Here is a 72089-nt window from a genome sequence, read left to right as displayed (position 1 = left end):
TTGATCTTAAATTTGTTGCTAAAATGATGTCGAGGCAGTAGGGAAGACTGCTGATTATTTGTTTGAACAGACAAGCTCTTATGTTGGTGCTGAATGCACAAGAGTGGTGGAGGGATTTGCTTGGTGTTGCTTGGGATTCATTCTTGTTGAACTATAGGTGAAGTTATTGGGGTTGAATTTGGTGGTGAGGTTTTCTTCACATTGTTCGATTTTTGCAACCATATGATGGAATTACCATCATAGTATCCTTGTTGTTGAAGTATATGCACATGCACCCATCTTTGATAAACACTATAATTTGGTAGCCGCTGATGTGCTTGTTTTGGTGCTGAGGCTTTCGTCTTTGTGCAAACTTAGGGGACTTTGTGATGCGCTTGGGGACCCAAGCTTTGGTATTTCTTTGGTAGTACCCTTGTGTTGCAGCAATGTTTTTGGTACCCACACTTGTTGCATTGGTTGAGTTCTTTGAGGAACTCGCATAGGCTTTTGTGGACGGTGTTGTGGAGTACTCTTCTTCTTCCTTGGCTTTCGAGTGCTTCGTTGAGGATGAGGTTTTGACTGTCGAGGTATCCAAATTTGATTGGCACCTTCATAGTAGCCTTGAGCTACTAGTAGCTACTTCTCCACAAACATTTTGATACTATTAAGATATCATGATTGTGGGAATCTTGGTGGAGTTTTCTTTAGGGTTGATGTGGAAGGTTTGGGGCCCTCCTTGACTTTGGTTAGCATTGAGGCTACAGGTCTGAGACTCATTGGCATTGTTGATGATGAGGTTAGAGTCTCTTGTGGAGTGGCTGTCGATGACGAGGCCTTTGAGCATGTGGTTATCTCCATTGGTGAGGTTTGTTGATGAAGATGGATAGGCTCCGGGGTCTTTTCTTTGAGTTCCTTGTTAGAGATAGATGGTTTTGGCTATGGGAACTTCTTCAGGAATACCTGCTGATTGCAAGGTTTTGGCATCAAACTTCGTAGGTGAGGATGGGGTTGAAGGAGTAAGGGCTTTATCGGAGTTGGTTGTTGACGCAGATTGTAGGTCATTGTGTAGAGAGGGGCTTTTGTGGAAAAGGCTGGTATCCTTTTACGTTCAGCATCATAGATATCCATTAAAGTTGGATCCTCTTCCTGGCAGTATGGTATTGTCAACTTTTTGTTGTTGACCATCATGATGACTCTATCACTAGCAAAGCACAGTGGTGCTTGGGCAGTAATAACAAGAGTCCATTTATGCCCCAAGATTAAATCTACTTCCAACACATACTCAACCACAAAAAACTTGCAAGTGAGGGGGTTAGTTTCAATATACATTGTATGTTCAAAGTACCCCAGACATGGCATGTTCAAGTCTCATGTGTAAAGGTAATCCTTTCAGGATGTGCCATGGTAGTATAGAAGAACATGTGAGGGGGTTAGTTTCAATATACATTATATGTTCAAAGTACCCCAGACATGGCATGTTCAAGTCTTGTTCAAGTCTTGTGTAAAGGTAATCCTTTCAGGATGTGCCATGGTAGTATAGAAGAACAGGTGCCTTGTATGCACAATGAGAATTGGGATGATCGTTATTGATTACATTCAACACAAGGCATTTCGCTCCTCACTATTAGAGGCATTAAGGATGTTTGGTTTTGAAGGTTTTCATCCTATCTTATAGATGTCTGATGTCCTATCTTATAGATGTCTGATGTAATGTTTTAAGCAAGGCTGCATAAAATTCTGGGAATGTCAATTCTGAGATCGATCTTTCTTTTGCCATTGCTTCACTTGGTTTAGATGAGGAACACCTCGTAGCATGATCATCTTCTAGCACGTTGTCATCTAAACGTATTGCTTCTTTACAACATTGATCGAATATTTCCGGATTAGATACAATGATCAAGTTGTGTAAGCTGTTATTCTGTAAGCCCATCATGAAACATCTCCTCAATTGAACATCGTTTAATTTTTCCCATGACTCCCAACGTGAGTCCAAGAGTTTTATCCAAAGGATAAAATATCTAATGGATTCATTTGGTTGATGCTCAATTGAATAGAGTTCTGTTATTACACTCCATCGATCACCTTGTCTGGAAAAGCTATGTATAAAGGCTGATTTCAAAGTTTTGAAGTTGGTCTTGATCGTCGGCATCAATGCGATGAACCATCGACTAGCTTTTCCCTCTAAGCATAAGTTCAACGCATGTACCTTAGTGGGGTAGTTGGGATTTCCAAAGGCTTCATATCTTTGTTCAAACATTTGAATGAATTGAATAGGGTCTATTATTCCATCATATTTACCCATAATTTTGGACTGCCTTTATCAAATTGTGTGCACGAGACGGTACGTTTGGGTTCTCAGTCTTGCGTGCAGTGTGCTTAGTTCTAGCCATCCATTGACTTACACGAGTGAATGAATGTGAAAATGTACTTTTAAAACTGACTTTTACAAGTTTATATAGTTTTTGAAAAAACTTATTGAAAAAAAAAATATCGCTAGAAATTTTTTTTTTAAAAGCTTTGACTTAAAAAAGGCTACAATTTTTTAATATGGAACGCATTTTCGATCGATACGCCTATGCACACCGAACCACTCATGCATCCCATGCAAGGCACTTAATGCTCGCCATGCAATTGCTCGTGCATATTAATGTTTTTTACAACCTTTCGTAGTAATGACACCTGCCCTTTTGGTTTCTGTCAACGTCGACCTCCCAAACTGCGATAAAACCAATTAAACATCTCATGCAAGGCATTGCTTTTTTCCTTACCACCTCCACCATGTCGCGTGTTCTTAAAGTATGCTGCCTTAGCTTGATAATGAGAGCGCTCCATTCCTTGGGTGCTCCAAATTGCCATTGGACCATATTGGTCGAGAAAAAACTGTGCGTGGGCAAATATAATGTGCTGCGACAAAGATCATATCAGAATTTTACTATTTGGCGATTAATATCAGTAAATAGATAGAAAGGTAAATACCATATAGTGGGTGATATGTGTTTCTCCCCATGCATCAACCATTTGCTAAGTAAATGTATGTATTGCAGTCTTTAAGTTTGTAATCTCCTCAGCAACAAGTGGAGCCTTTTCTAGCAATTGAATCATTTTATCAAGTGACTCCCACAGCCTTGCACGCTTGAGACCAAGCTCTGCATTATTCCCACGATAAGTGGTGCATTCACAAATGGCCTTTCATATCTCATATTTTGTGTGACTATTGTACCTCTCGTAATTTGAGAGAAGGTGTCTAGCTTTGGACCCACCCATGCATATTTTGGATTATCCTGACTTTTTTGTATCCTTAGTTAACTACAGCACCACCATGAAGCCCCACGCTTGAAAGGACATCTTCCAGCTTACTGATGCATTCGTTGTTGCGAAGATGATTATCCTGACCCGGTCCTGACTTTTTAATATCCTTAGTTAACTTTACAGCACCACCATGAGCCCCACGCTTGAAAGGACATCTTCCAGCTTACTGATGCATTCGTTGTTGCGAAGATGTTCAGGCTCCATATTCCATGCATAATTGATATGTAACTTCAGTAATTTGTCCATTATACGTAACCTAGCATGAAGCGTGCAAATATGAACACGGGAAAGTGGAATCTCTAATATAGGGCTCCATGAGATATCTTCTTGAGATCACGATTAGGCGGACAATTGGTATTACAACTCATAATGCCATTAACCCACTGCATAGGTTTCTTTGGATCTTTGTTTTGCGTTGTACTCATTAAAGGTGGTTGTACATTTTTCTTGCCCTTTGCATGAGATTTGGTTGTCTTGGTGGCTGCAACCTTGCCTGAAGCTTTGCCGCGTTCAATATACTCTGATTTTAAATGGCAGCAATAAATACATGGAAAAAAAGTATTTGCTCCTAGCTTGCATCTTGGCATACACTTCAATGTCTTTAAATCCCCTGCCATGTGCCATTCAACTGTAAATGTTCCTACATCTTCCACATGCAAAGTCTCTCCTTTTGATTGCAATGATATGACGTTTGGGATGCCTGTTTAGGTAAGGTACCAGCGCAATGTATCATTCGTCTCCTGTGGAAGCTCAAATGCTGACAACCACCATATATTCTTATCTGATTGCACTCCATAGTAATCTTTTCCCTGAGATTGCCTTCCCGTGTTGGAATTTGAGGCTTGTGCACTACAGTCAAGAAGATTATCAACCTGTTCCGGATTTCCTTTGATAGCCCTATTCATAAGTGTTAGGCTGACTCTTTCTAATTTTTGTCCTTTTACAATTTGACACTCATCAAGCTTTAACTCAAACACAGCCTGACCTTGGCACTCCTCAATGCTTAGACCATAATAAGAAATCATAGCTCTTTGAAGGGTCCTTAAATCAATAAAGACATTGTTGTACTTGTTGTATTCAAATACCTTAGAAGTACATACAGGCAGAGCAGCTCCTTCTATCTTAGCTTCAATTCAGGTACATTCTTTAAGGTTGCTACAATGTTTTCATATTCACCTTTGTCCACACTCTTCACGAGCACTGCTAGTGCCTCATCATCCTACTCTACCTTCTTGCCAATGGCTGCCAGTTGTTGCCTAATGCTTTTGTATTTGTTCAAGTGTGTGATTAAAGTTTCACTTTTCTTCATATCAAGTTTGTAGAATTGCATTAGCAGATTTATCTTTGAATTTTTTGCTTGAGTGTCAAATAATTTATTGAGTTCATCCCATGCATCTTTTGCCCATTATCTCCCTGTGATGTGATAAATGATTTCATCATTTAAACTGAGTGCAATGAGTCCTAATTCTTTCTCATTCCTGCTCTTCCACTCATTTTTAACACTCACCTCTGGGCATTCATCTCTTCCCTCAACTAGCCCCCACAGATTTTTCCTCATGAGCAAATACATGGTTTTTGTTTGCCATGTATAAAACTGCTCCCCATTAAATTTGGCTATCTCTTGTGCCGTGCTCATGATGATGTGAAGGGGGTGTTACCTCTTGATCCAATTTCAAGATTCAAGACCAGTGTCTACCATTTTTACAACTCAATCTGGTGTTTAGGTGATGATTACAACAGATTTATCAGCATAAATTCACCAAAAATTACATAAAGCCAAGGGTAACAAATCTGTACTGAATGGTTGGAGTATCAAACCATCTTTGAATTGTAATCTAAAAATATAGGGATCTGTATCAGATACCCAATGGTAAATTTGAACCCTCAATTGCTGCAAAATATAGTGATTAGTACTGATATAGCAAAATAATCTCCTATTTTGTGTGCAAAAAACAGAGTGTGCGAGGAGGCCAGATCTGGGGCTTTAGAGTTCAAATGAGCTCAACTCCTTTCAAATCCATCAATATCAGTTAGTCTAGTAGAGGATTAAGCTAGGAAACACAAGATTTGACCAAACATTAAATGCTTAATCTCTGTTTTACCAAAGTCACTTGCAAATTTGATGTAGAGCTTGATGCCACTTCTCCTTGAGGAATTTCACAAATCTGACATCACCAGCATGTAGAGCACCCTTGAAAACCCCTAGGACCAAGAGGAATTAGATCAATTGCTTCTGTGGAAGAGAAGATCTGAGTTTTGCTTCAGAAAGAAGGCGCCAGCAAATTCGCGATTTCCTGAAGCATCCGGGGGCAGTTTGACGATTTGAGATGATGGGCTGAATTGTGGGAAGCTTGGCTAGATGTGGCTAAGAGGGTTTGGGCTAATGTTACGGCAAGAGGGAGATCAAGCCCCTCCAACAGCTGTTCTGGGGGTACAAAGGGCTTGTTAAAAAATAACTAAAAATTTGATTATCTACTAATCCTCAATAATTGGGTGATTAGCAAGATAATGAGCTCATAAATTTGATGGATTCTAAGCTAGGATTTGATACCATGTTAAATTTGCAACAATATGATGAGCTATGGTGGATCAAATGCAAGAATCAACATCATTAACAAAGAGATTAGACAATGATTAAGATGAGATTAGTGAGTAATTAATTGATAGTTTAATGTAGGCATGGATAATCAAAAACCAGCGAATTCTTATTAGGCCAATGCCTCAATTTATAGAGTTTACATCCAAGCATCTAATCCCACTGATCTCTCCTTGATTCACTCCACCTCTTTTTCTTGATTCTCTCCACCTCTTCATTTTTCCCAGAATATCTCCACACATCCTAAATCTTCTCATTCTACCCTTTATTCTCTCCCAGTAGATACCTCTCACCTTTTCACTGCTTCTCACTCATTTACAGATTCTCTTTTATAGCCTCTTGCTATAAGGGCTTGTTCCCTCACACACCCTATTCACTTATATATTTCAACATATCCAACGTGCCGCTCTTAAAACCCAGGCAATTGATGACATTAGGGAAACTCCTAGCATGATCCTGCAAGCTCTACAGGATGGCCACCTTGTTCTCCACGTCCTCCTTCCATGCCAAGTTATTGTGCAAAGCACCGTCCTCTCATTCCCAATTCGCATCCTGAGGTGCCGCATCCTGAGGTGGGTCCATGGCCAAGTGCACCGTGCCGCATCCACCGGGTACATTTGCAAGCTTGTATATGCTTGAGAATCCCCAACTACCTCATGAACAAGATGTCTTGGTGCATAAACGCAAGCAGGTTCTCTCTCTCTCTCTCTCTCTCTCTCTCTCTCTCTCTCTCTCTCTCTCTCTCTCTCTCTCTCACACACACACACACACACACACACACACATACACACATCATCATCATCATCAAACCCAAGTGCACTCCATGCTCTGAAGCTTTCAAAATAAGATTATTATTTTTTAATTCTTTTACCATGTTTTGTGTGAGTGCTCGGGTACCATACTTCGTGTAGTGTAGAGCATATTTGAAATGATCAAATGAACATGAGTTTGAAACCATACTTGGAAGAAATGCTAGACTGACATCCGCAATCAATGAGCTTGAAGCATGTTCTTATGTTTGATGGGGATTCAAAAGTATCTCGCAAATTATAAAATTACAAATTCATTCCCACATTTGAAAATGAGTTTTGTATCATGAATCAATACATAGGTCTAATGGCCTCCTTCAACATTGAAGGTGTTTTGGTCCACTTTCGATATCGAAAGTGTTATTTGGGAAACCGAGGAAGGGCACGTTCTCCTATGTTTATTAAATTTCAGGGAGGACTATGCCAACTCCATGGGTATGATTTTTTTTTTTAACTTCACTCACACAAATGAGCACGAAAATCCTATGACTTGATAAATGACTTGTAACTCAGATTCAAATGTGGTACTGAATTTGGAATTATCTACCTTGTGATGTACTCTGAGATCTCTATCGATGTCCATCGCGATTCCTCACGTCGAATATAATCATAGGCTTAATGTTCATGCTCGTTCGAGCTCTATAAGCTGTTCATATAAACTTCAAAAGGACACACATAGCCAATCAAGGAGTGCCTTTGGACAACCTAAATGTGATATTAGAGCCATTGGATAACGCGGCCATTGATCTACATACATCCAACGTGCCGCTCTTGAAACCCAGGCACTTGATGACGTTAGGGCAACTGCCTGTGCATGATCCTGCAATCTTTATAGGATGGCCACCTCGTTCTCCACGTCCTTCCATGCCAAGGTATTATAGAGCACCGTCTTCACTACCAATTGGCATCTTGAGATGGGGTCCATGGCCAAGTGCACCGTGCCGCATCCACCAAGTACATTTGCAAGCTTTTATATGCTTGAGAATCCCCAACTACCTCATGCACAAGATGTCTTGGTGCATACACGCAAGCAGGTACTCTCTCTCTCTCTCTCTCTCTCTCTCTCTCTCTCTCTCTCTCTCTCTCTCTCTCTCTCTCTCTCTCTCTCTCTCTCTCTCTCTCACACACACACACACACATCATCATCATCATCATCATCATCATCAAAACCAAGTGCACTCCATGCTCTAAAGCTTGCAAAATAAGATTATTATTTTTTAATTCTTTTACTATGTTTTGTGTGAGTTCTCAAAGTAGCATACTTCGTGTAGTGTAAAGCATATTAATGAACATGAATTTGAAACCATACTTGGAAGAAATGCTAGACTGACACCCGCACAATCGATGAGCTTGAAGCATGTTCTTATGTTTGATAGGGATTCAAAAGTATCTTGCAAATTACAAAATTACAAATTCATTCCCACATTTGAAAATGGGTTTTGTATCATGAATCAATACATAGGACTAATGGCCTCCTTCAACATTGAAGGTGTTTTGGTCCATTTTCGATATCTAAAGTGCTATTTGGGAAACCAAGGAAGGGCACGTTCTCCTATGTTTATTAAATTTCGGGGAGGACTATGCCAACTCCCCGCCATACTTTATGTATGATTTTTTTTTTATACTTCATTCACACAAACGAGCACGAAAATCCTATGACTTGATGAATGACTTGTAACTCAGATTCAAATGTGGTAATGAATTTGGAATTATCTACCTCTTGCAATGTATTCTGAGATCTCTATCGATGTCCGTCGATTCCTCATGCATCGAATATAATCATAGGCTTGATGTTCATGCTCATTCGAGCTCTATAAGCTGTTCATATAAACTTCATGCTCGTTCTTTCAAAGCACGTTGACAATGCATAGGTGCAAGAAATGATGAGGATAAGGGTACCCAAGCATTCTAGAATGCTATAGGTGATTTTGAACGTTTCCTTCGAGATATATCAATCAAAACCACACCAAAAATTGCTATAGGTAACATGGCATGGGAACTAGCAAGGACATATCTGTTTCAATGACTATATTAGAATGAGGATTGGAACATTGTTATCGGTCTTCACGTTATGCAACCCTTACCTGCTAATTATGTACCAACTGAAGCAAGTAATATTGATTGCAAACAATTCAAACAACACATTGTTATAGCGTAACATCGATACATACAAGAGATTGAATAAGATAGCAAGTGATCAGAACACTATGAGGAACATAGTGCGCTACAACTTACCAATGTCTTTGCCAGGCACATCATCTTGGCACAGGAAAAAATTAAAACTTGATTGCCATGATGGAAATGTGGGTCTCCTAGACTTTTTTGTGACGTTCACAACAGACGAGGTGACTGATACGAAGTGGAAAGAGATAACATCAATCGAGAACACAGTTCATGAATTCAACCGATTTTTCACCTAGAAAGACTACCTGGTTGAGTGTGCTCTGCTATTTCACACACGACTTCTCTTTGAAGTAGTTTGTTCGAGCACACTTGTACACACTTGTTCAAGCGGATAAGGCTACCCAAGAATTCTAGTTGGGTTTCCTTGTTGATACCAATAATGAGTTATATTGTGGTTCCCATGGCACTGGCAATGAGGACAAAATTGTTGTTATTTGGGCTGTAGTAAACGGAAACTCCATACTATTGTACTCTTGTACTGGTGCAATGCTAAGAGGAATGGGTTGAGGTGGTAATATCAGAGATGGATATGGAAATAATTGAGGGGGTCTATGCATACCTCTCTATAAGGGCTTTTAGTAAGAAGGCACTGGAGCTTATGCTAGTTGAGGGAGATGGATATGGCAACAATTCAGGGGGTCTATACATACCTCTCTATAAGGGTTTTTAGTAAGAAGACACTGGAGCTTTTGCTAGTTGAGGAGTGACATGTAGAGCTGGTAGGGCTACCTTAGCACAGGGAGCATCGTCATGGTAGCAAAGTCCACCTTGTTGGGTTTTCTTGTTGGTACCAATAATTAGTTATATCGTGGCTCCATCGGGACTAGAAATGAGCATAAAATTGTTGTTATCTAAGCCTTAGTAAATGGGCACTCCATGCTCGTATAGTTTTAGTGACAAAATATTTGCGCAACAAACCATATCTCTTTATGGAAATAAGTATTTGTATCCAGGGTGAGGAAGTGGTTGGGGCTAGCCTTGAGGTTGCCCTTAGGTTTCCCTTGCCATTGTTGGGCCTATTTTGTTGTGATATTCTACCAACTTATCCATGCTTATGTCCTTGACTAGGACTCTTACTGGTGTTGGTGTGGGGCACCCTTAGCTGCAAAGGCTTTGGACGATGTATTCCCTAGTTTAGGTGGATGACTTCTACATCCCTATCTTGCAGATTGTCTACTACGTATATAACGTCATGGAAAAACGCATCAAAGATGTAGTGTCTAGACTTGTACTACAGATGTTAGTGAAGTGTCTTTCTCTTGAGGCCAATCGTGAATCAATTAAAGAGCAATAAATCATCCAACCTTCATGGGGATTTCATCTCATATGGAGATACTTGGTCCTAGCAATGTATAGTCCTGCATTGTCTATCCTTGCTCTTGTTTGAGGTTACAAATTTGAGGGATTGGGCTCCATCTAGCTCCACTACGTGGGAATACCACAATGAAGGCATGTCTCAAGTTGTCACATAGCTAGCTCTCGGAATGAACAGATATTGGTTTGAGATCATCAATCCTTCCCATGGCTTCATAAACTTGATCAAACTTCTCTAGATATACTAAATGGGATCTCCAAATCCATCAAATTTGGTCATCATCCTTGAGATGTGGATTTTACTTAATTCTAAACCTCTAGGTGATATCTTTATGGCAACACCCCTTCCCATTTCAAATGCCATCCTAAGCATGTCTTTTGTATATCTAGATGGGGGTGAAACATAAGGAAATGATAACACAAAACCCTCTGTTTCAAGGTTTGGAGTTTCTTGCCCCATGGGGTTGGGATGTGATTTCCAATGGCACTTGTCTTGGGCCTAATGCAGGCTTGCTATGGCCAAGGACACGTTATGTGATGTCTCTTGTGGATCATCCCTTGGGTTTGAGGTAGTCCTTATCATTGGATCTTTACCCTTCCTTGTGTTCCATTTTTCTCTTTCAAAGGAACTAGAACTTGGTTCCATGGTTCCATAATGGGCTCCTTGAGAAAGTGGGACTCTTGCGTGTTTTGTGTGTGCTTATTGTGTGTTTTTGTGGAATGCTCATCCCTAATGGTACTACAAAAGAGACATGTCCCAAATGTTATAACTATGGTTGTTGGGCAAACCTAACTTAGGTTCGACACCAAAGGTTTGAAACATTGTGGCTACCTGAGGGAGAGAACCTTGCTCCCCCTCCATTGGAGAGATTTTCCCATAGATAGGATGGTTAAAGGGCAAGTTGTTTATCAAGCATGCCTATTTCATGAAGTTAATGGAATTATTTATCGAGCAAGTTGATGAAGTTGGGGATCAAAGGATGATGGGCGTCTCCTTCTATTTCCAGGGATTCCATTGTTCTACCACTCACGTCTCCATTTAATTGGCTCATCTCATCCCAAAGCTCCTTGCTTGAGGTAGATCTAAAGGACTCTTTCCTTCCTAATAGGTGAGCATTCATTCTATTGTGTGACTACTGGTCAACTGTTGGGACGACCAAGGCTAGGTAAGTATAAGGAGGTGTGGCTCAATGTACTACATTAGATTGTATTATCATTTCTAACAATTAGTCCCTTCAAAATAAAATACAACACAACAAATCTAACATATTCAAAGCTCTAACACCATATGTTTTTTAGAGTGTGACCTCATAATCAACATTGAGAAACATTGGGTGATCCCAATAGTTTGGAATGGACGGAAGAACAAAGCTAAGCCTAGTCCTCGTCTCGGTGATGCCAAATATGTTCAAGTCAAGTGCTTGCCTTAGCCTTACTAAATCAAGTGTTCTTTTAGATCTTGCCCTTGAGCTGCAAATGCAACTCCTTGATGTGGGTGCACTAGCTCGTTCGTTGTGTTCTCACTCCGTACACTCCAGAATGATCCATGGCTATGGATTGAAGGAAGAACTCTCTTTGCGTAAATGGAGGCAAGAAGAGAATGGCCTTCATGGTGGGCTCTCTCACACAAAAAGGCAAATGGAAAAGAAGCTAATAAGAGGGAGAAACCTACAAGAAAACCTTTTCACGAAAGAATAACATCTAGCATGCACACAATAGCATACAAGTAAGCAAGAGTAGAGAAGAAGGAGAGATTCACAATTATTTTATTACAAGGCAAGCAAACTAGCTAGCATGCTCAATAGCATACAAGCAAGCAACAGAAGAGAAGAAGGAGAGATCACAAGTATTATATTGCAAGGGAATGAGTGTGGATTGCTTATTGACAAATTTGACTTATGTAGACGTGAATATTTTTCACACTAGGCCGCCAAAACCTAAAAATAGTCCAACAACTATTACTAGTCTTAAGCAACTATGTTAGGATTCTCCTATTTGACATTAAGCTCATGGTAAGAATTTTGCTTTATATGTTCCATCACCATCTTACAAAAGGAAGATGTCCATTTGAGTGGGCAAGATGGCAAAGTAGTAGGATGAGCAGGCAAAAGCGTGTTAACTAGAGCGGTTGATACCAATCCAAAGAAGGGTTTCGGGTCCATCCAAGTCATTAGTCTCTATTTTGGATACCTCTACTAGTCAAGTGTTTTTTCGAAAAGGAACTATCCCCATAGAACTTTTGAATATCAAGTAATAGTCATCAATATTCAAGAACTAGTTGTTTGAATTTTAAACAATAACCTATCAAGGAAAGATGGAACACAAAGTGCATCATTGTGTATGTGTATGACCAAAAGTATACAAATATCAAGGAAAGATGGAACACAAAGTGCATCACTGTGTATGTGTATGACCAAAAGTATATACACTCTAAAATCTTCTCCCACTAAATCACTCCTCCATATATAAGCCCACGTAAATAGGAGAACTCAAGCTCAAGTTGTTCTTTGAATAGAGATCTTAAGCGCACTATCAGTGTTGCACCTCCCCTGTTAAAACCAAGCTTTTTAACATACTCACCCTCCACCTATTTGGCATCTGCTTGCTCCTTTCAGTAGGTGTCTACAAAATCCTCAAATGGGGAAAAGGGAGCTATCATATATCGATGGAAATTGTGAAGGTAAATCATAAACAAACTCAAGGTCGTCTAGCTTGAAAAAGCGGAGGAATACTCATGCCATGTTTCTCCCAAATGGTGAGGGAGTAGAGAACCAGTTCACATGCCAAAGCATCATAGCCATTTACTCTTCACAATCAATGCAAAAGTGAAAGTCTCCAGTACTAAGAGAAAGGAAAAGCACATGAAAAGCAAGGTTTTCCATTTTTAGTCAAAGATTGCTAAAATATATTGTTAGCCTAATTGTACCTGTGCTTTTATGCCTAGAAAATCTAATAATAATACCCATCCTATGCTTTTTTCAAAGCACTCTTTTTGAGGTACTAAAATAATAATAAAAAACCCATCCTATATTTTTTCAAAGCACAGTTTTCTAAGTGTTAAATTAACTTCCACTCTCCTTTTACAAAAAAATTTGTGCTTTTCTCTCTAAGATTAGGGGGAAAATCTAATTGGCATAAAAGTCTAGGGTTTTCTTTTTTCCAAGTGTATACTTTCCAAAAAAAGCTTGCATATGCTTTTCTCTAAAAATAGAGAGATAGTTTTGTTTTTCTAAATATGTCTTTTCACCCCACATGCTTTTGAAAAAAAGTGGTTCAATTGTCCATACACAAATTTCATGCATGCCTTTTCTATAAAAAATAAATACAAAAATAACCATAAAAACATATAAGACTATGTACTTTTTTACTTAAAAGAATTGAAATGTACTTCTGGGATTTTTCCAAATAACCTCTGTATGATCTATACGAAATAGCCCACATGTATGGCATGTGCACCATTATGACTTGCTTATGTACAACCTGCACATGATCAGACCATCTATACAACCAATCTTGCCTAATGCGCATAAAAAGTGTCACAAAAAGAAAGCCCCTGGGAAAGCATCACATACCTCTCTCAAATTTGAAAATGCATTGCACATATCTTTGAAATTTGTACATATGGAATTCATTATCACATATACTATTTCAAGCATGTGCATTGTAAACGCTCATCCGCTTCCTCTCGTAGTGGTCTAGACAAGCTCTAATACTAATTGTTGTGCCCATAGATCTTTTAAACATTGGATAACAAAATTAGTTCCCAAATTCAAGGTCATGCAGGCTATCTCACCACCCCCAACCATAGGTATGCATATCAGGAGACCACCCCCAAGCACAAGGGCTAAGGCTTAGAGTGGATAGTGTCCCACACCTAGGCAGATGCCTCTCTCATCCAATAGCATACTAGGATACAATAGTCCACTCAATAGGCTCATCCCACTTAAATATCTCTAGCATATAGGATAACACTAATTCACACCTCGGGTACGTACCATCTCTGTCCTTACCTATCTTGGGCTCCCTATTAGGCCCAAGGGGTCCTTGTGGGCTTAGGCTAAACACATTCTTCTCTTGCAATCGACATCTTGCTTACGACGAATAAATAAAATTACAAACAACTTTTGTTGACCATCAATTGCAAATATCATGATGTCGAATAAGCATTATTTTAAAAAACAAAGTGTGTTTTCAAGCCAAACAACTATTCTACCAAGAGCTAAAGATAAATAGATGAATAATGGCTTTAGGAGCGATAAGAAGGTCATTATTCTTTAGGAGCAAAATAAGAAGATCATTGTGCTTACCCTTGAACCAAGATATATATATGTCTCTTGATTGGTGGCAAGTCCATACATGTAGCCCCTTACCTTCATACTCTCTTTTATCTATGCACCCCATAGTTCATTTGCTAGCCTCTCTCCACATCCTCCCCTTCTTAAACTCACACTTGAACTCTTACAATGTGGACTTCTTAACAAATCGTTTCTTACAACCCCCCTTGATGTATTTCAATCATACTTTGACCTTTCTAACCCTTGTTCATTTGATATGGTAAAGCATGTTTCTACTATTGAGTGCACCATCTAATGCTTAGCAATTTGTTTACATGATTTTTTATCACCTAGCAGAGAATTACTAAATGGAGAGACAATGACACCACTACCACCACTCACGCCCTGTTTATCCCTACATGTCGTCGTCGCCTTCCACTATCGCATGTCCTGGCCACGCCCTGTTGTACCCTTTTCGCACCCATACAGTGCACACACATGTCCCACCCACCCTTGCTTAGGCCCCCCCAAGGTAGCAACATAATCTTCTCTCTCTTTCTTTTGCCTACAGCACCAAGATGTAGAGATCACGAAAATGGGAGGCCTTACATTCAGAACTAAATGAAATCATTGATAGAATGGAGAAACATGTGCTCGCAAGCTCAGAGAAGCCAAAGAAAAACCCTCTAGGCAGATGGGCAAAAAACAAGCTCAAAGTTATCACGAACATCCTAATATGCCAGCAGAAAAATACACAGGATAGGGAAATTAAAGAGCTCAAGGAACCCCATGTGACCGTAGTGGGAAAGTGGAAAGCACAAGTTGAAGACCTCAAGGAAGAGCTACATGTATGCAAAGCACAGATGAAAGAAGAAGGGGAAATTAATCCCTCCCTTGCCTCGGAGGTTGAAAGCCTAAAAAATGAACTCCAAGAAGGTTTAGTGGCCACACAGAAGGAGATGGAGAAAGGGTGGACGGTAGTGGGTAAGCAAGAAGTAAAGAAAGAATGGACATAATTGGTGAGAAAACACCCCACCCCTATCATACATGATACCTTGGAAGAGGAGAAGAGGAGGAAGGTGCGCGCTCTTCATGTGAGGGTGACAAGACTAAAGGAGGAAGAATCCCCCAAGGCTGATGCTCTAGCCCTATGCAAGAAACTCAAAGTGGAACGGACCCCCTATGCGGACACATGACGTGTGGGAGAGGACACCTCATGGGAGCGCCACCTCATCTTGAAATTCTCAAACCTTGCTAGCCAAAAGGCCTTCATGGACACATGGACAACTCTCCGAGGGGAGAAGATATACCTAGGGGATGATGTTACCTGAACCCATGTAGAGCACAGACATGCAAATATGCCCAAGGTGCACGAGGCCAGGAAGTGGGTAGTATAAAGGGATGGGCAAGTCATCATCATAGAGCGGCATCCCAAATAGGGACGCGGTGTCTGCGGGACCATACACCTAGAGCTGGCAGTTTGGAACTGTAATGGGAGACCATGGTCGGACATTGGGGGACTTAGGGAATTTTTTACAAAGAGGGACATTATCTTCTTCATAGAGACCCACCAAAGCCCGGAGAGAGGGCTACCATGCATTTCAGGCTATGAGTGGGCATCCGCCTCTACCAAGAAGAGACATGCACATCTGGTGGGGTACGCGGGTCTGGTAGAGTGGTGGTACTATTCAAGACACATTTACAACCCATGATCACCATAGTCCGCACACAAAGGCACACTTTATGTGGGTGAGGCTACAGGTCACATTGGAGAGATGTATACACATTGCACTTCCCACCTAGGAAGTCCTTATATGCTATTCTAGAGGAGAGAGAGAAGCTTTATCACATCCATGTAGACATCATTGAGTTCTCATGCTTGGGAAAAGTTCTCCTTTTGGGGTACTTCAACGCCAGGACTCCGAGCGAGCAACCATCTATATATGATTAGAAGGAGCCGACCATGCAAGAGAGAGACTCAGAGGAGATTGGCATTCATCGAGCATCACATGACAAAGGGGACATTACAACATCAAGGAGAAATTTCCTCGTGCTAGGGACCACAGATGGAATAGCCATCTTCAACGGTATGTCTCGTTGGCCTTCTTCCGGATCTCTCACATGCTTCCCACATGGCAGAGGCTCAAGTACAGTGGATTACTTGCTAATGGGATCTCTAGCTTTAGCTACATCCATAAATACCTTCACCATTCCCACTTGCCCCCTCGGAGCCGACCATGCCTATATTTCCTTTAGCCTTAGCTTTTCCCGACCATCCTCACCACCACGATCGCCCATCTCCCACTACACCGAGATTCACTTCCACCATGATAGGGACTCGGCATACTCTAACCATCTCTATCGACATCTAACATATGCAGACCCCAATCTCCCACTAGCCGACCTCACCTCTCAGCTCACCACAATCTTACACACATCTGCCAAAGTTGCATTTCCATCCACCAGCTGATCTACTGCTAGACCCCCCACCGTCACCATGCCCCATAACGATTGGTATGACGAGGAATGTCGCACAACACATGAGTGTCTCCTATGCGAGGTTGCAACTGAGCAAATTTGAGAGAGAGATGCTCAAAGGATTAACCAATACACAACCAGACGTAAGAAACAAGCACATGTTAAGGGCCAATACAAGGACTTATACCAATCTCTCAAAGGTGTGAACTGTACTGAGGACTAGAAGAAAATCCGAGAGAAACGCTCACCCACACCCATCACATCTCCATCCTTATGGCACACATATGCACGATCCCTATACGAAGTACCAAATCAGCCCCTCATCCCACCACCATCACATCCACCTTCTTCACACCCACCATGGTAGCCCGATCTATCGAGAGACTTAAAAATGGTAGATCACAAGACCATGAGGGCCTCTTGGCATAGCACATCTCCCATGCGGCAGCATCCATGGTAGTAGAGGCACTTTTCCAAACAGTCACATACATTCATAGGATCAATGCCATGGCCCCCTGGAGATTCCCAAAGGCTTGCCCTACAATCCTCCCAAAACAACAACTAGCAGCACCAAATGGGCACGAGTAATGGTATAGCCGAGTGTGCTCCTGGTTCACAAGGCAGGGACTGAGGATAGATTGCCTCCCCCCACCCGAGTATGACCCGGACTTCCCGTTCATCATTCTCTCTTATGATGATAGGAACCAGGTTATCATATATGATTTATTAGGACTATACATACACGATACCAGGATCACAATACATGAGACACTCTCACACCTACGGTAGTTTTACATGGATACTTTCATGAGGCTTACAAAGGATTGTTTCATAATGAGGGCCAGATATCTTGACATATACATGTCACTTGCCATGCGGATTGCAGTGTGGGCTAGGTGTCATCGCACCGCCTAAGAATAGAGACAGGGAGAGGCATGCAGATATTCGTGATTGAGGAGAGGATATGCACTATGTGCAAGTAGGAGGTCGAGTCAGAGGAGCACTTCATATGTAGGTGCACCATATATTATGAGAGAGGGAGGTTCCGTTGTCTCTTTAGAGAGGGGTTTGGACCCTTATCCAAGATCATGGATTACCCAGATCAGCGGTGCCTAAGCCTCTTCCTACTAGAGCTTCATTGCCACAAAGACTCACTGATTGGAGTCGAGACCCCATGGGAGACATCCAGGCCCTAGGCAACCATCACTCAGTTCTTCCAACCACGCCCCACCAGCCATGGATGACACCCACAATCTCATCAAGCCACATATTCTTGAGTGCCCGACCCCCCGCCAAACCCCACTCCTAGACTGGGCCACGGCACTACAGCGAGCCTGACGTCCCATACTCCCTAGACCTCGCCAGCATCATGACGGATCTACAGAGCCTTCTACATGCTAACCCCATGCTCGATATCCTTGATGGCTTCCTCTCCGTGCCAACGTGGTCAACTCCATAGGTTGTATAATGATGATGGTTCCATTTTGTATCATATGGCTCAGATTTGGCATTCCCAGGTCATAGCTCTAGCTATCATATCACTTTTGGTCTCGTAGACTCACTCGGTCTTTTTGAAGACCTTATGTGGTGTCTGGGTGATGGCCTCTACTACACGACCAGCAGGCACACAAGAAGAAGTCACAACGGGATAGAAATCGGGGGACACTAGAATCCAAGGAAACCAATCAGACCTTCAACTATCCCCAGCCCACCAGCTAACTCAAGGGGACACTTCAACACCCTCCCAACCTCCCTATCTGCTGGCTCAGCTACCTCCTCAAACTATCCTCCCAGGTCAGCTCTCACCTCCAAAACCTCTTTCTCTTAAGAACCTCTCCTAACCTCAGCTGACCTCCAGCTAACCAAATCTTCTCCAGAAATGCATGTTTTTGCCTCCGAAAGCCCCACTTGTCCCCTGGCCAAAAAGAGTCCTCCAGGATCCTCTATTGTCCTCCAAGGTCAGGTAACCTTAAAACCACAACCCGAAGACTTTCCTAGACACCCTTCTAACCCTCCTCTCAATTCTGCCTTAGCAGTCTGACTCAGAACTCTCCACTAAAACAGAATTTTTCTTCAAGTGTCCTCTGGCACACACATGCCCTCAGGAAGCTCTAAACTTGAAGGGATATCACATTAAGAATTCTCTGCTGACAATTGCAAGCCCACAGATGACTCCAACATGTCTATTCCCTCATGGTCGACTAAACTGGTTCAGCTGACTCAGTTTTTCTTCTTCTCTGTGTCAATAGTCACCTCTAATACCACTCAAATCACATCAAGGTCCATCCATATGGACTCTCATCTGACAGCAGCTGACACACAACTGACACTGAACCACTCAAACCACAAGCTCTTTCGATTGTTGCTCACAGCTGACAGCTCTCTGTCAGACCTAAGTCAAAAACTCTTCCCTCAAGTTCAGACAAGCTAAAGCCAACCCTCTGCTCCTTCAGCTAACTGTTCTAATGTCCAATTGACCCACAACTGACTTGGAAACTCTACTTCTCAACCGACACAAATGAGTCAGCACTAACTCAAAATCAAATCTCCAATCATTAGACTGAATCACATGGGAGCTCAATCTCCATTAAACTCAATGTAAACCACACTTTCATCACAACAAAACCTCAAGACGACAAGCAAAATCCAATCATTATGTCTACTTTAGATAGATAAAACACAGCAGTGTCTCGACAGCCCTGAGACCTAGGCATAAACATAAGAAGGAAACACATAAAACTCAAAGATCTCCCTAAGAAAGGCCCCAAACAACGATCACATCTCCAAGCTTCCTCTTTCTGCAGCTATACAGTTGAAGATGACTAGACTGAACCAAGTCTCTAATAAAAGGGCTACACAGAGAACCCAAGGTCACACCTCTAGGCCAATTCTCTGAACTTCAACCACCTTCTGCTCTGATCCACCCAAACCCACCCACATTGCATTGTCTTCTCCTCTGCTAGCTTAAACAAAATTGCATGTACTCCAATCTACAACTATTGACAGAACTGCAAAAGACCACTTAACTGCAGTCTGGGTTCTTCTCTCTCTCATGTGGTAACACGAACCACCTCCGCTTCGAGAGTCCTTGACCAAAACCAAAATCCTCCCACTTGAACCCCATTCCCGCCTCGACTTCCTTCTAGATTGTTGCATCGCCCGTCTTCCTTGTGTTGCGCATATGCGTTCTATTTCGGTTTCACGCACCTGTGCTTTTTCCCTTGGTTGCCACGCATATCTTGACACCTTGGACTCACCACACGCCATGATACATACGTTTCTCCTCTGTATAACCCATGTTTAGGATAGGCTCAGGTTTCCCCTCACGTCTAATATAACTCTCTCTCTCTCTCTCTCTCTCTCTCTCTCTCTACCCGCATTTTAAAGTCTATTAAAGAAAATAAGTTAAAACTTTGTGTAACGTGATTTTATTTTGGGATTGAAAGTGTTTGTGAAAAGGACAATGAGAGTCCTTTTTGTATGTTCAAGCCAAAAAAATTTATAGAACCACAAGGTTTGGCTTTTAAAAAAGGTGGAAAAGATAATGATCGGTTAAACCACAACACTTTTTTGCTAACAAGAGTGCAAAACTATCCCATGAGCACAATGTGTGCTGACACATCAAATATGTGTAAAAATAATGGCTAAGTAGGAAGAGAGACAAATTACTTTTTTTTTTGAACCAGGGAAAAGAAAGCATTCTTTAACCATTCATTAAACGGCATCACATGCCTACCCCTCTAATGAAGCTTCCATAGCCAACACATTTTATTGGTTCTAACCATGGGCTTTTATCATACGAATGCAAAAGAGGTGCTACACTTAGGATTGTTTGTATACTCCCTATATAGTTTTAGTTTTGTTGTATACAATTTCATCCCCATTCAATTCGCTTTTTCATACTTAATGGTCGATCAAATCATGTCGAGAAGATAGTGTCATGTGTATGCACACATACACGAGTTGCAAAACATTATGGACGATTATGCGAAGCAAAACTAGAAAGCTTTGTGGTAGTGTCAACAATTTCAATCACCTTCATTCCATTACAGCTTTCAATTTGGTTATAAAGACAACCAAGGCATTTCTTTTATTTGTGTTCTTATTCTTAAAAAGGGCTTGTAAATTTGGTAATGTTGGTAATACCATAATGAGCTCCCTAGGTGCCTCAAGGTTATCCAATTTTTTATTTAAGAGCAACCTACTCTTTCACACACATCAATCCATTGCATCACATGAAGAAAGGTGAATCTTCCTTATTGAATAAGCTTGAGACTGGCCAATTTTGCAAATTTGTTTATATCAAGAAAATAGCAATGGAATACTGAACAAATTCTAGTACAACTATGCAAAGGACCACCCTAATAAGAGTATAAAATCTCAAAAAACGTGGCTATGACTTATACAGTAATGGTGGATTCCTTTGGTTGTGTGCTCATAAGATCAAAACTTAGATGGTGACCATCATGCTTACCAGCCGACAAAGTCCAGATCTCAACTTTATGTTTTCAACCTCACTATTCAAGAGAGTGAAATTCTACATACCTCAGTATTGATTATACAAAACTCTTAGCATTGATTATACGAGTGATAATCATGTGCAAAAGCTCCACACTACTAAAATTGAAAACTACTTCAAATTTTGTTTGTTTGTTTGTTTGTTTGTTTGTGTGTGTGTGTGTGTACACATGCGCATGCGCAAAAGATTGGGTTTTTTCTTCCCTTTTTTTGGGTGGGGGGGGGAAACCACATACAAAAGCTTCCGCACAAGTTTCATGGAAACATGGTCATTCATGCTCATAAATGAAAGCAAGATGGCCAGATTTGTATTTTGAAGTGCACTATGTTTCTCTCGTTAACTGAGGAGCATATGCATCCCAGACTCTGCTTGCAAGAAAGCATCCGTGTGTCCACTCTTGACACTGATCCTTTAATGAAAGCATGCCACTTACCATTACCAGACAAAAAGTTGCCAGACTCAACATAGCACTAATCAAATACCTTGTTGTTTGCTACAACACAATACCATGTAAAGCTTTTACTCAATGTAACACAATGATCTGTACTAGCAACAAGCTAAGCAAAAGTAAAATGTGAAAAAATTGGAAGCAAATGCCAAAAATACAAAATGCAGCTCAAAAAGCCAAAATGTTGGTTTAAGAAATAGCACAAGTTGTGCTTGACTGGTAGGATCACTTACCACTCGTCGGCTCCATGGACAAAACAGCAAACCATCCAGGTCAAAAAGCTTGATGAAATGAAAGCAACATAATGTCACAACACAAATTTGAAGACTCACAACCAATTTTGGAAGGGCTGGCAATCAACGGCATGATGGCAGTGTGACGCCATGGCAAACAATTGCCAACACGATATAAATAACTATCAAAATAAGAATGATTAATGCACACCTGCAAAACAAAAAATTTAACTCATTCAGGTCGAATCATGCTCACCACATCAACCTCCATAATGAGAGTCATTGTATACAAACTATTTGGATGCATGGTTACTATAAACCTTGTCCATGAAAGCATGTGAATATCAATCAAAAAGGGCAAACTTACGCAAGTTTGACGTTCTTCCACCATATAGCACTGCGAAACTGGCGTGTTTGCTTCCGGAAGCGGAATGCCTTATTTTGAATGTTCGCTGTTTTATCTACAAGCAACTCCAATCTGTCACCTCGCTCCAACACCTTGTCTATGTTCTCTATCATGACATTTCGAACCTGAAACACAAAACCCCCCCAGCCCCCCCCAAAAAAAAAACGCAAGAGACTTAAATATAAGGGGCCTGCCTTAGCACAAGAAGGAGAGAGAAAGGAGGAGGAAGGGGGAGAAGGGGGAATGGGGACAAGGGGGGATGTTATATCAGCATCATCACGGCCATGAGACCAATGATAAGTACTCTGGTGGGAGATGTATACTGCATCCCTTATAACCTTATGAAAGCACAATAAAAAAGAAAATAGGTGCGAACTGTGACGTATGCTGAGAAAACACCCATGACAATGGAGGCAAGATATGTCAGAGCCTCATAGGATTGCAAATCCATCTCAAGACCTCGTCTGGTGACCAACATGAGGGGGGATGGAAGGCTTTAAATTTAAAGCATAAGCTATAAGTGGGGATCAGTTATTTTTAAAGCACATCTAAACAACAATGGCTTAGTTTTTAAAGAGAAAATCCTAAAAGCAAGGCCAAAGACCACTTGTCCTCAGTGCGTGATGAAATTGATTGAAAGCAGCCAGTTGTGTGGATACTCAGCCGCCGGGCCTTCGCCTCTCATGCATGGAGCAGAAGTAGTTCATGTTTTTGCATGCTTTCTCCAGGATTTTCTCGCCTAAAGCGTGGTTATCTCCTGTTTTCTCATGTCGTGAGCGGTCGGTTTTTGGAACCTACAGAACTTTTTCCCACTATTTTTTGGGCTGTTCTCTAAGCAAATATTACAGATTGCTAAGGACACCCGCAGAACTTCCTAACAAAAAGTGTACTCACAACAATCCATATGAGTCCTAAGAGTGAAATTCAATGAGCATCTCGGCAACCACATAACCGAGTAGCCAACAAGTGTGCATTTTCTGCTGCTGATTGTAAAAGGTTATTTGCATGGAGGGCTGAGCGTTTTACAGAACCCCCAACAGAAGACTGCACCTTTTGGCACTCCCAACCCCTACTTGCTGCAAGAAATCTGCAGGCTGTTGTCAACGAGGCATGTGATTAAGCACCCGGGGTTCGATGCTCGCTTGCCACCCTCATGAAGCGTTCTAGTGTAAGGGTGTGAGGGGAGGGCCCACACACCTGTGGGTGAGTGTAGGAATAAAATCTCTCTCCGAAAAGAAAACCGGAGGGTGAAAACTACAATGTAAAGTGCATGATGGCTACTGGCAGATGCTGGATGTCACAATCGCAAACTGACTGCCAGATAGTGTGCATACCAACTGTTGAAGGCTGGCGTGCTGACTGCAATGAAACCCCAACATGGTGATCATGGTCTTGTTCATGCCTAAAACATTTGTTTGTCTAGCATCCCACATCTCTGGTCCACGGCATCACAGATTCATGCATCTGTAGGTGACTGAATGGTCATGCTTTTGCAGCACAGCACCAACCTCATTGCTACATGCACCTTGTGAATAGTCTAAATAAATATAGGAGTCAGAGCATGAGTGCTCACAAAAGAAATACCAGCGGCTGCTGGAAACAGACCTGCTCCACTGCCGCTCCACAATACAATATATACTCTCCTTACACACATCTGCGTGTAGTGCCAAACAAACCTGAGGGAGGAACTCTGTGTATCAAAATAAGCAGCTGCAGCTGGCAGTAATGTATGACTTTAAAGATGTATGTTTTTGAGTTTCTTTATTCAGAAAAATCCCATTAATATGCATCTTGAAGTAGAGTGCACAAGAGGAAATTCACTCTCAAACACACTTTGAGGCTGGTTACACAACATTCCACTCCCATGCTACACGACCAAGACTCTTCATAATTCCCTGACATGGGTGGCCTAAATAAGCCCTTGCTGTGAGTGGTTGTGTGACCAGCCTCCTGAGTAGATAAAGTTGGTGCAATTTCCTTAATATAGAGTTCAAACAAAATGCATGCCTACTAAAGAGAGGAGACATGGCATCCTAAAAGGCATTTACCTGACTGATCTCGCCTTTCATGCGGTTTATCTTATCAGCATTTGGATCATTTGAGTAAAACTCCATCTGCTGATTAAGAACTCTTGAAAACTCATCGTTCATTGCATAAGCAAGAGCTGTGTGTGATGTCCGTCCATAGGCTTTCATGAATCTAGAGCGGATATCCTCCAAAAATGCAAAAGGTATACGACCTGCCCAACGCAAACAACTGTATTTACAACCGGAACCCTTCATAAGGCACTCAAGGCACCATCCTTGGGAGTGAACCAAGCCACCACTTATCACAACACATTTGCACAGAAAGGGTCATATATGCAAATATATAAGAAAACCAATCCTGCCTTTGCTAAGCATTGTCGACATAAACATTTCTTGCTTCTTATACTTTTATCTTTCACAAAACTTGACTCTACCTCTCTTATTCACATCAGGGTGCCAAAGAATCAATGCGATTAGTAAAAATCTAACATGCTCAACTTTAACTATACAAATAGCAACATTTCATGGCTCCATGAACAAGTACGTCCACGAACTTGAGGAAGAGTGTGAGTACAGCTTCTCTTCCCTGCAAAACTGTGTGGCTTGTACACAAATGTAATGTGTGGTCATCATATCCTATATATCATCAAGAATCGATCCACATTTGGATCCCTTTTTAATGTTTGGCGGCACCTCCACTCGACTCTATTGACTCCTTGGGTTGCAGCTTCAGGGGGACAAAATAGGGGGGTTGATGTAAATCTCTACAACTTTTGTGAAGTGCTTGTTGGCCAACTTGTCACTCATAGCATTTGTTCCCCCCTATGCCAAGGTTAACTATCAAATGAGTGCTGACTAGTCCCGTGCATCACCCGCGAGGATGCTACCTACTACCTTCTACGAAAAGTACGGGGCAGAGTATGGCTCATTTTGGGCAGCTTAGCCCAATAGGCGCCCAGAGGTGTCCATGATATGGACCAATAGTTTGAGCACAATAAGAACACAAGAAAAGACCTTTGGATGAATTTTTGGCTCATGGCCCAGGCAACACCTTAACTTGGCGGGTCATAAAAGCCCTAATCAACTTGCTACCAATTCCCTATATAAATGTAGGCCAAGGGCTGTGCTTGAGCATTCGGATACACAAGTTCCCAAGCCAAGACCAAGCGCTAGAGAGCCAAGGGTAGCAGCAACCAAGATGTTGTGAATCATCTTTGTATGAATCAGTAGATAGGTATGCATAAGCAAGATCTAAGGTCCTAGTTCATCATTGCAGATATAGCATCTTTTGCAATATACAATAGATTACATCTCTCTCTCCTTCTCTATTGTGTCTTGCTCAGTTTTGATGAGTGTCAATCTCCCATGTGCATGATTGACAGGTGAAGGTTAAATTATCCGGCCAAGTTTTAGTTATCTAGCAAAGGTTCCATTATCTAACCAGTGAAGGTTCAATAGCTAGCAAAGGTTCCATTATCTAAGCAGTGAATGGTTGAAGTTTTAGTTATCAAGCTAAGGTTCAAGTATCGAAACTTTTGCTATGCCAGGTATTGCCAAATTGCGTGAAAACAATCAAATAGATTAAGCACTGAATCAATTTAAACAAGAAGCAAAATTCAAAACATTCATTGTTGCATGCGCGGAAGCCTTGCTGTATTGATCCATAGCCCTAAGCCTGATTAAGAATAAGATGCTAATTAAACATGATTAAGACGAAGGAGAGAGAAGAAGAGAGAGATGGTTGGTATCAAGGTTTTCTTTATTCATATGCTACAAAAAGTTACCGAATGGTTGTACATGATTTAGGCCCTTGGTCAACCCCAAATGGGAGACATCTGGCCCCTTCTACATGCTAGATGCTAACTTCTACTTCTTAGAATGATGAATGACTCAATGTATTATGCTGAATGATGACTTTAGGCTTATATATATGCAAGGGGTGCTGGTCGGCCAGCCTTGGACAAATATATTCATGACATGCTCTGATAAATGCTGCAATGCTTGCCCACACCTGCTGGTCAACTGACTAACATCTGGCCGCCTACTGACTGAGTCTCCTGCTGGCTGCCCGACTGCTCTCTGGAGGCTGCCGACTGGGTACTCATGCCCTTCTTCATGCTTATGAAGATGATGCTGATGCTGCTGATGATGATGATGATGATGCTAATGATGATACTGATGAAGATACTGCTACTGCTGATGATGATGATGCTCTAAATGCTGTCCTAATTGCTATATTAATCAGGGATTATGTTGTTCATGCTGGAGATTAGCCATGGCACAAGCGTGCATGTGACATTCATCGACATGGCGAACCCCCCCCCCCCCCTCTCTCACCTTTTGCGGCTTAGTTGCTTTAATATGAGAATGAGAAAAGGCAGGCTGAAATCTGTGAAATGAACTATCTGTAACATGCAGCTGGTTTGATCGTGTAACCCACAGCAAGACCTTTACACCTTATGTTAGTGAGCATGAAGCAATCAACTTTTATCTTTATACACAAGAGGTATAGCTGAAGAGAGAGAGAGAGAGAGAGAGCAGAGACGACACCAGATTGGGTCCCAATCTACCGACTCACGCAAGCAGGAGTATGTGCTTTTATTACTTTGGAGAACTTTCTTGAGCCTCGTAGGCTCGTTGTCTTCCGCCTCCAAAACCTCCTGAACTGTACCAACATCTTCATCGGACTTGTGAAAGATGATGTATAAATCCCAGGTATACGCTTGCTTCATATTAGACTTGTGAAAGTTGACGTATAAATCCCGGGTATACTTTGCTTCATCCTTGTTGCAAATGCAAGTTTGTATTAACAAAGACGAGATCATCTGCTTTTTGAGTTCCAAGCCGGTTTCTCTTCTTTGTGTGGATGTGGCTAAAGGTGCTCCACAATCACTCCAATGTCGAGCAAGAGCAAACTTGGCTCTATACTCGAATGGCCAAGTTTTGGAGTTGAGGAGAATCAGCTCCACAGTCCTCCCACCAAATTACAGCACCAACATAGAACCTGAAATTGAAGAAATATACAACGATAAGCGCTATATTCATAGCAAGAGATTTGCAATGTTCATTGTATTTTACAATCTTAAAAGCCTTAAGATTACCTGCCACCTTGAGCACTGCCCCATCCAAACATGCCTCCTTTCCTCGATAGCTTGCAAGTTGGTCCTTCACAATTCGACGTTGCTCAGGAGAACTGATCAACCTCTCAAGTGCACAATTCCAACCCCAAACTATTTCGCCATCTGCATGTTGATGCCTTCCCTTGTGTTGAAACTCAAGGTCCAACTCACATGCAGTACTATGGAGTGGAGAATAGTACTAGTTCTATCTGCCAACAACAAGTTCCTCCAACTCCTGAAGCCTAGCCTAATCTATCTGATGTTTTCAATCATCCAATCCACTGCTCTCGTACATCTTTCCCATGTACAATATATCTCCATCCACCAAGTGCAAGAGATTTATAATTGGCAAGCAAATAATAAGAAGATGCTTCACTTTAGGCCCAAAATCATCATGTATGATAGTGGTGAAACAAAGTTGCCCCAATGCTACCTTTGAAGTAGGCCAAGATGCCCACTCTAGGCTTGCCACCATTTGCTTCAATGCCTATAGAAAGCGCTCTTTACCCTTCATCTTCTTGAGTCTAGCCTTTTCAAATCGCAAAAGAACCCAATCACCCAATGCAAACTCTAAAGCACGTCTGTGACGGTCTGCGGCTTTCTTTTGCTTCTGCTGAGTTTTCTGCAGTGCCAACTTAACTCTCCGATAAGCTTCATCCATACTCTCCACATACTGATCAACCTCAAAGATCTTATCCTTTGTGTGCAAAATAGGTGGTACCTTCTTCCTTCCTTCCACAATCTCAAAAGGCGCCTTGCCCGTCGAGGTACGGACAGTGTTGTTATATGCAAACTCCACCAAAGGAAGATACTTTTCCCATTGTTGCTTGTGCTCTGACACATAACACTTGAGAAGATCTAACACTGTAGAGTTAGCCTCTTCCGACTGACCATCTGTTTGTGGATGAAATGACGATGAAAACTTGAGAGTTGTACCCATGTTGTCAAACAACCCTCTCCAGAACAAACTCATCATCCGTGGATCACGGTCACTAATGATAGACGTAGGCAAGCCATGATACTTGAAGATATTCGCCATGAACAACTTCACCATATGATCCACTTTGATCGTCTTACGCACGGGAATGAAATGAGCCTGGTTACTGAACCTGCATATGATAGTCCAAATGCCATCATTGCCCGTTTGTGTCTGTGGAAGATCAAATATAAAATCCATGGCAATGCTCTCCCAAGGTCTATCTGGAATAGGTAAAGGCTGTAGTAACCCTGGTGTCTTTTGACGGTCAAACTTTACCTTCTGACATACGATGCATTGCCTAACAAAGGCATCAACATCTCTTCTCAAGGTTGGCCAATAAAAGAAAGTCTCCACTGCTTTTACGGTGGCGTCAATACCTCTATGACCTGCATACGGTGGAGCATGACTTTCAATCATAACCTTGAGTCGCAATGGCCTGGTAACACACAGTCTGCCATGCATCAATAAAAATCCATCTCTGAGAGTATAGTGCTCATGTCGCTGACCTTCAGACATCTGATCATACACCCTGCCAAAGTCCTCATCATGGGCATACTGCTCTTTCATTTCATCAAGCTCATGATGATAAGCAAGTGAAACTGCTGAGACCTGTGGCTTGCGTGACAAAGCATCTACCACTACATTCTTTTTGCCTTCCACATGCACAATCTGGAAGTGAAACATAGACAAAAAGTTTGCCCATCGCATATGCTTCTTTGAAAGCTTAGTTTGCGTGAGGAAATAACGCAAGGTCTGATGATCTGTCTGCACAGTGAAATCAGCCCCAAGCAAATAGTGTTTCCATGTAGAAAGAGCATGGATTACAGCCAACATTTCTTTCTCATAAACCTGTAAATGCTTCTCGGCATCTTGCAATATTCTACTCTCATAGGCTATCACATGTCTCTCCTGCATGAGAACTACTGTAACGCGCGGAAGCTCTGGGAAGTCTTCTTTCAGCCCTAAACACTCTTGAAGACCTGATGCAAAACGCACCATCTGATGCAAAAACGCAGGTAGAGAGAGAGTAGAGAGAGAGAGTGAGAAGTGCTGGAATTTCAGTATATACTATGTACAAAAAAAGGTACAAATCTGTACAGCCATGGGCTGCCTTCATAAAAAGGTTCCTAACCCTAAATTCTGTCCCCTATGGGACCTCTAAGTGACCCACACCCCTAGTGGGTGGAATGAGTAAAACATGGAGCACTTGGTGCCTTTTATAGCCCTCTTGGACAAGATAGGAGCTGGCCGACTGCTGGTCGGCCAGTTCTAAAAGCATTAAATGCTTATTAAATCAGCCGACTGGTCCTGACTTTGGCGCCTGCTTGCTGCCCTTATCTGCTGGCTCAGCCGACCACTCCAGTATGCTGCCGACAGCTCTTTGACCATGCTGATGTCAGCCGACAGCATCCCTTTGGTTCTTTCTCCAAGCCTTGCTTCAGTCTGCACTGCAGAGGTGCTCTGAGTTCTGTGCTCCATCATCCTGACTTTATCTGGTTCCTAGTCTTTATCTGGCTGCCTCTTCTGGATCTAGCCCTGAGCATGTCCATGGCATCTGTGATGCACATGACATCCCCCTCTGCTAAACTTGATGACGGGAATCCAACTTGCTCTTGGATGACTGTCATCATCCCAATCCTGTTCCGAAGTCCCTCTGTCATCATCCATCCCTGGCAAACCTTTTTTCTCTGAAAATCCGTTCTGTTCTCCAAACCACTCTGTCTCTGATGAAGATCTATGCATCTGGTCTTCCTCTAGTCCACAATCCATTCCTGCCCTGACTCTGAACACCGTCTTGGTCTTCGTTCCTGGAACTGAGTCTGGCACTCTCACATCACCCTTGGAGGATCAACCTCCCTTGGGACCGTTCCCTTAGAACCCATCTGGCTCACGGAACTGCCATCCCCATCTGGCACTGTGGAACACCACCAACAAACCTCCTGGGAGTTCTTCCCGATCTGTGTTCCCGCCTTGGGCTTCGAATCCGTGTACTTTCCTGTACCTTGGACCTGTACACCATCATCTGGGACTGAATCAGTGTTTAGCTTTGCTGAGCCTGATGCTCTGATACCAATGTAACGCGCGGAAGCTCTGGGAAGTCTTCTTTCAGCCCTAAACACTCTTGAAGACCTGATGCAAAACGCACCATCTGATGCAAAAACGCAGGTAGAGAGAGAGTAGAGAGAGAGAGTGAGAAGTGCTGGAATTTCAGTATATACTATGTACAAAAAAAGGTACAAATCTGTACAGCCATGGGCTGCCTTCATAAAAAGGTTCCTAACCCTAAATTCTGTCCCCTATGGGACCTCTAAGTGACCCACACCCCTAGTGGGTGGAATGAGTAAAACATGGAGCACTTGGTGCCTTTTATAGCCCTCTTGGACAAGATAGGAGCTGGCCGACTGCTGGTCGGCCAGTTCTAAAAGCATTAAATGCTTATTAAATCAGCCGACTGGTCCTGACTTTGGCGCCTGCTTGCTGCCCTTATCTGCTGGCTCAGCCGACCACTCCAGTATGCTGCCGACAGCTCTTTGACCATGCTGATGTCAGCCGACAGCATCCCTTTGGTTCTTTCTCCAAGCCTTGCTTCAGTCTGCACTGCAGAGGTGCTCTGAGTTCTGTGCTCCATCATCCTGACTTTATCTGGTTCCTAGTCTTTATCTGGCTGCCTCTTCTGGATCTAGCCCTGAGCATGTCCATGGCATCTGTGATGCACATGACAACTACCCCAATGCTACTTCCACATGCATCACACTGGACAACAAAAGCCTTTCGGAGGTCCGGTAACACCAATACTGGATCCGAAGTAAGCTTTTCTTTGAGCTTTTTGAAGGCTGTAATTTCCCGATCAGCCCATCTAAACGGAGTTGCCTTCTTTGTTAAGGCATGAAGGGGCGAAGCAATTTCAGCAAAATACCGTATGTACCGCCTGTAATAGGAACACAATCCTAGAAAGCTGCGTACATCATGCACGGTCCTCAAATCTGGCCAATTAAGAATTGCTTCCACCTTCACTAGATCCATACGGACTCCATGCTTAGACACAATATGCCCCAAGAAATGTATCTCTTGCAAAAAGAACTCACTCTTCTTGCCATTAATAACCAGCCTATGGTTCCTGAGTTCTGCAAACACAATGGCCAAATGCCTTCTATGCTCTTCCTCAGTTTGTGAATGCACAATCATATCATCAAAGAATGTGTCCACAAACGCTCTATGAGGCCTGAAAATCCTGTCCATCATTCTGTTAAATGTGGCAGGTGCATTTGTCAAACCAAAGGGCATAACCAAGAACTCATACAACCCAAACGTGGTTCGAAATGCTGTCTTATGAACATCCTCGGGTCTAATACGTATCTGATGATACCCGCTTTTCAAGACAATACGACTAAAGACTGTGGAGCCCTGTAAGCGGTCCAAAATGTCATCGATCCTCGGTATGGGGAATCGATTCTTGATGGTATTCTTGTTCAGCGCCCTGTAATCAATACACATGCGCCAAGAACCATCCTTCTTTTGCACTAAGAGTACAGGTGAGCAAAAGGGTGATGAGCTAGACTGTATCAACCCTTTATTCAAAAGCTCCTGTACCTGACTCATAATTTCTTCTTCACTAACACGGTACGGCGGTCTATTTGGTGGAGCACTACCAGGAATTAGATCAATGGCATGATCTTCTGGCCTCTCCAGAGGACGTTTCCCTGGCAATGACTCGGAAAAACAATCTTGGAACCCACATAAGAAATCAGTCCTGTCCTTATCTAACATAGACAAATTAGACTTAGACTCATCATCTTGTGCATCCTTTACATAAATCAGGTACGCGGAAAGATGCTTTTTCATTACTGATGAAATTGCCGAAGCTGATACAATAGGAACAGATTCCCCTTTAAGTTTTACATCCAAAACATGTTCTTTCCCTCTATGAGTCAGAGTGATCTTCCTATTGTATGTGTCCACCACCGCATGTACTCTGTGGCACCATGGCATACCCAACAAAACATCACATCCATCAAGTGGCATGATGAAAAACTCTTCGCTGTACACACAACCCTGCAAATGAAGCCTGAGCTTCCCAATGATAGGAGTAACGGGTTCTGCATACCCTGGACAAGCCATGTTAGCCTCATATAACGGCCCCATCTCCTCTGCACGAATCCCCAATCGGCCAGCCAAATCCGGTGAAATAAAGTTGGCTCTAGCACCTGTGTCAAAGAATATCAAGGCATTTTGATCTCTCACTTTGCCCCATGCCCTGCACAACTCTGTCTCTTCACCACCTGGCTGTTCCCCAACAAGATCAGGAACTAACCCTGCAGAAGGTTTTGGTTTCTTTGACTTGGGCTCTCCTTTATTGTCAGAGTCCTTTTGGGACTTTCTCTTGGGACAATTAAATGACATATGTCCCTCTTCAGTACAGTAAAAACATTTCCAAGCATCTCTCAAAGTCTGTCTCGCCTCAGAAGTTCTCTTGGACATTGGCAACTTCTTATACCGCGTCTCTGTAGACCCTTTAGCATCACGCGAAGCATGCCCAGACTTTTCAGATTTCTTGCTCAAGTTCTTACTGCCTTTAAATCCAGATGAACCTCCTGTGAGTAACGCATTAGCTGTCATAGCATTCTCTATCATCTGTGACATGTTCGTTACTCGAGTCTTGATACAATAGTCACGCACTTCCTTGGGCAGCCCACAACAATACTTCTCTACCTGCTCAGACAAAGGCACTGCACGGTAAGAAGTAACTGGGAGTAAAGCTTCCCAAAACTTCTTGTTATAATCTTCCAAATTTTCACAATTTGAAGCAAACAACTTGTGCCATGCAGTCATAACATCCACCTCAAATGTAGATGTGAGTCATACGGAAGAGAACACCTGTTTAAATTGTACCCAAGTAGTTGGTGCTATGCCCTGCAGAAGAAGAGTAGACCACCACTGCAATACATTGCCTTTGAGAAAAGTCGCAGCTTTTCTCACTTTAGAGGACTCCGTGTAATTACCCCCAGAAAAAGCAGCATCAAATCGCTGTAAAAAGGTTAGTGCCTTTAACTTATCTTTGGCCCCACTGAATGTATCAAATTTCACAGCAGCTCCCCCTTCCTTATAATCCTTCGCCTTACCCATAGGCGTTAGATTGTCGTATGGAAGTGGCTTCACAAGATTGCTACCCCCAACATTCATGCCCATCATAGGGTCAACATAACCAACTCCCACACCTGGCATGCCATACATTCCAGCCATGTTTCCAAACATTCCATTATGCATACCGGGCTGCATGCCACCATACATATTTGCTTGCATTCCAGGTTGCATGCTCCCAAACATGTTTCCTTGCATTCCGAACTGCATACCACCATACATATTCCCCTGCATTCCAGGCTGAAAATTAGCTCCAAAAGTCCCTGGCATACACATGCCTCCCTGAGGATAACCCCCAGTCATAGATTGGAACACCGAGCCACCACCAAAATAGCCTGGATGCATAGTCTGCTGAGGAATAGATGGCTGTCCAAAGAAGGAACTCTCAGAGTTAGCACCATAAGCATGCTGCATGTTCGGAAACTGTCCAAAAGATGGATCCTATGGTAAGGCACCACTATGACCCTGAGGAAGGTTCTTAGAACGCACCTTCTTCTTCTTCTTTTCAGGCTTTGTACGGGATCTCATAAATTCAGCAAACTTCTCACTTTGTGTGAGCTGCATAAACACATCCATAACACCAGCCAAACGATTTTTAAACTGAGCATCATCTTCCTCTTTACTAGGCACATCTTCTGGCTGTGTTACATCCTCATATTGCTCATCATCTACAGCCTGTTCTCCTGCAAGAATATCCTCGGATTCATTTCTCTCAGGAGAAGTCTCTTGCTCTTCCTCTTCATGATAAAAATATTCATCTTCTGTATCAGACATGTTGCTGAATTTTTCAGCGATGACTTTCCTCGAGTCAACCACGAGCTCACCCCCTTAAGAAAGTTGATGATAGGTCCCGGCAACGGAACCTTGAAACCGGCCTCTGGTAGAAACCAAGGTGCGGTAGACTAGCAGTCACCCTTCCACTTGTAGTCCAGATATAAAAACAAATTTGATTGGAGCTAGAGTGCCCCAAATCTGAAATAAAACCGACACTTGTTGGCCCCAAAGCTTGGCGCCCCTTGCGGTATTTCTTTATTCAATTTCAAAAAGATGTAAAGCTGCGTACAACAAAACCAGCCAGGAGAATACACCTGTATGTCCAATCTAGCAGCCCACAATACCTCTTAGCACAGAGGATTCACACACAGATCTGTGTCCCACAAAAGCAACACTCTGTGCTTCCCTCTGATCAGCCAAGACCATTCAGCAGGACAACCTTGAGCACACATCTGGCATATCTCATGTACATGGTTCCACAACTCAGCACAAACATACATCCACTGTCCAATCTCTGTTTCCACCCTTTCAATCTGCCCTACCCCTCCTCTCACAAGGGGCCAAATAGCACAACTCTGCAGCAGACATAAGCCAATGGAAAGAAAGACAGATGAACAAGTTCAGAGCTTACCAAATCAGCCCGTGGTTCTGCACTCGTGAAGTCAATCGTACCAGTTTGTACTTGCCTTCTTGCAACCACCTGTCTGATGCACCCAATAAGCTCTGATACAGCACTGCCTGCAACTGTCTGTACAGTCTCTACACCTGCAGCTGCTGCCACCTGTACCTGCTGGACAATACAGTTCTTGACACTCTGCACCCGTCCGTACAAGACCACAGCACCTGACTAAATCTGTCCGTACAGAACTGTACGGACTGTGCTGCGCACGCCAAAGTCTGCATGTTCACCTGCTGTACCCGACTGTACCAGCTAGTCCAGTTCCGTACCTGCAACAAGCCGCCCGTCAGCAGTCGTACAGCCGCCTGTACCTGCTGTACGGTTCCCTGATGGCTTCACCTGTACTAGCCAACAGCAAAGCAGCAGCCGGCTGACCTGCGCCGCCTGTACCTGCAGCAGAACCTGCAGCAGCCGTACTGTACCCTGTACTTGCAGCAGTCCGTACACCTGTACTTGCTGTCGTACAGCTCTGTACGGCCTGTCTAAACAGCTTGGTCTTCTCACACACAGCAGCAAAAACCAGTCGACCAGCCTTCCCCTCTTCTCCACGCTTGCAAACTTGCACGACTCCCAAAAAGCTAGAGAGAGACAGAGATGAGAGAGGCGTGTAACTCCAAAAGGGGAGTGGCCTCTCTCCAAAATTGTCCTAGGGCCCCAACTTTAATAAACATTAAAGTTCCCTAGGGGCCACTAAGGCCTAGGGGCAACCCATGAATAAAACATTAAAACATTAATGTTCTTGTTCCCCCCTTCACACCTGGAGATGTCCACACATCATTATCTCTGTCCGGGCACCCCAAATGTGAATCATTTAATATTTTTGCTCAGCAACCACCATGCCCACCACCATGCCCACACTTCTGTTCCATTTTCGCTCCCCTTCCTCCAACTCTGGCCGTGGAACCCCAACAACAATGAAATCAACCAAGTCATAAGACTCCAAAACAGATTCCATCATTACCTTCCATATGCCGTAGTGGTTCCCATCCAACTGGCGGTCCACCGAGAACGTGGGGATCGGGATCTTCACGTGCTTCTCAACCATCTCAAGCAAATCTGCCATCTCAAGGGTTCACAAGGTCTTGTGAAGGGAGGGTGGGTGGGAAAAAAGAAGAAGAAGAGACTGCAAATTGAATGCAAGGTGGTTGTCCAATGATGATGGCCGCCTTCTACCCGATCTCCAAGTCCCGTACAGCCCAAAACAGTCTCTAAGCAGCACCTAAATCAGTAAACCCTCGACGTCGCACTGTCTCCAAGCTTCAAGCCACTTGGGGCTCTGATACCATGTCAAAATGCATAGCGGAAATGAAGACAACTACTGTAGAGAGCAATACACAGATGCAAGAGAGAGAAGATAGTGTAACTCTGCTATATATACACCAATAAATCCTGGAATGCTGAATGACAAGTGTGGGGGGCAAGGGGCCATTTTATATGGCCCCAGGCTGCTGGCCAGTCAACACTAAAACAGCCGACAGCAGCCCAGATGCCCACGACCAGCACAAAACCTAGTCAGCCAGCATAAGGGCACTCGACCAAGGCTGGACAGCAAGTGGGGGCACAAGATCCAATCGGCCAGCATCTGATACAGCCGACAGGAAGAAGACAGCCTCCCACACCAAGCAAAAAATGGGAAAAAATACATGGAAGTGAGGAAAAATGGGGAAACACCAAAACTGGGCGGGCACACCCACAACAGAGGCCCTGACATAGTGTGACATAGTGTACAGACAGGAGATGACTGCTAACGGGTATATGGACCTTTCAGATCATTGGAGGATATATAATGCCTTCCATGACAACTTATGGAAACCATGTACATGGCTACCCCCAGAGAAGCCTGTATTGAAGGATCCACCAAGGGAAAAGAGGAAAGACAATGGTCAGAAAGTTCCTCTTGGAATTCAAGAATTATTCACTATTGGATGTGAAATGGATGCCAGAGAAGTACTTCAAGGATTATCCAGATATACTACGAGCTTATGAAGAAGTGGTTCGTCCAGATGTATTTGAAGTACACATATGGACGTCTTGCGATCAAGACAGATTCAAGACGGAGGGATTGTAGCTCTAGTGCTCTTCATTGTATATATATTGGACTGGAATTGATCATTATTCTACTTAGAATGGTTACTTGGACATGCTCTAGTTTGGGTGGCAACGATGCCTGAAATCCCGAGCGAGATTTGTATATGGGAGGCAACGATGCCAGATGACCCATTGGGCGACAACAATGCCAGATATCTTGGACTTCACAATCAGACGGTCATTGCGACCAAATGGCCCAGATGACTATTGGATTTCATAGTCAGGCGGTCAATGCAACCAAATGGCCCAGATGACTATTGATGAATTCTCAGGCAGTCCTAGTGACAGATGGCCTTGAGCGAATTCTCGGACGGTCCAAGTGACCAGATGGCCTTGAGCGAACTCTCGGACGGTCTTAATGACCAAAAAGTCTTGAGCGATAGTCTAAACGATGTTCCTCAGGAGCCAGATAGCTCAGCACAGTTTCCTATGAAACTAGACAGGACAATCCATGAATACGAGGATCATTGCTTGTGCATTGCATACTGATGTATGTTTGAATTTCTCACTTTGTGTGTTGTTTTTGATGTGTGGACAATGCTTGGATTTATGGCATGTGATAGTCCACTGGGCTCTAGACTACCTGGCCAATACCTGGAGTACCCAGTAGACGCGAATGATGCATACTTGTTTGTTGACTAGCTTCTGTCTAGTTTTGGCAGAGAGTAAATATGCATTTATTTTCTTTATCTAACACTTGTGACAAGCCCTGAAGACGTACCATCAAGAACACAGACGTTCGTGAAAGATAAGGCATAGAGATGTTGCCAGATGAGCAGATGACACCACAGATATGGGGAAAGACCAGATGCACAACTCAACACTCGCAAGAGAAGACTGAGCTAGATGAAAAAGCTAAAAGCCACTTTTCCAAAAAGCAGCTCCAGGGCCAAAAAGTAAGGCCCTAAAGTTTGAAAAGCAAAGCATAAAAGAACTTAAAAAAGCTGATCAAAAGTTGAGTAATATTTTCTTATATTTAGTGAAAAAGGGAAAAGCAAAGCATAAAAAGGCAAAGCAAAAGCATGATGGATTTTTAGCAAAAAGTAGGGTCTCTTACAAGTATAAAAAGGTTTGAACCTCTCCCTTCTCATCATAGTTGAAGGTTGGAACCTCTTTCGTAGCACTTGGAGCTATCATCAAAGCTTGAACAACATCTTCTCCATCGTCATCAGCCAGGTCAGGAAGTGAGCAAGAAGATCATCACCATTGTCAACACCATCGCCACTTGGCTGAACCTCCATCAACCATTAGCACTGCTGCACGTGGCTGATTTGTTTGACGCTTGCACTGGCCATACTGTTCAGCCTCATCACCAGCAGCCACCTGTGCATCTGCGCAGCCATCTCTGCTGCTGCTGCTGCCTGCAGCCAACAGCCAGTGCTGCCCAGCGCTAGCCACTTGCGCCAGCCCTACTGCCACCTGAACCATCAGAACCCGCTGCCGCGCCATACACCTGTTGTGTGCCATCTGAAGGACAACCGCCAGCCACCACCTACCTGGCTGCCGTCTCCTACCTGGCTGCCATCGCTGCCTATTCAGCACTGCCACCAAGCACCTGCTGTACTCTTACGCCTGCTGACCACTAGCGCTTGTGTGCCACCGCCGCCTGATCTGCCACCCCCCAGCTACCGGCCAGCGCTACCATCCAGCGTTGCCAGCGCATGAGCTATTGCTTCCAACACCTGCCAGCACTAGTGCTTCCTCTAGCCGCCATCTTCTACACAGAGACATCAACATCTTTCTGTGTGGACTTCTTGAGGTTTGCCTCCTCCTTCGATTTGGGCAATAAGCTTTGTTGTTGAACACAAAAGCTTTTGTACCTTGTACACGAACTTGGATTTGAAACTGGAACTCGGAACTTTGGATTCGGACTTGGACTTGGATATTAGATCTAGTACTAGCCCGATGAGAGATTCTTGAGGGTCATCGCCGTGGTGTGCTTGGCATCAGAGATCTCGTGCCTTGACATCGACATACTACATCGGCATATTTGTTTGCTTTTGTATTCATTGTTGTATTGATCCTGGCTAGCATGCCCGTGGATTGTTCCTGAATAAATTCCTAAAAGGTGGCAGGGCATGTTCCCCGCTCAGTGTGGTGTACTGTGCAAAGTTCCCTAATCCCTTCTCTCCCCCTCTCTATATCTTTCTCTCTTGGGTACGTGGTTGAGTCTGTCACAGCACGGCACGGCACGGCACGCCCCGCCCCGCTGGGCTTACAGACTCACGAACTGTACTCCGAAAGGTAGCTCTGCCTATTGTAGCGTTCAAAGCATAAACATTTAAAAAGCCCACACAGTCCACTCCAATCCTCATGGTCACCCACTCAGCCTGACCAGTGTCAATGATACATGAGCCTACTACTACCGGCAATAGCTGCTCACAAACAAAAATACACACTCCCCCCTACATCCTAGAGGGGACCAGAAAGTGACTCCTGCATGATAGTATCTTCCTGCATCGATGGCGGGTACGCTCCTCTAAAAGATGGTGCTCCTAGAGGAAGAGGATATCAATGGGTCCGCAATTGCTGCTCTATGAAGCTCTCCTCTTAGGATGCCACGCCTCTAAAAGCACTGAGGCCCCCCCAAACCCTAAGTGTTCCATGAGACAATTTTAATTAATTCCAATTGCACCTTGGAAAACCTATTTTGATTTTCTGTTTCAGGGAAACATTTTTTTGATATTTGAAGAATTTATTTATCCAAAAATATCCCAATTTTGATTTACCACTCTCTAGAATTTTTTTTATCTCACTAGGCAAAACAAGGAAAAATGATATTTTGTTGTATTCAGAATCATAGAATGATTACAAGGGATTGAAGTAGAGGCTTATTTGATATCCACGGAGAGGAGGAATCTTACATCCTCTCCCACTTGAAAAATGCGAGATGTCCTCGGCTCGCAAAGTGAGGGTAATCCTCGCTAACTCTTCTTCTTTCTCCCAGGTGGCGTCTTCTAGAGGGAAGAACTTCCACTTTACTCAAAATTCTCTGAGGACTCTGCTTCTAAGAATCTTCTCCCGAACGTCAAGGATTTTCGTAGGTCCACATATCTAATCTCTATGGCGGAACTATTAGAATCGCCCTCCACTCAAAGAGTCTTGGGCATGGGTTTCGACGGGAAGTAATCACAATCAATCCTCGGGTGAAGATGCGCTAGGTGGGCATGGTGCCACTCTGTCCAAGCCTAGGGATAAGCATAATCTGGGCTCCACCTATTGCAATGCAGGTAACTATAGGAGGGGGGAAGGGGTACTGGTACTGAGATATGAAGGAACACAAAAAGCAGCACCTCTAAGCTGGAGGACATCGTCTCCCCATCCTGATCTCTGTGGCCTAAGCCTCCCAACTCCATCCGAGCCAAGGGCCAAAGATAGGTAAGCACATTGGTGATGCGCAGATCATGTAAATGATGAGAGAGCTAGATTGCCTGCCTTGGATGGCGACACACTAACTCTGTATCCCATTCCATCCCCGATGCTACACAAGGAGAAAATCATCGCGTCACTCTCTGGCATGGGGGGCCTAGAGTGATGAAATACCACGCAAATCTGAATGGGAGCCACCGTATCAGTTCCTTCGATGGGGAGACATCGGAAGAAACTGTAATCCACTGGCTACCCCAAAACCCTAGGGGGTCTCTGGAGGGAGAGCCCTCACCGGAGAGGCAGCGATGGTCATCTCTACCAACTCCGAGAAACAATGAATCAGGCGGCAGACTGAACTCGCCGACTGCCTCCGCTCCGGGGCTAGCATGGCTGGAGGGCGGTGGGAATGCTCCGAAGAGGCGGAAAAGGAGGGGAGGGGGGCTGGGAGGGGGCTCCGAAGGAGTCGGATCAAAGGAAGCTGCTAAGGGGAGAGTTGAAGACGAAGGTGGGGGGGAACGGGGCAACTAAGGGGTGGGACAAGGAAGAGGGGAGGAATCTAGGGGGAGGCTGGGGATGCGAGGAAGGACCCGCCGATGGCTCAGTAGGGCTGAGGGCCTCGCGGTAATCTGGGAACCTGGAGAGGAATCTCGGTGAGGTAATGACCTCCATAAAGGTGGGACCGGAGGTGGATTCCTTGAGGTAACTCGTAACTCGTTACTTGGGGGGGGGGGGCATCACCTTTGGCGCTCTGCGCCGGCGGCTCCATCTCAGGTCTCGGGCCAGTGGTCTGCCACTCTCATGCATCAATGGCGGCCGTGGCCGGAGCCTAGTGCTCTGCTGCCTGGGGGCCATCTTTCCTTCCACCCCCCAAAAGAGGATCTGAGTTGCGACCCAAGAGGGGACACTGGAGGCAGTCTCCTAGACGCCGAGGACAAGCTCTAGTGAGATGTCCCATCTGCCTACATATGAAGCATTGGCCTAGGAAGCCAAAGTAATCCACTCTACAAAATAGGGGCTCCCCGGAGGCAAGGAAGAGATATGGCATAAGGCACTATCTCCAGAGAGGCTACGCAAATACGAAGGGTAGTGGGTACAGCCAATTGGTTCGGGTAGGGAAAGCAGATATACCCAGATGTATAAAATGCTACCCTATCTGCCCCCTCCGTCCAAGAACTGGCCAGCCTGTTGGAGGCGCCGTTCTCCTGCGTTTTGCTGCTGTATATGGCCACCTACTGTGTGCTATCCTACAGCCTGAATAGGCTAATAGGCTGCGTTTTTGCCAAATCTGGCCGCCTATTGTGTGCTGTGATGTAGCCTGCATAGGCTGCATTTTGTTCTGAATCTGGCCACCCTTATGCTCTTCCAGAACTAGCCTTTGAGTGCCCATCACTAGACCCCCTTGATGCAACTTCTTCCACTCATGTCTCGCTGTGTTTGAAGCACCAACAGGCCGCCTTGCTTGCTTGCTCTGTCCGCCCTTGACTTGGTGCATTTGCCCCTCTTTCTTGCCCTTCAGCTGAACGCCCCTTGCACCCACAAGAGCTATCTGGTACAAAATTTGCAAAACCCAGCCTTGATGAAAAAAAACTCAAACCTAAGTGAAAATGTTGATGATGATGGGATTCTTCACGATTGATCTCCACGTTCTTATGAAAGAAAAAAATTGCAGTCTACCGTCAAAACCGGATGCTCAAATACCGATGTAACATGTGTGCTTGCGGAAGCATGTTTATGAATTGATTGATTGCGATTAGCACCTAATCAAAGACTTAAACCATGCATAAACAGCTTAATCTTCATGGTCAATACACAATTCAAAGATGAGCTAATCTACCATGTATTACTAACATGAAATCTATACAATACTAAATAGAGATACTCATTGGTAGCACTACTCCTGAGTTCTCAATGACTCAATGATGATCAATGAATGAATATGGCTATGGCCTAGACTCCTATTCATAGTGTCTAATAATAACCCGATAACTCTATCCACACTAAGCTGAGCTGCTCATTGGATGCCTAGATCCGGCCACATACTCAACCTCTAAGTGGCCAATGGATAGAAGCATGTCCACGAAATGACATTCTTGACGTATTTCCCAGCGAGTTACATCATGGTCAGCCACCCGAGAGGACCCTCAGACACAAAAACACCAAAAGTGCAATGATGAATGAATCAACCCAAACAAGGACTATCGCCAGCCCCAAGGACACACTTTGATTATTAGTTAAAGAAAACCTATGACAAGCACAGAGGCCTCTACACTTCCTATCTCACTGCTGACCACTAGCGACACAACTGCCTGCAACCTACAGAAGGCCTGATATGTATCATGATAGCATGAATTATGGAATTGCAGGTCGTTGTTGAAATCAACAGACTAAATTTGCGGTAGTCCCCATCTATCTGGAGAGGTTGACTCATTTGTAACCTAAAGAATATGTTGATATCCAGCATGTAGATGTGATCTTGTAAAGCTAAAACAACATGAAGAAAGGACATTCTTAATCCAAGAAAATGGTGTATTCTTAAAGCTTTAAAAATAGTTGTCGTGAAGGCTAAACACAGACTGGAGTATCGCTGTCTAGCATTAAAGTAAATAGTGGCTTGAATGCACATCGTCCTAATGGTAAAGTCTTTAGATAATTGGAGAGAAAAGCGCATTTTCATTCAAGCCAGTGATGTGGTACTTGAAATTTAGAAAAATATAGTGTACTGTAACAGGAGGAGGTTCAACTTACGTCCGAAGGTGTCGTTTGCCATACAGAGGAACGTGAGTCCGTCTGCCTTCGTAACATGGAAGATGAACCGGTCTTGGGAGTAAGAGACATGGCTGTCTGCAACACTGGGTATTTTCTCCAGGATCTGTCTGGCCACTGTATTGGCATTGGATGGGGTGGAGCTGTACTCTGCCAGGACCACAGAGCCACGCGCAACCATTGAGTAGCGTATCGCCATCGCCGAAAGAAGGGGGGGAATCTGGATGCTAAATCGATGAAACCGAAACCATGACGGGACGCTCCAATGCTGTGGAGAAACCTTCCGACGACACGATCAACGCTTTCCGCAGATACCGCGGAAACAATCGCTTGCAGAAGAAGAAACGATTGCCTTAGAAACTCCAACCTGCGAGCCGCTTGAAGAAGCAGAGTCCCCAAACCCTAGCCCGAGAGAGAGAGAGAAAGGGGAATTGTCGATGTTATTAAGGACGACTCCCTATTGTTAGCGCATTTGAGCTGGCGACTGGCTTTTTCTCCTGGCTTTCTCGTTGGGCCATGTGTCTTTGCTCTTTACGCCTTTGGGTCGCACTGTGCACAAACACTTGGCAACATCTCTGTACCTTCAAAATATATATTGAGGCACTCTTCATATAGTTTTCGCCTACCGAGCAGTTCTCTCTCTCTCTCTCTCTCTCTCTCTCTCTCTCTCTCTCTCTGTGACTACTTCACACCCCGCATGCCGACAATCAAGCAGTGCCAACTTTTGTTTTTCTCATTCATGAGCGAACTCGGGTAGGGGTCACTGATGGAGCGAACTCGTTCTCAGACTCGAACAGAGCAGTAGTGCCAACTCCTTCCAAGGAGAAGGCTTGTACTGGTGCAAGTTACAATCTCCCCTTCCCCTTCCTCCACAAGATGGGGTGGTGTGAGTACTATGTCTCTTGGCATTATCTCTTCTCTATATTATCTTAAGGAAGAGTTTCACAAAGCTGCCACGTGACAAGAATTTGGAGGTTCAGGAAACAGAGGAGGAAGTTTGAGGAGGTTTGGGTACAATAGTTAAAATCATGGTAAAAGGTTTCGGTGATGATACCTTTGCAATGCAAGGCCCTAATGGGGATTTGGACACAATGTCATGTAAGAGAACTTCGTAAGTAGCACCAAGGTATTAAAATTGGCATTGAAGCATCAAATGATTGGGTCAAGCAAAGTAGTTTTTACTGGTGGTGGGTGCTTCATTGAGGAGTTAGCGCATGGCAATTCTACAAAAAGCCTACATGTGGGAGCTTAACCCTATATGATTTTCTCTAAAACTCATTTGCTGACACCTATATTTTCCTCATACATAGCAACTTCAGAACTCCATGATTCCTTGTCTACAAATATGGCATGCATTGATTGGTTTAGATTTTTGGCAATAAGAAGCATAGAGCTCATTTCTTATCACATTGAACTTTGTTTCTCGCAATATTATCTTATGTAGGGTTCATAATTTTCAACACATGAAGTTAGTGCCATTGTCGCCTATCTAGATTTAAGTAATCTAACCAAAGGATGCAACTTCCCTTTTCCTTCTTTGCAACACCTCACATTTCCCATGTTGGCTCCTCTCTCTCTCTCTCTCTCTCTCTCTCTCTCTCTCTCTCTCTCTCTCTCTCTCTCACACACACACACACACACGCACGCACGCACGCGCACACACACGCGCACACACAAATTGGCCACCTTTTATCTTTATCTTACCATAAATGAGTTTGTCAATGACTCTTTTCAAACATTTGTACAATGTTTTGGTGTATTTTTCCTTGTCTTGCCTTGATTATGACATTGAGAGATAAGAGAGAGGGAGAGATTGAGGTGTCATGCTTGTCAAAAACTTAAATAAAAGAAAGAGATGGGTGATCTAGGTAATGAGAGAGATAGGTACGTCAATGTCAATGACATAAATGCAAGAAGAAATCTCCATGAGGTGTGTCGTCATCTTATAGTGAAAATATTATCTTGTCTCAAATGAGCTTGATATTGACATCACACAATGTTTTAGCATCTTTTACTTTTTCTTGCCTTGGTTAAAACATTAGGAGGGAAGAAAGATATATGGGTCATATAACTATCATCAACATAAAGAGAGGTAACCTCTATAATGAGAGAGAGAGAGAGAGAGAGAGAGAGAGAGAGAGAGGTAAGTCAATGTCAACATCAATAAGAGCAAGAGAAAATTTCCTTGCTCCATAAACAATTAAAAGGTGTGTCAATTTTGCAATCTAATTGAAATAAATTGAGCATCCATTGTGTAGTATGTAATTTTCATTGCTTCGATAAACAATTAAAGAGGTGTGCTACTTTTGCATGCTAATTGAAATAAACTTAGAATCCATTTTGTAGTCTGTAAATTATTTAACAATGGTATAAATAGCAAGCTATTTGAGTGTCATAAACTCAAAATCCATTTGTAGTAATAATTTACCAATGTAATAAAAAGCAAGCTATTTACCAATGTAGTAATAATTTACCAATGTAATAAAAAGCAAGCTATTTGGGTATCATATTCATATTATGCTAGTTGTAGGTTCGATCCCTAGTTGTGGTGCCTAGTAGTGGCATCAATCAAAAGTTGACGGGAGGCTCATGGTTGCGTGTGTGTGTGTGTGTGTGTGTGTGTGTGTGTGTGCATATGCATGTGCATGTGTGCATGTGCATGTGTGTGCATGACTATCTTTCGAAAAAGGCAATGGTGCATGCAAACACACATGGATGAGAGACAGACAGATAGACAGACAGAAAGAGTGTGTGTGTGTGTGTGTGTGTGTGTGTGTGCATATATGTGTATTTATGATAGTGGGCATGCAAGTACATGTCCTTATATATATACGTGTGTGTGTGTGTGCGTGTGTGTGTGTGTGTGTGTGTGTTGAGAGAGAGAGAGAGAGAGAGAGAGAGAGATTTGTGAACTCTATCAATTTTTGTTTACAAACATGGTTTGGCACACATTAATTGGTTGAACATGAGGGTTGACATTGGGTGGCATGGAATTTTTTGCACAATAAGCATTTGTGCCTCACAATATCTTTCTCGTAAAGGCAAGTATTCTTCTAGCCAACATGAAGGGAGATATATTTAGTATCATTGCCATGTCACTTGTTTTAAATAGTTTGACGAAAGGCCAAATTCTCCCTTTGTAACTCCCCTTTACTTAGTAGTGTGCTCTCTTTGTCTTTGTCCCATCACCCCACTTATTCACCTTCTTTGCTTGCCTCTCTCTCTCTCTCTCTCTCTCTCTCTCTCTCTCTCTCTCCACACACACACACACACAAGGAAATACTTATGATGAGTTGTGAATATTAACCTTAGTAGCTAAGACCCAAGATAATAGACAAGCACAATAAAGAAGTGGACAAACAAAGTGAAGTATAAAAGCTAACCAAAGCGCTAGCTACACGTATAAAATTTACAACAAACATTATAAATAGGTGATAGAAGTTGATAGATAGTTATGTAGCAATAGTTTCACTTAACCAGTATGTGTCAATTAATAATCTAGTGTTGAGTCATCCATTCTATGGTCAATGTAGCAATAGTTTCACTTAACAAGTATGTGTTAATTAATAATCTAGTGTCAAGTCTTCGAATCTATGGTCAATGTACTTCAACCAAATCATTCATAAAATAGCGATGTACAATTGTAATCCTTGATTTCCATATCCAACCAATTTTGTTTGTAATCAATCTTATGAAAAAACCTTGTTTTGTTATTTTACCAATCACTGGTTGATTTATGGAAGCACATTATTGACAAGTATTCAATCCAATTAACTTCCCAGCTCTCTAGTTAAATGAGTTTGAGTCAAATGCCTAGTCTTGAGTCAATACTTCTCCACTCTTACTTTGTCACCAAAGGACTAGCTAGCTACAAGCTACCTAGCAATCCTAGAACAAATTGATGCCCTCTTACCCAAAAGAAAACAAAGGTATTACGAAGATTAGTGCTCAAAACTAGTCCTTGGTTAAAGGGGAAGGTGCCAACCATTCAAGACCTCTGTGATTTCACATCAAGTTAAATAAAAGGAAATGACTTCTAAGCAAAGTTAAATAAAAGGAAATGACTTCTAAGCAAAGATGGCAGACGCACTTGATGAAAAATCGTAGAGGTTACCATGATGAGAGGTACTATACCAACTCTAATAAACCACGTCACTTCCTAGGTGTATGGTCCCACAAACCCTGTGTCCTTATTTGGGATGCTACTCTATGATGATGACTCGCCCGTATGTGTATATTTCCCACTTCCCTACTTGTAGGCCTCGTACACCTTGGGCATGTTCGCCCACCATGTGTGCTCTACCTGGGTTTGGGTAAGATCATCCCGTAGGTTATCTTTGCCCCTCAGAGAGCTGTCCGTGTGTCCATGAAGGCCTCTCGGCTAGCAAGGTTCGATAATTTCATGATGAGGAGGTACTCTCATGAGTTGCCCTATCCCACACACCATGTGTCCACATAGGGGGTCCCTTCCACTTTGAGTTTCTTGCATAGGGCTAAAGTGTTAGCCTTGGGGAATCCCCCATCCTTTAGTCCTATCACCCTCACATGAAGAATGCGGACCTTCTTCCTCTTCTCCTCTTCTAAGGTATCATGTATGATGGGAGTGTATGTGAGGTGTTTTCTCACCACTTCTGTCCATTCTTTCTCTACTTCTTAATCATTGTGGCCCACCCTTTCTCCATCTCCTTCTTTGTGGCCACTAAACATTCTTGCACTTTGTGTTTAGGCTTTCAACCTATGTGGAAAGGGAGGGATTAATTTCCCCTTCTTCTTTCATATGTGCTTTCCATACTGTAGCTCCTCCTTGAGGTCTTTAACTTGTGCTTTTCACTTTCCCATTTCGGTCGCATGGACTTCCTTGAACTCTTGAATTTACCTATCTTGTGTATCTTCTTGGCATAGCAGGATGTCCTTGATAACTTTCAACCCGTCTTTTTCCCATCCTCCTAGGGGGTGCTTCTCCGAGCATGAAATTTGTACATGGACAATTGAACCACTTTTTCTCAAAAGCATGCTCTTAGATGTATTATATGTTTTGGCAGGGATTGCTAGATTGAGGATGACTTCTAGAGAAGGCCAAACTCCTTATATTTCTCTTGGCATAACCGCATGAGCGGGGATGAGAGCATCTTTGCACGTTTGGATAGGTTTTATGTGGTGGACAGAGGAGGCACCATTGCTATTATGCCTGGCAGCACTAGGAATAAAGAAGAACTTGTTATTTGTCTCTTCCATTACTAAGACTAGCTTAGTAGCTTAGTTTGTGGATGAAAGATGTATTGTTCATAATTGCAGCGATGGCAATATAATTATTGCTTTTGGTACTTTGTCTCATGGCCTTTACAGGCTAGATGCATATGAAATCTGGTATAACATGGATTGGATGCTACTAAAACAACTAGGCTTCTGGTTCTAAATTTTGAAATGTGGCTCTAATGTTGCATGTGATTTCTTGCACACAATGAGCTTATCCCTAGAGCATGTTGGATTGCACTGCTTTTTTGTATGCTATACATCTATTAAGGTGATCATGTCCAACATCGTTTTAAAGTGGGTATACCTAGTGTTCTTAACAATAAATGGGTATGTTTGTAAAAATCCCAATATTTAATAGCTATTATTTAAGGGCTAGATTAGAGAGCTCATAATTATTTTTTAAGTCTTGGGTGTGCATAATGTAACACAACCCTTTGACACTATTATAGAGGGCCATGTGAAGCATGTTTGGCTTGGGCATGTGTATCTTAATATTTTATATACTATTATGAAATATCACTCTACATTACACTCAAGCTTGTAAGATTTTGTCAATCCTCATCATTTACTTACTTATTTCATTGCATGCTAGTGTGAGATGCATGTTGGTGGATTGAGAATGATTTAGCCATTGTATTGGGTTACAAAAGAGCACTCTCTTCATGTGCATTGATTATCTCTAATTCCCATTTACAACAAGGAGATGGCCTATATAGTAAATGACAACATAAACATGATAATTTGTAGCTGATGATTAATTATATTTTTTTTAAAAGAGCAATGCTACATGCATATCCATCTCTTTAGTGTTTAGACATCCCTATTAGTTCCTTATCAAATATCTTAGGTCTAAATAATGAATATGCACTTTGATTAAGTTTGAAAAGTAAACTTACATGCTATGAAGGATTACATAAAAGCACAGTTATTGTTGCAAGGCCTTTTATTTTGAACTTCTTTTGGAAAGTGGAAAGGCAATTTTGCGGGGACCTAGATAGAGCAAAACCGCCCTTTTAATTAACTTAATCTTATTTTAGGGAGTCAATAAGTGGTCTGAGGAGACATGGGCGGCCACCCACATTACACGTAGTGGGTGTCCCTGTCCATAGGTGCTGGCTAGTGCCCTAATCTATTGTTTATTTGCTACCCACCAAGGATTTAGCCGTAGATTAGGCATGTCCATGTGCATGCACATGACACATCCATTAGGGTTACCCTTTCTTAACAAAGGGAATCCATGCCTACAATGTAGATGAGCTATGTTTCAATCCCAAAGCGAGAGGTTTGAGTTGAAGTCAAGCTTACTTGATTTCATATGCATTTCACTCATTCACTAAAGGGTTTTTCATGTTGCCTTGAAATTGAAGTTTAAACTCTTGACTTGGGCAAGCAGGTTCACTCTCTTAAAGGATCTGATCTAGCATCAAGGCAAACAATGAGCACCCATCTAACATCCATGGATGCCTATATGAACTTAGTTTTGCAGGAATGAGCACCCATCTAGCATCCATGGATGCCTATGGGGACTTAGTTTTACAGGGATGAGCACCCATCTAGCATCCATGGATGCCTATGAGAGGACTTAGTTTTGCAGGAATGGATACCATTGATGAGGAGAAAACAGTCGCAAATAAATTTGAACATCTAATCATTAGTCTATAATGCAGTTTTTTTAAATGTGCAGCAAAATGTTGTGCAAATGAGTTTTTCCCAAGGTAGACAAACCTCTCTGACATTCCCTAGTCTTTGGAAGACAGTTTCAAACAAGTATTATATGTTTCTTTGCAAGGTGGGGACTTACAATGGATTGGGTGTATCCTTGCAGGCTAATTGTTCACTCGGCAAATAAAGGTTGAGCTTTATGTTGGTAGGGCAACCCCTTTTGGGGTGTTACTTAAAATGGGGGCTTTGTACACATGTCTTTAAAAGGGCATTAATGTAGGTAGTGAGCTCGAGCTACTCCAAGTTATATGAATGGTGACTTAGAAGAAGAAGTTTACGTGAGTCAACCAACTGGATTTGCCCAAATTGGCAAGAATAGAAAGTATGTAAGCTTAATAAAGCTTTCTAAGGTTTGAAACAAGCTCCCAGAGATTGGTACCAGAAGATTCATGCCTATTTGACTCAACATAGATTTCAAAACAATCCTAAGGAAACCACTTAGATGTGAAAAAGGACAAGCAAGATTTAATTGTTGTCATTCTCTATGTAGATAACATGTTAGTGACATGCACTAACATGTTAGTGACAATAAGGATTCCATTACAGTCTTCAAGGTAGACCTTACCTCAAATTAGTTTAAAAACATGAGTACCTCAAGCAAGATGGCTATGGTGTGAGCTATGGTGATTGAGAGAATGCTAAGGTGGGTAAAGCCTAAGATTGATGATGAGTGTGTTGTGCTAATGAAGCTTTAGACTCAAGTTCAGTTAGGTTACACGATTGAGACTTGTACTCATAGAGAGAGGTGAGATAGATTGTATGATTTAATTACTTGAAAACGATCCCTTTTATATGAGGTGAGTACAAATTACCTTTGCTTGCTCATGTAGGATTATGCTAGGTGCTAAATGCTCACTCCCTACAAAAAACTTTTTCTCCATGATGGCACCATTTTTCTCAACAATTTCTTATGCATTATAATATTTCACTATGTAGCAATAATTTACTATATAGTAATTTGTTGGTTATTGATTTGCTAAATAGTAATATTTTACTATATAGATTGTTGTGTAGAAAGTTTTCCTAGATCAATTACTATATAGTGAATGCTTTCATAACGTTTGTTATATATAGCCCTAGACCAAAACATAATAGCATAATAATGGAAATATAAGACGATACCATCCAAACCTCATAAACAAGGAATGTGTTTACTTATGTCTCCTTGTCACACCATAGCCTTAGACCAAAACATAACAACAAATAATAACAACACTAACAAAATAAAGCCCATAATTAGCCTTCATGAAATAAGCTATAGCCTTCATACAATGTCCTACAACCACCCATGACAACTTCTATGCAATTAGCCTATAACCCATAATGATGAAAATGCCAACATCAAAACCTAACCTATATGTTGACCTTTTGACATACTTGAGCAAAATGTTTTTAGGGTTTAAGTGACGGTTCCAGCATCATCAAGGACAATCTTAGTCCCATACATCTCACAATGGCAAGAGATTAAAGCATGACAAATGACATCCACCAGCATAGAGTCTTAAGGGTTATAGGGCGCGCATTGCATGGAGACTCAAGGTTACACGTGCAAGGTGACATTGGAGGAGGACCACATCACGGTAACATGTAGAGGCTAAAGAGTCACAATGAACCACATCACCTTAACATATAGAAGTTGAGAGGCTTAAGGATCATAGGTGGACCACCCCGATCACCAGCGTACAGAAGCTGAGAGGCTCAAGGGTCGTAGGTGGTAAGAACTTGGCCAAACATTGGAACTTCAACAAGTAAAGTATTAGAATTTAGGGTTAATAAAAAAAACCCTCTACATATACGAGTGACAAGAAACTAAGTTTAAAATCCTATGTTCCCCTACTAGCTAAGGAGTTAGGAGTCATCAAAAAATGGAATCCAATGTTAGGAACTTGGGGCTTGGGTCACCTCACTTTTATAGCAATATTACCCACCTAATATTCCATGTGGCTTTATTCTATTGGACCTTAACTCTTATAGAGGTTATCTAACCTTAGAAAACTCTCTAAATAATATTAAACCATGTAAAACATTTGTAGCTCAAATTAGTGTTATGAAAAACCTTGAACAAACTTATTCTTCTAAAAGATTCACTTTAGGTCTCAAATTATGCGATTTTTTAAAATTTAAAATTTTAATTTTTACAACTAAACTCCAAATATTTGTAGTTTTATTGTCATTGTTAGCAAGTTTTTTTGTGAACATTGATTCCTATTTGTATTTGATTATCTAGGAGTGAAAATTGTTATCATAGGGACTCTTCAGTCCTTAATGATTTAAGGATCAATTCTACATGTGTCTATTCATCCTTTTTTTTGGTTACCCAAGGGTGAAAAAATTAACATGAACATTTTTGCATAAAAAAGAGAAGAGTTATTCAATTTTTGGGGAGCACAGAGAGAGAGAGAGAGAGAGAGAGAGAGAGAGAGAGAGAGAGAGAGAGAGAGAGAGAGAGAGAGAGAGAGAGAGAGAGATTACAAACAAGGTATTTTTGAAATGGTGCAAGGAAAAGTCGATAAGTTAATATTATCTATATTTGATAGGAAAGCTAAATAAGAAAGTAAAAGCCTAGTAAGTATAATAAAAGTAAAAGTCTAGTAAGTGCAATAGAATTCAAGAGAACTCATTACATACTTATCACAACAAGATTGTCTCATAAACTTACACTAGAATTAAAGAGCACTCACTTAAAAAATATGTGTACTCATCACACCAAGACTATCAAATAAGGATAATTTTACATTTGGATGTTTTTTAATATTTTAAAAGTTCTAAACCCTTTCTATTAACCCCTCACTATAAATATCATTCTTATCTTTTTACTAAATCATGGCTAAAGTCTCACTAATAGTGATACACATGTGTACTCATCATCACACCAAGAGTATCATATAAGGAAAATTTTACATTGGGATGTTTTTTAATATATCAAAAGTTCAAAATCCTTTCTAATAATCCCTCATTACAAATATCTTTCTTATTCTTTTACTAAATCATGGCTAAAGTCTCACTAATAGTGATACGGATGTGGCTCCATTTTGCTCGTGTCCACCCAAGATGCTCAAGTCCCTATTTCCTAAAATAAGAGAGAGAAAAAGAAGAAGAGCTTGTGAAGATCTTCTTTAGCTCCTTTTTTATTCTTCTTTTTTCATGATTCATTAGAGAAGAACAAGAGTCCTCTAACATAGATAATAAGTAGAAATATTAGGGGAAGGATGAGATATCCTAAGAGCCCTTGACTTAAGGGTAACCCGATTGAGGAGGAGGATTAGTAAGGGAAGCAATGGGGAAATGATACGTGGAAAAAAATAGATTCCTAATCCCCCTAAAATATGTGGTCAAATATTCATGAATCTCAGCTATCATCTTTAAATGTCCTATAATCCATTTTAGGTATAGCACCATAAGAGATGGTGGGCCTAATAGGAGAAAAATTAGCAACAAGAGCAAGTTTGGTGGAATGGGAAAATCTCCGGCTAGTAGAGTCTCCACATAATTTTGAATAAAATTTGTGTATCTTTCTAGCTCTCTTTTAGCACACAAACAGAGCTTTTAAGTTCCTTATCCTGTGTCTCCAAGATCTTATCTCTGCTTTCCATTAAATTAGCATATTCTTCATGATTTTCTTGAAGATTTTGGATCTCCTCTCATATTCATCCATCTTATCAAATGCTACTCTTAACTCTCTAGATCCCATAGTTTTCTTTCTAAGCTGGTTAATCTTCTGACTGTCTTAAGCTTGCTAGTCTTCAAGTTTTGTATTCCTTTTTTTATAGCTCTTGATTTTCCAGCTTGCTAGTCTTCAAGTTTTGTATTCCTTTTTTTATAGCTCTTGATTTTCCAGCTTTAAAGCTATCACTTCATTTTTGAGCTACTCTGCATTATGATGATAATCCTTAGCCTATTCTTTGTAAATAATACACTCTCTTTAAACACGGCTAGGATGTTCATCCTACTCAAAAATTACACATTTTCCCTTGTCATGCTGATTTCCAACATCCGTTATTGTTCAAAGACTAGGCCCCCCTGACTTGGTACATCTACAAAGCCTCATGCAGTTGTTGCTCTAGAACGTGACGTGGCCCTATGGATCCACTTCCTCCGAATCCACCTACTCTAGATCCACCTGCCTCGGATATATCATTCGGCTTTCTGGTTAGCAAGGCATCATGTCAGCATTTAAGATCCAACAAAAACTTAAATTGTTCTATATACCTAGCATATAGATCTTCCATGAGCTACTTGATTCAAGCTTCATAAGTATCTACATCACTGGCTATGAGCTCACAGACCTCTAGATCTTTAGCTACATCCATCAAATGTAGCCTCATTTTGATTCATGGCAAATAGATGCTAGGCCATCAAATTTTTACATTTTAGCTCTAAACTAGAAATCTAGGATTTCTTCTTGCATTCTAGCTTTATTTACATTTGACTTCACTACGTCGATGCTTCTAATATGTGCCTCAAGGTTTCCTATTCAACTTCCAAGGCTTCCATCTTGTTCTAGATTGTGAACATTTCTACCAATTTACCTCTAGATTTTGTCAGCTCAACTCTAGATAAATTGAGGGCATTCTAGAGAGCATCTTTCTTAGTTGTCAGTGATGCAAATGCATAGTTGCTTTTGCTACATAGTTTAAAATATATTTATAGGCAATGTGAAACAAAATTGTATCCACCATCTCCACCTCATCCATAAAAATTAATAGATCTAAATTACATATCATATTAGGAATCTCCAAAGTTGTCTGTTGATTCTAGGCTTTCCAATTCTTTGGATTCCCTAAGTGTCTCTATCTGTGCTTGCACGTCTACTTCCAAATCTTCGTCTAGGTTTTTTCTTTGGTTATTTCCTTATTGGACCCCTCTTGCATCTCCTTACCTTCTTGAAACTTCTTCACTTTCTTCTAAAAGTGTGGTGTGCCATGTGCTCTTGAGGTAGCTGTAATACGGGTATGCATAGTGATTGAGATCCCATGATGAAGAGAGTGCAAATATTGTCCAATATTTGTCTTTAAGTTAGATCCTACACTCTTCAACTTTTCATGCTAGTTGATTAAATAAAATGTGCACCCATGTAACATGCTTTACCAGCAAATGCATACAGATATAAATCCAATACCCTTTTTTTTCCGAGAAAAGATCCTTTCATTAGTTTATAAAAAAAACGCCCACTGGGCTACAAAAAAACCTCTCCGGCTCATAAGAAGGCAGAGCAGAGATCTAATCAAGGCAGCTAGGGAGACTCTCCCTAGGTGCAAAAAAGTACAAATAACTGAGAGGCTATATCATACAATGGGGGGGGGGGGGAATCCACAGGTGGCCTGTAGTGCCAATGGGGGGTACCCGCGTGTAGAGTATAGAACGGGCCGCTGCGCCAAGTGGTGTGGAAGGCCTGCACCGCAAGATCGCTCGATCTGAGTTGCCCCGGATGCGGTCATACTATCCTCGCAGGGTGTGAATCAACTCCTGTGCGCCAGATAGCCCGACCAATCTGTGCTGGTGGCTCCAGTCTCCCCTCAAAGGCCCTAAAACAACGAGCTCTCCAGGTGAACCATATGGTGAGGCTATTGAGGAGCTCCCATCGTAGATCCCTCTCTTGTGTCCAGCCGACGGACGAGAAATCCGGTGAAGGAACAAGGCGAGGCTGGCCCCTAATGAATCTGATGGCCTGGCTGTCCTGCTTCATCTCGTATCCCAGAGCAGGCCCTGACAAAGTCGACCATGCAGTGGCTCCCCACGTATACATGCCCTCTGGAGAGAGGGGGGCCAAAATGCGTAGCATCCTCAGCCAAATCTGCTGCGCCTGTGGACAGTCCCCAAAGGCAATGTCTCTGTGTCTCCCATGGGTGGCCGCATCGGACGCAGGCCTACGGAAGGCCACTGTAGACAAGCCAGTGCCAACTGCAGAGCTCCTGTGGTGGGCAACCAGCCATTGGAAAGTCGAGATCTTGTGTGCCTGTCGACTAGCCCAGAGCTTGGTCCAAAAATCCTCCAGGAACTCCTGTGAGAGGCCCTGTAGTAGCCGCCAATGCTCCGATGCAGCTAGAGAGACCATCCTCCTCGCAGTCAAAATATGCATTCCCAACCGAACAGTGTACTGGAAGAAGGTGATCTCTATGGCCTCAGGGGACGCATAAGGATCGTGGCACTCGTACTCGCTAGGGTCCCACTGGCAAGGGGCGCGTAGCATATGCCCATATGCGCCAATCAAAGTCCGCATCTGCAGGGTGAGGATCAATATGCCACTTCCGAGAAGCGACGGCCACTACTCGAATCCTCTAAAAGATGCACTCTGCAACCGAAGGCGACTCCGCCTCCAGTCTCTCTGAAGTCTGCCCTCCTCTTGTATCTCATAGTAGAGGCATCTGCCATCCTCAGTGCAAGCTCTGACAGTAATCAGGATCTCCAACTGTGTAAAGTCTCCCATCCACCATGGGGCCGCTGGCTCAAAAGACGTGAACCGCTCCTCAGTGAGTGCCCCCTGATGAATGTCATCCCTCATAATCAGCCCCCCTCTGAAGTGACTCAGCCTCTCCGCCTGGATCTCCTCTGGGAGGCTGCAAAAGGCCTGCCAATCTCCAAAGCTGCGTGCTGGGCCTGTCGACCAATGGTCCCCAGGCTAGACGAGGCTGAGATCCCAGCATATGACCCTGCTCTGTGCGTACCGTGGGGCTCCAGATGAGCGACTGTCTGGCCCGCTCCTCATCACAAGTAGGAGGTCTTTGAGAAAGCCTCGGTCTCAGAAGCTCCCACACTCACAGAATGCTCAAGGAAAATCTATCCTCCCATCCTCTACTGAGGCCTGTCCTCCTCATCTCTATGAAGATCCACCGTATCTCTGGTGCCCAAGTGCCCCCTGCTGGGGGAGCTCTAGCCTACAGCCCTGCTGAAAAAGAAGCTCCTTCCAAGGCTCAGTGCCTGGAAGCAGCCCCCAAACAATAAGCTTCCCCAGCAAGGCTCTACTCTGATCACCTGGATCTATAATGCCCAAGCCCCCTTGGGCCCTCGGGAAGAGTAATAAGTGCCCAAGCAACCTTAGCCCGGGCCGGCTGACCATCCCTCCCAGACCAAAGAAAGTTCCTGATCAACCTCTGTACCTGGCTGATGCAGGAGCTCGAGAAGATCTAGCAAGACGTGATGTACCACAAAGTCACTAAAAGCACCTGATTTGTCACCACCACCCTCCCAGCCAAGGATAGTCAAGCTGTACTCCAATATAAAAGCTTCTTCCGAATACTCAAAAGAAGCGGGACGATCTGCTGCTCAGGTGACAAATCAAGTCCAATCTGGCAACCCAGATACCGCACTACTATACCAGGAGGAATCCATCTAAAACTCGGGTCTGGGCTCCATGCCGGAGTGGGAGCGCTACATCCAAAAGGCCACTGTCTTGCGCCAATTGATCAATGCTCCCAAAGCCACACCAAAAACCTATAGCGACTGCTCTGCCCTCTGTAGGTTGGCCTCCTGGCCATGCAAAAATAATCCCGTGTCATCAGCAAACTCAGAATAATCGAGCAGGTCCTCACCCCAGACTGGGAGCTGGAGTCCTCTCAAACCAACCTCCTCTGCTGTCAGATACATGCTCATAGCCTCTGCAAAGAAGAGAAAAAGGAACGGAGTGAGCCGACATCCCTGGCGGACTGATCCGGTCAGCTCAAAACTCGACCCCTACCCTCCTGCCATCAACACCTGGCTACGAGCTATGGAATATAGAGCCGCCACTCCTCAAATCCAGTCTGGCTCAAAACCCAGGCGAAGCATAGTGCCCTCTAGGAAACCCCATTTGACTCTATTATATGCCTTCTCAAAATCGAGAAGCATCACGACCAAGTCCTCTCCGAGAAATCTAGCTCGGGCCGTCGCCTCCCAGAAGGTGAAAATGTTGTCAAGGATACTGCGCTCCTTGACGAATCCTGTTTGGGTAGCATGAATCAACTCCCCAAGGAAGGGCCGGATCCTCAAACTCAAGGCCTTTGCTAAGACTTGTAGACAGTATTGAGGATCGTAATAGGCCTCCAATGCCGAATATCATCTGACACTCCCTCCCCCTTGGGGATAAGAAAGATCAAGCCCTCTGAAAAGCTCTGCGGCATCACCCCACTGTCCAAAACATACTGAAAGCCCCTGTGGAGGCCTGGCCCCAAAAGGTACCAATAGCACATAAAAAAGGCAGGCGTCAATCCGTCCTCCCCAGGGCAACTATGATGCGGAAGGACCCTCAAGGCCTCAACAAGCTCATCCTCTGAAAGGGACTCACCCAAAACTGTGCGCATACGATCTGTGACCCTCCTCTGCACATGGGCCCACACAGTTTGTCTGCAAGCATCACGTGCCTCCGTGTGGTTGGCTTCGCTGAAAGCAGGTCTCTATAGAACTCAGTGGCAATGGCTCTAATCTCCCCAGGCTTAGTGGCTAACGATCCGTCCTGCCTCCTGAGCTGGCGTACTCCTGCTCAAGCATGGCGGGGCCCGGTAATCTCAAAAAACTCCCCAGTCACTCTATCCCCAAGCTGCGTCCACTGAGAGGCCTAGTGATGATAGTAGAACTCATGTCTCTGCTCCTCTATCTCTCTAACCTCCTTGCGTGCCAGGCTCAGCTGGGATGCCACCCACTCACATGTAGGCAGCTGCTCCTGAAGATGCTGGAGTGAAGCAAGGCTACGTCTCAAGTGACGCTCCCGCTCTCGTGTCTCTCCCAGCCATGTCATGGCTGTAGCGTGCAAAAAAAGAGCTGAGCTCGATGAGTCCCTGGGCACACTGGCCTGCTGCATCCAGGTCATAGCTTTGGCTATCATGCCATATCCTCTCAATGTCCTCAGAAAGATTGGGATCTGTACGTATCCTCCCTGGGATCCTCAACTGCAAGAAGCTGGTCTCCCGTGTCCTCTCCTCAAGTGTCAAAATAACTGGCGCATGGTCTGAAAAAGAGGTGCCAGCGAGAATGCCAACGGAGCCACCACGCTCCCCGAACATGTCGCCCACATAGAAGCGATCAATCCGGGAGAGATTAGTCCCTCCCTGCCGGGCGATCCGACTGAGAAAAACTAAGACTGTCCTGAGAGCGGGAGAAAGCCTCATGCTGCCATGCATCAGTGATCCTGAGTGTCATACAAAATCACTCCCAAGCTGCAAGCTCCGTGCCGTGCACTGTAACATGACTACCCTATCGGTCGGGTCCTCAAGCATGTTGAAGTCTCCCTCGACACACCAATGTGCGGCCTCGGGCAATGCATCTGTAAAACAAGGGTCTAGAAATCTGCTCGGGCACTAGCATGGTTGGGCGCATAGACATTGAGCACACCAAAGTGCTCATCGTGCATCCTCAGAATAACATATTGTGCTCTACCAGGCACAATGACCTCGCGATCCACAATGGCCTACCGCCATACATCTGCAATGACCATACATACTCCTCCCTGCCCAACCAAAGGGCCAAAACCTATAGAACAAAATGTGTCCCATCTACCAGGCATCACCGAACCATATCTCCAAATCCTGCTCTCACTCAAATGGTGCTCTTGCATCATCAGAATATCAATACTGTCCCCAATCAGGCATCTCTGAAGCTCCTGCCTCAAGCAACCACGATAACGTACATAGTGTGCGCCGCCAAGGCCCTGTACATTCCATGAGATGATCCTCATGGATGACCTGCTGAGGTGGAGGCTGTCTTAGCCATACGGCGGGCCTTCGCAAGTGGCTTGGATGGAGAGTAGTCCCCATCTGAGCGGCTACGAATCTGCCCCCCCCGGTGTGTTGCAAAGAGTCTCGGGGACCAAGCGCCAGTGGCTGTGTCCCATGGCGACTACCTCCCGCTCAGACAGAGCAACCTCATGTATGCATACATAGCCAGGGTCGCGTGCTAGGTCTGCCACTATGCAAACCACCAAATGTCGAATCTCGGAGGCATCCGCACTCCCGGTATATCAAAGAAATGTGCCAACTCCCAAAGTCGGCCTATCACGTCTGTCTTCTCCAGATCGCTCACATGGTGAGAAAACTCAACTGCCTGAGTCTTCAAAACACTAAGAGCGAGATCCAAAGTCCACTCCCGGTCGCTAGTGCCACAGAGAGGGAAGGAGAAGGCCACCGCTGAATCAAGTGCCTCCTCCCCTCGGGCTGGAGGTATCACCACATGAACTCTGTGGGTGCTGGCTCATGGGGGCCCTCCGCTGCTCCAAAAAGCCGTGTGAAGGAGTAGTCGAAAGCCTCCGAGCGCTGTTGTCTAGTGTCGACACTACTCAGCCGACTACGAATAGAGGATATCCGTGAAGCACGAATCGGCATGGTAGGTCTCCTTTGCGGTGCTAGAGCAAGGTCAGTGCTTAGTGTCTGCCAGACTGCAGGTGATCGCCAGGGTACTGCCAGGGCCTCTCGGGGAGCTGAGGCGAGCGGAGGGGCAGTAGGGGGGGGAGAAGGGGGTGGGGAAGGAGCCGCTGAAAAAGCAAGAGCGGGAGCGGGAGGAGGCGAAGGTGGAAGCGAGGCGGAAGGGGGGGACAAGGGAGGGGGGGTGGGGTGGGGTGGGGTGGGGTGGGGGCGAAGGGGGGGGTGCTGGCATCTCCTGATCCTCAGGTTACGCTGGGGTCTCCTCCTGGAGGGGAGCAAAACTGTTCCTCTCACGGGAACCCAGTGATGCTGAGGCTATGATTGCTGCTACATCGGTCTCTGGGCATGCTGCTGTGGCTACCTCTCTCTAACGGCGCCCGTGTCCACGCTGCCAATCCGAAGTCTCTGTGGGCTGAGCAGGTCTCCCGGAGGCTGCCTGCCGAGCCGCATCTGCTGTGGGCGGCGGTGGTCAACTGCTGCGGTGAGGGTTGGGGTCTCTTGCGAGGGCAGGCCTTGGCCACGTGGCCGACCTGCCTGCATATGAAACACTCGTTCGGGAGCCCCGCAAACTCCACTCTCTGATCTATCCATCCCCCCTATCCTAGGTAGTTGAATGACCTTTGGAAGGGAGGACATGTCAAGAACCAAAACTCTGACTGAAGGCACTGACTGAAGGCAGGCCTGCTGCTGCTGTGGGGCCAGTCTCAAGCACCGAGCCCACCAATGATCCTATCCTAGAAAGGAGCGGAAGGTACTCGTCACGCGGGAGTCCAAGAAAGCAAACTGTGACATGGAATAGGCGCTCTCCCTGCTCGGCCGCTCTGCTGGGTCGAAACCATGCTGCCAAGGTCTGAAGAAGGCTCGAGCGCCATGTCGAGGGGACTCATGGCTAGGACCTGGGCCACGCTCTGTCTCGAACTCGATCTGGTAGTGTCCGCAGCCCAGTAAAACTGAACGTCCAAGATCTTGCCCACATCTGCAAGAAGGCGGGCCTGAAGAAGATCCCTGATCTCCCCTCTGCTGGCTGCTGGGGCGAGTGCCAACTATACGGCAGATGGTGGAATGTGCCTGGAGGCGTTCCACCTCTGCGGCGAGGCTCGCTTCCTCTTTTGGCGAGAGAGAAAGCCTGATGGGGGTATCCTCAGCAGGGGCGGGCGAGGGGGCTGCGAAAGAGTCCCTCCTCTGAGAGGTGGGGCGGGAGGAGCCTCCATCAGAGTCTGAAGCTGAGTCGAGGGCGAAGCGAAACAACAGAGGGTCCTGCAAGAACCGAGCTGCACAAAAGGCGGAACGGGGAGGGAAAAGGGGAAAAGGCGGAAGACAGAGGGGGATGGGAGGAAGACAGAGGGGAAGGGGGCGGAAGACAGAGGGGGGCAGAAGACAGAGGTAGAGAAGAGAGGGGGGGCTGCGGAGAACGCAAGGGGGGGGGGGCGAGGAGGGGCAAGCGCATCAAGGGGGGGAGGGCGGGGCAGGCAGGGGGGCGGCGGGAAGCGGAGGAAGGGGGGGAGCCGGGGGCGCGAAGGCGATAGGACAGGGGGCGACAGGCGCGAATGGGGAAGGGGTGGGGGATGCGAGAAGCACAGGGCGCGGAGAGAGCGGGGGTGCGAGCAGGCGGGGAAAATAGTGGGGAGGGGGGGCGCGAGCCGGCGACAGTTCGAGCAGGGGCGAGGGCGGGGGCGACAGCTTCAGTGATGATAAATCCAATACCCTATTTGACATGTAAGTGAGCTTGTGGGTGAGGATAACCATTTAACACACCACCGTGAGAGGAGGAAACTACCACAACACCAAATTAAAGTAGCTGACCACTCAGTTGATATCCCCTGATCTTTAGCTTAAACAAGTGGATACCAGAATACTCTCCAAACTCTTCAAACTATACAGCTGACTACTCCCATGGTCCTCCCAAGTCAGCTATGATCTCTGATGGCCCTGATCTTTCCTTAACCCTTCAGCCGCCCCGCGGGCTCGGCTCCCCAACTAACTAGAAATAATCTCAGTTGACACAAACATATCAGATGATGACTTTATTCTAAATCACACACTGGGGCTGATGACTTCAAACAGAAATGAGTCCATCTGTCTCCCAGAATGACCTCCAACATCAGCCAACTTCACAACTTTACTTTAGAGCTTCACTGAACACAACAACACTCCTTGGCTGACTCCCTGCTGACCTTCTAACTCAGTTGGACACCTTATCCACCACCACCAATTGACTCAATTGATTCCTCTAAATGTTCTCCCAAGTCATACCACGCCTCCTACAACCCTGACCTTTACTTCTCATAGCTCAGCTGACCTCCTTTAATCATTAGAGAGCTGACCTCCTTTAATCATTAGAGAGCTGACCTCCTTTAATCATTAGAGAGCTGACCTGAATAGCTCCAGTTGATCTTCAGTCTCGACTAAAAAACTGACTCATAAATCCTCCCCTTGGCCCCAATTAGGTAAATGTCCTCCAGGCTCTCCAACCTTCCTCAAACATCATCTAACCTCAAGATTTGACCCCTCTCTGATCTAGTCAGCTGCTCTCTGTTGACATTTTGCTGACCCAGATCTGACCTAGCTGAGCTTAATCAGCTAACTCAGAACTAATTCAGAACTCCTCACCCCAGTGTCCTCTAACACCACTATACCCTCAAACACCTCAGATTTCACCAAGACCCAACACAACACACCCTCAACTCTGCTGACAATAGTTGACTACTTGTGCTGACTCTGAGTTGCTTTCAACCCATAACTCAAACGTGACTGCTGCTGATTGCTTATAGTCCTGACTATCAGACCAAATTCCAAATAGGTTCCACTAAACCCAAATGGATTAGTACTCACCCTCTACACACACACAGCTAACAAGATGATCTGACATTTAATTGACTTAGTCTAACTGACTCCAGTCTCTCAATTGACGGTGATTGATTTAGTTCTAACACAACTGACTATGGACTTGCACTCACAAGTGTTCCTCCTCCATAATTTCAATCACAACAACACAAGTATAGCACCACAACACAAAATCTCATCAATTCACAAAGAACTCAAGCTCAACGCACTCTATTCTTCATTAAAACAAAAACAAATAGTCTCAACATCCCTAAGACTTGGGATTGAACAGGTAAGAGAAAACATGACGAAACCAAGGGACCTCCACAATTATATCCCAGCAACCCTTCAAAATTGTGTCTTCATCTTCACAAGTACAAACTTCAAAGAAGGTTGTAGCCACTTGTAGATCTCCACCACGAACACAGAAAGGGAAAGTTGAGCTAAACACTGGAACTAGTCCAAATTTCAACAGAGTTGCATCCTCAGAGATCCTAGGGCACCAACCATTCGACTCTCCTCTCCACTGCTTCTCGCAACTCTTGCTCTTCTCTTCAGTGTCTCCCCTCCTCTACTGCATACAAGAGTTCTTTCTTCTTTTGACTGGGGTAACAACGGCTAATTCCATTAGTGAGTAGCCACGTAAAGGCCCCCTTTTCCTAAGGTTTCAACCATACTCTATGGGCTATTTCATTTTCTGGGGTTTGAGATAGGCACATCCTTTGGACATATTCCTCGAGCACAAAAAAACCTATCACCGTATAGCCAGCAGGAAATTGATTTGCAAGATTTGACAAGCATGGGTTGTGCATTAGGTCTAAGGATTCATGGCCATGTGATTGGATCTCGGTTAGGATGATCTACATGGACATAGTGAACATAGATCCAACTAGCAGCTTTTGCAGTGCAGGTCGACCAAAAGATCAAAGACAAAAATGGCAACTATGGCCACACGTATGGTTATATGGAGTTTGAACTTGGTGATAGGTTGGCCTAGGTCTGCACCACATGTTTATGCCATTCTTGGGTGCCTCGAGTGCCATACTAGACCATCAATAGGGACTGATGCTGGCTTGTACATGACAATTTATAGCTAGTAGGAGGCATTTTGGATGCGATGTAACTTTTTTGTGGTAGCTGAGATGAGGGAGATGCAAAAAGCCAAAAGTGAAGTACTTTAATAATACTTTTTGTTGTCGCTCAGATGAGGGAGATGCAGAAGACAAAAGTGAAGTACTTTTTTGTGGTAGCTCAGATGAGGGATATGCAAAAGACAAAAGTGAAGTACTTCTATAGTACTTTTTTGTGGTAGCTCAGATGAGGGATATGCAAAAGACAAAAGTGAAGTACTATAGTACGTTAACTCAAATTTGAATTTTGTATTTTTTTTAAGTTGTAAGCGCGAACAGGCCCTATTGGTCACGTAAACACTTGGCATTGTCGGCCCAACATTGGCAAGGATGGGCCGCACAAGTGCTTGGATGGTCTGATTGATGTCTGACTTACTATCAAAGATAAATGAAGTGTGGTCTGCATGTTTATCAAGTTGGATCTGGTTTGGTTGTTCTCAGATCACAGACCGGCACCCACACTACCTGAAGAAGGCAATAACACATCGACTCACTTTCTTGGCATTTAGCGGCATCTTGGTGGCTGTAAAGGCTCTGTTTTGGGGATGCAAGTCTTGGGCAGCATCTCTGTTGTGCATGACAAAACCCTAGCACAAGAGAAAATGTTCAGAGTAATGCCATGATAAACCCATATCATGTAAAAGAGATCACGAAAATATAACACGGCTAAACATATATAATGAACAAAGCTATAAAAAGATATTATTGATCCACGATAAAGTAAGAATATTCGCAAAAGAAGCAAGAAAGATAGTGATGCATCACATCATATGGTCCTATGTAATCTAAGCATGTCGACCTTATCAAATTTTAATATGACTTCTCGCCACAATAGTAACACACCCAAACACAATGAATAAAAATAGGGAAATTCATATGGGTATTGATGTCTTGCCTTAATCTGTTTTGGGGATGAGAGTGATCGTAGTTGATGATCTTCTTTGCTTTTTCTCATAACTCCATCGTCGAGAATATTCTAGCAAATAGATCAAGTGTTATACACCATAGACACTACGTAAACTAGGCAATACAATTAGGATAACTCTGATGAATTCCATGCATTGAGCGTTGAAACCCCAAACCAAAATCGAGTGTTTGAGAGCTCATCGAAAAGCTTATAATGTCTAATTTTCACTTCCAAAGGACTGAACATTAAAAAAACACCCTATATCTCTCTATTTTGGGTTTTGGGCAAAGTAGTCCCATCGCCTGCCTTCTCGAATCACTTCTAGTGTGCGTTAAGTGGCATCGAAATCCCAAACGGTATCAAAATCGAGTGTTTGAGAGCACATAAAAAATATTATGATGTCTACTTTTTACTTCCAAAGTATTGAACAAAAAAAAAACCTATATCTCCATGTTTTGGGTTTTGTGCAAAGTAGTCCTGGGACTGCCCGCCTTCTTAGACCACTTCTAGTGTTCGTTGAAGAGCGTCGAAACCCCAAATGGTACCAGAATCGAGTGTTTGAGAGCTCATTGGAAAGCTTACGATGTCTACTTTTCACTTCCAAAGGATTGAACATAAAAGAATATGCCCTATATCTCTATGTTTTGCAAAGTAGGCATTTGGAAGTTTTAAGTCTTGGCTTATTTAGTTGTTCCAAGTACAAGACAACTCTTATCTTATATGGTTATTTGTGCTGCTCTTTTGATGCCCCATGCTTTCAAGTTTCAGTTACAGGTCATTGCATTATGAGAGAGGTCCTCACAATGCCTTGCTTGCATTTAAAGAGACCATGTTCCTACATTCAAAGAGACCATGTTCCAAACAGGAAGCACATGACATTTGGCATACACATCGACTAAAGCATCAAATGGCACCACATCTCTTGCCAGCATCCCATGAACATGAAAGAACAAGTGTCCACATAGAGTTGACTAGAACTGACCCTAGTATAGTAGGTATCATAAGCTTCATTGTATGTTAAGTTTTCTAATGTAATGGCCGACTCTATATCCATCATGTTCAAGTCCATCAAATCATGTGTAAATCCATGGACCTTTCACCTTTTGATACCAGCCAAGTTGAACCTCTAGCCCTTGAGGTCAATTTGTCAAGTCGAAACCTCGTTTGTAATCCACATACTTGCCTCTTACCTTCTTTCGCATCTAAATAATAATTAACAAATTACTTAATATTTTAATGGGCTAGAAATTAGGATTTTGGGTCTTGATAAATAGAAAATTATTTTTCTTTATTCTAAAAAATTAAGAGTAGTTCTTAGACATAGTATGAAGTTTCAAGCTAATGAGAAATCATCAAAATGTATTTTTAATAAAAAAGAATTAATTTTCCTTATTTCTAGCTTAATTTTTTAAAAATTAATATCACAAAATATATAATGAATTTGGAGGAAGTTTTTTAAAAAATAGGTTCATCTTTTGTGTTTTATTAATGTGTTAAAGGGTTTGGATAGATAATGAATATTCTTTATAGTTGTAGTATAGCATGTGTGTAAATGTATCTTTAGTAGAGGGTTAGTTAGTAGAGTTAGGTAATTAATTTCAATATGCTTTCTAAAGTTAATATGTTGTTTTTAATGAGTTCTTGTGGCATGTAAAGTTTGATGTTGTTTGAATTTCATTTGTGGGTACAAGCTTTGTAAAATGAAGCTAGTTTGTTGCATAATAAGTAGGTTATGTGGTTCATTTGAGTAGCATAAGGTTATTCCCAGTGTTGCTCAAGTGAGGTGTTTGTGTATGTGTGATGGAAATATTTATAATTTGAAAAATTAATGCATGTGGAATGGTCTTATACTTGTTAATTGAGTTAAACGTGATTAGTTTGGTTTTAGGATATAGTTTAAGGTGAGATAAGAGTGGTTAAAACTAGGTGGTTAGCAGAGGGGAAGCCCTTGATCTTTCTGCTATCCTTCTTTTTATATTTTAAAGAGGATTGGCCTTTGGCTTTGACAGTAGGGATCATGTGGAAAGTCCTTAGAAGTTGCGATCAGAAAGGGACGTTGTCCACCCTACTTGTCTAAATGATATCCTAGAAAGAATTAGTATAACCTTCTCAAAGGAATAAGTGTTTATGAGATGTGCTTGAAAGTAATGTTTGGGCTACATGAAAATGCAATTAGGTAAACTTAAATACATGCACCCAACGTACAAATTGCCTTTTTAGTAGCATAACAGCCCCATACTTGGCTTGCTAGTAACTCGTATTTACAAAGAGTATTCTAGTGGGTCCAGATCCAATAAGAAAACAGTAACCAGAAATAGATTTTTTATTATTACAATCTCCTATCTAATTTGAGTCACAAAATCTAGTCAAGATATTGCCCGATGTGTAAGTGATGCCATAACCAATTGTACCTTTGATATACTTTAACACTTGCATCCTTGCCTTTTAGTGGTTCTCTTGAGGCTGATTGAGAAACTACTAAGGACACGAACTACAAAGTTGAAGCTGATGTCAAGCTATGTATTACACAGAAAGATTAAACTCTCCACCAACTTTATGTACTCCTTCATATCCACAAGTGGAGAAGGATAGCGTATATAATGCCTTCTAGGGTCTGCACACTTTGTTTTCGTATCCGAGTATCTCAAATCTGAGTGGTTGCTACATATAAACCTCCTCCTTGAGATGGCCATTCAAAAATATTGACTTTACATCCATTTGCAATACCGGTCCCACTTCCCATGAGCGGCCAAGGTAATGTACAAAATAGTAGTCTATCTAGCTATGGGGGTGAATCTCTCCTAAAAGGTGAACCCTATGTAAAACCCTTAGCCAAGAGTCTTGCCTTATCCAATGTACCATCAGAGTTTTGTACTTAATCTTCCAAACCCACTTGGTGCCAAAAACCTTCTATTTTTTATAGTGTGGTTTCTCATAATTGAGTCATACTCTAACTGCATATGCTCCCCCTCCAATTTGGATCTGCCAATGCTTCCTTCATGCTAGCTGGCTCCTCTTGTACTTTCATTATTTTAGCCACCAAGACCATATTAAAAATGTGAATAGGGCCCCTCTTCTTCTCCTGTATTCTCTTGGATCTACAAATAGTTGCTAGCTCTTCTGTGATTGTTGGCACTATTCCATCCAAGAGCTGCTTCACCTATTTAGGATATGGACCCTTCTATGGTGTTGCAAACTTCTCTTGTTCATCATCATTTGATGAATCCACCTCTTGTTCATGAAGACACAACCACTAGTGACACTATCATGTAATGAAGACACAACCACTAGTGACACTATCATGTAATGAAGACACAACCACTAGTGACACTATCATGTAATGAAGACACAACCACTAGTGACAGTACCAACTCCACAAGAGGTGGATTCATTTTGATGAATCCACCTCTTGTGGAGTTGGTACTGTCACTAGTGGTTGTGTCTTCATTACATGATAGTGTCACTAGTGGTTGTGTCTTCATGAACAAGAGGTGGATTCATCATCATTTGATGAATCCACCTCTTGTGGAGTTGGTACTGTCACTAGTGGTTGTGTCTTCATTACATGATAGTGTCACTAGTGGTTGTGTCTTCATTACATGATAGTGTGGACGGAGCCTTATTCTCGGCATGATGAGGCTATTCCTCAAACACCTCTTTGCTTCCAGGTCATATAGTCATTTGATGAATCCTCAAACTCCACCTCTTGTGGAGTTGGAGTTGGAGTTGGTATTATCACTAGTGGTCTACAAAGCTACTATTTCTTCATTACAAGATAGTGTGGACAAAGCCTTATTCTCCACTTGATGAGGCTATTCCTCAAACATCTCTTTGCTTCCAGGTCATATAGTCAGTAACCCTTTGACTCCATATTGTATCCCAAGACCCCAAGAAGATCCAATTCCTGCTCTTGGAATCCCACTTGATTCTGGTTGAGTCTGGAACATGCACATAATAGTCACAACCAAATGTCTTAAAATACGCCACCTCCACATCTGTGTGATTCTTACACTTTGTTTGCGGAGTATGAGCAACTGTCAAATCTCTCTTGATGCCGTGCTCCTTATAATAGGCATTGAATTCATTGATGTGAATCTCTTCATCGATATGTTTAAAACTTCTTCAGCCTCTTTCTTGTCACATTCTCTACCAAGCTATGCCATATTTTGAAATTTCCAAAAGCTTTAACCTTATCCAGAAGAAAATACACCCACATCTTCCTGCTATAGCCTCTTCCTTGATATGTTTGAAACTTCTTTAACCTGTTTCCTATCACATTCTTTACCAAGCTATGCCATATTTTGAATTTTCCAAAAACTTCAGCCTTATCTCGAAGAAAATACACCCACATCTTCCTACTATAGTCATCCATTAGTAACAAGAAGCATGAAGAACCACCCAATGCATTTTACCACAATTATTTACATATACAAAACTCTAGAGGAGCCTTTGCTTTCTTGTGAAAAAATGTTACATTATTGGCCCTCTATGGTCTATTGGGGACGCCCGTCCGACCATTGTGCCATGCTTGCAATTAGTATCGTGAGTGATATCATAATAGATACTACATTGTAAGATGCGATTGGCATATGTGTTGCGGGTCTATGCTATGTATGTTGTGATTGGGTGATGCCATGTGTACGCATACTAGTGTTGTTGATATTGGTGTTTGATTGCCTCACCTAACATGTTGACTTGTTGAGTATAGGTAATGAGTATGAGGATGCCGAATGAGGCATCGTACTTGTGTGAGGGTCACCGAATGAGGTGTCGCACATGCATGAGTGTGCAAGGGTCACCAAACGAGGTGTTACACATACGAGGGTCACCGAACAAGGTGTCGCGCAGGTTTTGTCATGTGCATGGGCGTTTACATCACCTCGACATTTATGAGTTATACTTCATTATTTTTGGTTGGCCATGTGCCATTTATTTGTACTCGAATATTTATGTACACCGATGTGCATGGGTGTATTGCGTGTGAACTAGAGCTTCACTATTATTTTTGGTACACACTAGATGTGTGTGAACATCCTCTAGAAGGATTGGTCATTTTTGTAAAAAGTAAAGAGCCCTATTTTTGGCAAAAGCTTCACGTTGGCTCAAGGGCTATTTTGGTAATACATGATTAAAATACTCATGTCGAAGGAGCCAGCATGCATGAGGGGGAGATTTAACCTAACCCTTTGCTGATGGCGATGTCGTCTAAGCTCTATTTTCAAGACTATGGTTTTATCTCATGTTTATTTTCATATCCACGATTAATACGTTTGAATCTTTTATTTGTATGGAGTTGATTACTAATTCTTGATTTATATGAGAACTTGTGGTACTTTGATTCTCTTGTGTGGCAAAGATCCTGACAGTGGTATTAGAGCCAACCACACTCAAAGAGAAGGCATAAATCTCAAGACTTGATGGAGAAATTGGGCAAAAGAATTACATGAAGGGCAAAGGCTTTGTATAAGGTGGAAAGAAGAAAATCAAAGGATTGAAGCTTGTATGGTTTGGCAAGGCAATTATGGCATGCATAAACCACTCACAAGAAGCCTAAAAACCACGCCTACGTGAAGAAAAGTGGTTTTCTAAAGCAGACCATCTCACCCCGATCCGACCGTACGGATCTGATCAGCATCAGGCAAAACTCAAGCACCTTTTCTCTGATTCTAAAGAGCCTGAGCATTAGAGATGTCTTTAATGGATGGCTGGCTGCTCTCCTTCTCTCCCACGCTACGCTGCATGCCGATTTACATGAGGAAATTGGGCCTAAAAAGCTTAATCAAGCTTAAGGCTTAAGTATATAAGATTTGCTAAAATTAAAATTTTCTTGCCAAGGTTCTTTAACGCCTTGAGGGGAAAATTTTTAATTGTCAAAGCTCTCGAAAATTCATTTTGCAATTTTGAACAAATCAAAGGCTTCAACAAATTCTCCACGGCCGAGCAAGTGTGTGTGGTGTTTCCGGTTTCCGATATCTCTCGACGGTATTGTCCAAGAGAATACGAGTGTCATCGGTGTGCTTGAATCTTGAATCGACTCGACTCTTTGCAAATTCGGGTTCAACGATAAGTATTATCATCATTTATCATCTTTTGCTGAATTATTTCTATCATTAATTAATCAATCTCTCTATCTCTTGACTTCATTAATTCTGTTAAAATGAATCCGCAACCCCCAATTGTGGAGGAGCAGTTGCTAGCTCTTCAAGCTTAGATTTTAGAGGAGAGGGAAAAGAGGAAGAAGTTGGAGAGGAAGTTGAGAAAGAGGAGTAGAGGGGCGGAATCTGATTTGGGTGATGAGATCCAGCGTACAGTGGAAGCTACCCTTAGAGCCCAGGAGTCTAGAAAGGAAAAGAAGATTAGTCAGAAGGCCTTTTCCTTCCAAAATTATGACGGGAAGAAGGACGCCAAACTAGTTCTCTCTTGGCTTAGTCAATTAG

General features: G+C 43.2%; 1 protein-coding gene across 1 annotated transcript; it reads right to left on the bottom strand.

Annotated features, from left to right (window-relative positions):
* Positions 1-21872: 21872 nt before the first annotated feature.
* On the bottom strand, positions 21873-44031 carry LOC147604119 (vesicle-associated membrane protein 711-like). Its single transcript, XM_086795502.1, has 4 exons — positions 43469-44031; positions 24598-24788; positions 22511-22674; positions 21873-22354 (listed from the first exon to the last, which is right to left on the bottom strand). The coding sequence occupies exons 1-4, from the start codon at positions 43683-43685 to the stop codon at positions 22267-22269; spliced, it is 660 nt and encodes a 219-aa protein (XP_086651628.1). The 5' UTR covers positions 43686-44031; the 3' UTR covers positions 21873-22266.
* Positions 44032-72089: the final 28058 nt, after the last annotated feature.

The sequence above is a fragment of the Cibotium barometz genome, chromosome 62 (genome assembly GCF_041138505.1).
Source record: "Cibotium barometz isolate CiBa-2024 chromosome 62, ASM4113850v1, whole genome shotgun sequence".
NCBI lineage: Eukaryota > Viridiplantae > Streptophyta > Polypodiopsida > Cyatheales > Cibotiaceae > Cibotium > Cibotium barometz.
Note: the sequence above shows the minus strand (reverse complement) of the source record. Positions and strands in the feature narration are given on the sequence as shown.

Bases quoted from the DNA above. Each gene is read 5' to 3' on its own strand.
- LOC147604119 (XM_086795502.1), bottom strand. From the start codon at position 43,685: ATGGCGATACGCTACTCAATGGTTGCGCGTGGCTCTGTGGTCCTGGCA. The intron at 24,789-43,468 runs GTAAGTTGAACC...TGCGTTGGGCAG, and splicing joins GGCAAACGACACCTTCGGAC to GTCGTATACCTTTTGCATTT. The intron at 22,675-24,597 runs GTAAATGCCTTT...TTTGTGTTTCAG, and splicing joins TGAAAGGCGAGATCAGTCAG to GTTCGAAATGTCATGATAGA.